This window comes from Haliotis rubra, unplaced genomic scaffold, assembly GCF_003918875.1.
Source record: "Haliotis rubra isolate DU_JTF1 unplaced genomic scaffold, ASM391887v1 Scf57, whole genome shotgun sequence".
Lineage (NCBI taxonomy): Eukaryota > Metazoa > Mollusca > Gastropoda > Lepetellida > Haliotidae > Haliotis > Haliotis rubra.
In genome coordinates, this window is record NW_025767268.1 from 420301 (window position 1) to 492389 (window position 72089).

At 40.6% G+C, this 72089-nt stretch overlaps 1 protein-coding gene across 1 annotated transcript; it reads right to left on the reverse strand.

The window, feature by feature from the left end:
* Positions 1-1363: 1363 nt before the first annotated feature.
* On the reverse strand, positions 1364-52456 carry LOC124254323 (GLIPR1-like protein 1). The gene is made up of 7 exons (XM_046688247.1): positions 52269-52456; positions 30760-30892; positions 28681-28787; positions 26236-26348; positions 23936-24024; positions 22994-23113; positions 1364-2907 (listed from the first exon to the last, which is right to left on the reverse strand). The coding sequence occupies exons 1-7, from the start codon at positions 52446-52448 to the stop codon at positions 2903-2905; spliced, it is 747 nt and encodes a 248-aa protein (XP_046544203.1). The 5' UTR covers positions 52449-52456; the 3' UTR covers positions 1364-2902.
* Positions 52457-72089: the final 19633 nt, after the last annotated feature.

Genomic DNA, 72089 nt, shown 5'->3' on the forward strand with positions numbered 1-72089 from the left:
AGCACAGTTAGTGCCAGATCAGCACGAAGGGGAGCACAGTCAGTGCAAGATCAGCACGGAGGAATTCTAACCCGGATTTTCGCGGGTCGGCAAGACAACGTGTGGGAACAATTAGTAATGTTAATAAATAACGCATACCCACTGAAGAAATAAGATTATTGAAATTTATTCCATGGTATCATTCCCACCTCAGCACTGAGTTATGTCAGGATCAAGGTAGACATTTTCCCACGTAAACAGTGTTGCTTTTATACAAACAGTCGTCATTGGTTTTCATACAATATTTTACGAACGCCTCGCAAATTGTGAGAATGCTAGAAAAATGCATTAACGAGTAGTGAGTAAGTTTAGTTTTACGCCGCACTCAGACATATTCAAGCTATATGGCGGCGGTCTGTAAATAATCGAGTCTGGACCAGACAACCAAGTGATCAACAGCATGAGCATCGATCTGCGCAATTGGGAACTGATGACATGTGTCAACCAAGCCAACGCGCCTGATCACCCGATCCCGTTAGTTGCCTCTTACAATAAGCATGGGTTACTGAAGATCAATTGTAACTCAGATCTTCACGGGGGAGAAAAACATTAAATGACTTGGTTAAAGATAAAGTCATCAGAAACATGTCCCCCATCTTTTAATGCAAAAGTATTTTCATGGGTTTTTTAATCGCGAAAACAGTTTCTGTTAGCTCATCTTCGGCCATTATGCATATTCATATCTCTTCACTCGTGACGTCATATGTAACCAGACTCGGTTACGCTGTAATAAAGTAAAGTGCATTTTTCTGTGGTTTCTGTAAATGGTACGATTGTGTGGAGGCACCGTGTCATCAAACAATGGGAAGAACCACCATTTCTTCCGTTTTCGAAGTGAAAAGACAGATTTAGGTAGGAGAAAGGTGTTGATCACTGGATTGTTTGGTCCAGTCTCGATTATTTACAGACCACCCACATATATTGTTGAGTGCGGCGTAAAACAACTAATCAACAACAAATCATATTCGATCAGCAATATAGTGTATGCACTGCATCGAATTTCATATTTTCTGTCATGATTCACAACTGACTAGCCCTTGCACATGTTTATGACGGATGCCACCGGTGATAAAGTATATGATCAGGTTCCGCAAACACCAGGTATCATCAGTATTTGAATGATCGATAAGCTCATGAATTGTGCAATCGACTTCTTTTGTTTGGGTTTGTCGATTATTTTCTGAATGTATTCCATTTTACCTGACAAAATATAACTAGAACTCTATCGCATGAACCTGATAGAGTTAACAGCGGTAGAGACTAGCATGTAAAATATTATACAAGATGCATTTAGAGGCTCAAATGTCAATGAAAACAGGATTGCTGCGATTTTCAATGGCTTTATTCTTTCAATGCGAAGTGTCGTTACAGATGACAATGCTAAATGTCTGCTTGAGACATGTAGTTACATGTGAATGTTGATCTTTACATTCTGATGAAGACAAGATTTATTTTTGTTCTTCAAATATGACGTTTTAGGATATATGGCAGTGGCATGTGATTGCTTGAGAAAACGTCCTGTTGAAATAAAACACACATCCATAGGGTAACCTATCTTCATTAGAATGTGAAGATCAGCATTTTAGCAAATTACAATATTTTTAGACTCAAAGGCTGGAGTTATATATCTAGTAGATAAGACGCTTGCTTGGTAAATACACATGACAACACTGAATACAATGGAAGAGGGTCATACAATGTATGAAGCGGAGCTGGTAGCTACAGAATACAAGACAAACACGAAAGCATGGCCAATGACAATTATAAAAACAGAAATAATATGTTTAGTCAAAAATGAAGGATCTAATGTAGATTGACAATTAACTATTAACATATTAGCCCAGGGCTAGGTCGAATTAATGTTCAATTTGTTTTTCACCCCCTCACACAGTTTATCTGAGGAATAGAGGCAACTTTTGGACTAAAGAATTAAACTTTAAGCAAGGCACTACTAAACGGTCCCAACAACCTCATATTCACAATGGGGACTGTAATGAAGTACACACAAAACTATTTAAAAAATCATTAAACCGAAAATGATCCTGTAATAACTGCAAGAACATTGAACTACCCAGAAATTATGAATACGCAGTGCCTTTTCAAAAAGAATTACATTTTGTACTCCTGATTCGCAGGTGAAGTACCGATTCCAGTGCTTTTTGGGGTCAAGTCTGGGGTGCCAACGCAAACTCTCAGAGAGGGACAATCTAACCGACCCAGCCCCCACTACTTCCACATAAATGGAAGTCTAACAACTTCTGGTCTAGAACAAGCACTTTGTGTTCCGTCTGACAGTGTTAAAAAGACACGTCCGAAAGCTCTGACAACACAATGCCTTTCAGAAAGTGGCCAAAGGTAATATGTGTTGCATTTGGGATTACACTTTCTTAGTGTACAAATACGAGGGGTGTGTTCGAATCCGAGATGGGATTTAACCCAAAACAGTACTTGAGTTCCAAATATGAACGTTTAATACCAAATAGAACATTTGTAACATTTGGCCAGAAACTTGTCAGTCTGGTGATCTCGATTGTTCTATTTCACATTGCAGTCGTTTTGTTGGGTCTGTTGAATAACAAAATGAACTTTTGAAACCTGCATGGCGATCATGACTGGAAGGTAAAACGCTCTTTGAAGGAACTCCCCTTGACGATGATGTTGTTTTCATGAATGTTACACTGACGCTTCAGACAGAGTAAATAAATGCTATAAAACCATTGTGTAATGCCAGAAAGTATAAAGCACATGTTGAAGGAAAACAGTGATATTTGTCAAACAGAGAACACGAATGATAGATAAATGTGGTAATAGATAAAAAGCAGCATCTTCGTGTGGATGATCACTCGGGATGCCATGCGGTGTATTAACCTACAACATAAGAAAACATGAATACATAATGTATCATAAGTAATGGAGTTTGAGAGAATTTTTAACACGACAAATTTGCAAATTTAATCTATTTCGATTAATTATCAGACCAAACATGTAACTATTCGCCTGAAGTCCGAATTGTCATAAGGGAATGGTGATGCCTTGATAGTTCGCGATCAGCTGCGGGGTGAGGTCAAATGGGGTTTAGCGTCATACTTAAGAATATTTCGCTCATATCACGACCTGCATGCGTGTGTATGTGTGGTTGCTTGTACTAGACTTAAGTTTTATAGTGCCAGCTCACTGCGATACCATGCCGCAGTTAAGCCTGAATACCCCATTCAGACACATTATACTAACTCCGAGCCGACCAGTCCTTGTTGTACCCATTAATGCCGAGCCCCATGGCAGTTACCAACAAGTGCCATATTTTAACGTCTTTTGGTATGACGCGGCCGGGGATCGAACCCGCGAGCTTCCCTTCTCCCGGCGGACGCTCTAACCACTACACCACGGAGGCGGTCCGATTAGCTACGAGGATTCGTTACCGATATGACAATACTGAAGGTTCTTATCCACCAGGATGCCTAAATTCGACAGGAGCGGTGGGGTAGCCCAGTGGTTAAAGCGTTCGCTCGTCACACCGAAGACCCGGGTTCGATTCCCCACATGGGTACGATGAGTGGAGCCCATTTCTGGTGTCAACCGCCGTGATATTGCTGGAATATTGCTATAAGCGGCGTAAAACTAAACTCACTCACTCACTCACCTTAATTCGTCATTCGTCACCTATTAATTCATGGCATCATAAAATAATAATTTTTAAATAACTGCATACTCCTTTCACTCATGAAAGCCATGAAATATGTTTCCTCTCCAACTAAATAAATGATTGAATGGTTTGTAAGCAGGCATCCGTGCGTGGATAATGTTGCAGCCAGCAACCCAGTTTTGTGTAACCTAGGTATTGTGGAGAGCGCTCCGACGCAACTGCATATCGATTATTTCGCACTGTATGGTGAGAGTTGTGAACCCGAGGAAGAGATGGGCACCTGATAGTTTCCATCTGACTTGTGTGTGCTGCTGACGTGGTAAGAATTTGCGGCTGTGCAGCTGATATGCAAAAGAGTGTGCAACTGTGCAGCTGAGGTTCTATGGAGCGGGAAACTGACGTGCTATAGAAGGTGTATTTGTGCAGCTGACGTACTACATAGTGTGCAGCTGGCGTGCTACAAAGCATGCAGCTGACGTGCTACAGAGCGTGCAGCTGACGAGCTGCAGAGTGTTCATCTCTTGAATTTCTCATGATACAAACAATGTTCACTGGCATTCTACATGTCATGCAATCTGCTATTTTACAGAGCTTGCAGCTGACGTAATACATAGTGTGCAGCTGACGTGCTACAGAGTGTGCAGCTGACGGACTACAGAATTTGCAGCTGACGTGGTACAGAGCGTGCAGCTCACGAGCTATAGAGCGTGCTGATGACGTGCTAAAGAATTTGCAGCTGACGTGCTACAGAAAGTGCAGCTCACGTGCTACAGAGCGTGCAGCTGACGAGCTACAGAACATGGTGATGACGTGCTACAGAGCGTGCAGCTGACGAGCTACATAGTGTGCTGATGACGTGCTGCAGAGTTTGCAGCTGACATGCTACAGAGCGTGCTGATAACGTGCTACAGAGTTTGCAGCTGACGTGCTATACAGCGTGCAGCTGACGTGCTACAGAGTTTGCAGCTGACGTGCTACAGAGCGTGCTGATGACGTGCTACAGAGTTTGCAACTGACGTGCTGCAGAGTTTGCAGCTGACGTGCTACAGAGCCTGCAGCTGACGGGCTACAGAGCGTGCTGATGAAGTGCTACAGAGTTTGCAGCTGACATGCTATAGAGTTTGCAGTTGACGTGCTACAGAGCGTGCAGCTGACGTGCTACAGAGCATAGAGCTGACGTGCTGCAGAGTTTGCAGCTGACGTGCTACAGAGTTTGCAACTGACGTGCTGCAGAGTTTGCAGCTGACGTGCTACAGAGCGTGCAGCTGACGTGCTACAGAGCGTGCTGATGACGTGCTGCAGAGTTTACAGCTGACGTGCTGCAGAGTTTGCAGCTGACGTGCTTCAGAGCCTGCAGCTGACGGGCTACAGAGCATGCAGCTGACGTGCTACAGAGCGTGCTGATGACGTGCTGCAGATTTGCAGCTGGCGTGCTACAGAGCGTGCAGCTGACGTGCTATAGAGCATGCAGCTGACGTGCTACAGAGCATGCAGCTGACGTGCTACAGAGCGTGCAGCTGACTTGCTACAGAGCATGCAGCTGACGTGCTACAGAGTGTACTGATGACGTGCTGCAGAGTTTGCAGCTGACATGCTACAGAGCGTGCTGATAACGTGCTACAGAGTTTGCAGCTGACGTGCTATAGAGCGTGCAGCTGACGTGGTGCAGAGTTTGCAGCTGACGTGCTACAGAGCGTGCTGATGACGTGCTACAGAGCGTGCAGCTGACGGGCTACAGAGCGTGCTGATGACGTGCTGCAGAATTTACAGCTGACGTGCTGCAGAGTTTGCAGCTGACGTGCTACAGAGCCTGCAGCTGACGTGCTACAGAGCGTGCTGATGACGTGCTGCAGAGTGTGCAGCTGACGTGCTACAGAGCGTGCAGCTGACGTGCTACAGAGCATGCAGCTGACGTGCTACAGAGCGTGCTGATGACGTGCTGCAGAGTTTGCAGCTGACGTGCTACAGAGCGTGCAGCTGACGTGCTATAGAGCATGCAGCTGACGTGCTACAGAGCGTGCAGCTGACTTGCTACAGATCATGCAGCTGACGTGCTACAGAGCGTGCAGCTGACGTGCTACAGAGCGTGCAGCTGACTTGCTACTGAGCATGCAGCTGACGTGCTACAGAGCGTGCAGCTGGCGAGCTACAGAGTGTGCATCTCTTGAATTTCTCGGCACGTATCCATCATGATACAAACTATGTTCACTGGCATTCTACATGTCATGCAATCTGCTGTTTTACAGACAGTGCCTTCTTACATTCTACAACTCACGCATTCAGATATTTCTGTAGATGTGATCGACGAGGGGACATGTCCGATAGGGTCCTCCACGTATACTGGTTATCGTATGTGTGTTACGTGAAGGGTGTGTTCTCATAAAAACTGTAGACTATATGAAGGGCGTGCTCGCATCTCCAGCGTGTACATGATGGATGTGTTTGTGTACGGGACGTATACATGATGCGTGTGTTCGTGCATTTGACGTGTACATAAGGCATGTATTCATATATTGGACGTGTACATGATGCGTGTTCGTGCATTTGGCGTGTACATAATGCATGTATTCATATATTGGACGTATACATGATGCGTGTGTTCATATAGAGCGTGCATCTCTTGAATTTCTCGGCACGTATCCATCATGATACAAACTATGTTCACTGGCATTCTACATGTCATGCAATCTGCTATTTTACAGAGCGTGCAGCTGACGTACTACATAGTGTGCAGCTGGCGTGCTACAGAGCGTGCAGCTGACGTGCTACAGAGTTTGCAGCTGACGTGCTATAGAGCGTGCAGCTGACGTGCTACAGAGCATGCAGCTGACGTGCTACAGAGCGTGCTGATGACGTGCTGCAGAATTTGCAGCTGACGTGCTACAGAGCGTGCAGCTGACGTGCTATAGAGCATGCAGCTGACGTGCTACAGAGCGTGCAGCTGACTTGCTACAGATCATGCAGCTGACGTGCTACAGAGCGTGCAGCTGACGTGCTACAGAGCGTGCAGCTGACTTGTTACTGAGCATGCAGCTGACGTGCTACAGAGCGTGCAGCTGGCGAGCTACAGAGTGTGCATCTCTTGAATTTCTCGGCACGTATCCATCATGATACAAACTATGTTCACTGGCATTCTACATGTCATGCAATCTGCTGTTTTACAGACAGTGCCTTCTTACATTCTACAACTCACGCATTCAGATATTTCTGTAGATGTGATCGACGAGGGGACCTGTCCGATAGGGTCCTCCACGTATACTGGTTATCGTATGTGTGTTACGTGAAGGGTGTGTTCTCATAAAAACTGTAGACTATATGAAGGGCGTGCTCGCATCTCCAGCGTGTACATGATGGATGTGTTTGTGTACGGGACGTATACATGATGCGTGTGTTCGTGCATTTGACGTGTACATCAGGCATGTATTCATATATTGGACGTGTACATGATGCGTGTTCGTGCATTTGGCGTGTACATAATGCATGTATTCATATATTGGACGTATACATGATGCGTGTGTTCATATAGAGCGTGCATCTCTTGAATTTCTCGGCACGTATCCATCATGATACAAACTATGTTCACTGGCATTCTACATGTCATGCAATCTGCTATTTTACAGAGCGTGCAGCTGACGTACTACATAGTGTGCAGCTGGCGTGCTACAGAGCGTGCAGCTGACGTGCTACAGAGTTTGCAGCTGACGTGCTATAGAGCGTGCTGATGACGTGCTACAGAGCGTGCAGCTGGCGTGCTACAGAGCATGCAGCTGACGTGCTACAGAGCGTGCAACTGACCGGCTACAGAGCGTGCTGATGACGTGCTGCAGAGTTTGCAGCTTACGTGCTACAGAGCGTGCAGCTGACGTTCTACAGAGCATGCAGCTGGCGTGCTACAGAGCATGCAGCTGACTTGCTACAGAGCGTGCAGCTGGCGAGCTGCAGAGTGTGCATCTCTTGAATTTCTCGGCACGTATCCATCATGATACAAACTATGTTCACTGGCATTCTACATGTCATGCAATCTGCTGTTTTACAGACAGTGCCTTCTTACATTCTACAACTCATGCATTCAGATATTTCTGTAGATGTGATCGACGAGGGGACATGTCCGATGATCATATTGTCCACGTATGCTGGTTATCGTATGTGTGTTACATGAAGGGTGTGTTCTCATAAAAACTGTAGACGATATGAAGGGCGTGCTCCCATCTCCAGCGTGTACATGATGGATGTGTTTGTGTACGGGACGTATACGTGATGCGTGTGTTCGTGCATTTGACGTGTACATAAGGCATGTATTCATATATTGGACGTATACATGATGCGAGTGTTCATATATTGGACGTGTATATGATGCGAGTGTTCATATATTTGACGTGTACACGATGCGTGTGTTCACATATTGGACGTATACATGATGCGTGTGTTCATATATTGGACGTGTATATGATGCGAGTGTTCATATATTAGACGTGTACATGATGCGTGTGTTCACATATTGGACGTGTACATGATGCGTGTCTTCAACTATTGGACGTTTCCATGATGCGAGTGTTCACATATTGGACGTGTATATGATGCGAGTGTTCATATATTGGACATATATATGATGCGAGTGTTCATATATTTGACGTATACATGATGCGTGTGTTCATATATTGGACTAGTACATGATGCGAGTGTTCATATATTGGACGTATAGATGATGCGTGTGTTCATATATTGGACGTGTACATGATGCCAGTGTTCATATATTGGACGTATATATGATGCAAGTGTTCATATATTGGACGTGCACATGATGCGTGTGTTCATATATTTGACGTATACATGATGCGAGTGTTCATATGTTGGACGTGTATATGATGCGAGATTTCATATATTGGAAGTATACATGATGCGAGTGTTCATATATTGGACGTATAGATGATGCGTGTGTTCATATATTGGACGTGTACATGATGCCAGTGTTCATATATTGGACGTATATATGATGCAAGTGTTCATATATTGGACGTGCACATGATGCGTGTGTTCATATATTTGACGTATACATGATGCGAGTGTTCATATGTTGGACGTATATATGATGCGAGATTTCATATATTGGAAGTATACATGATGCGAGTGTTTATATATTTGACGTATACATGATGCGAGTTTTCATATATTGGAAGTTTACCATGATGCGTGTGTTCACATATTGGACGTGTACATGATGCGTGTGTTCACATATTGGACGTGTATATGATGCGAGTGTTCATATATTGGACATCTACATGATGCAAGTGTTCATATATTTGACGTATACATGATGCGTGTGTTCATATATTGGACGTGTACATGATGCGAGTGTTCATATATTGGACGGGTACATGATGCGAGTGTTCATATATTGGACTAGTACATGATGCGAGTGTTCATATATTGGACGTGTACATGATGCCATTGTTCATATATTGGACGTATATATGATGCGTGTGTTCATATATTGGACGTGCACATGATGCGTGTGTTCATATATTTGACGTATACATGATGCGAGTGTTCATATGTTGGACGTGTATATGATGCGAGATTTCATATATTGGAAGTATACATGATGCGAGTGTTTATATATTTGACGTATACATGATGCGAGGGTTCACATATACTGGACGTATACATGATGCGAGTTTTCATATATTGGAAGTTTACCATGATGCGAGTGTTCATATATTGGACGTGTATATTATGCGAGTGTTCATATATTGGACGTGTACATGATGCGTGTGTTCATATATTGGACGTGTACATGATGCGTGTTCATATATTGGACGTGTACATTATGCGAGTGTTCATATATTGGACGTATACATGGTGCGTGTGTTCACATATTGGACGTGTACATGATGCGTGTGTTCATATTTTGGACGTGTACATGATGTGTGTTCATATATTGGACGTGTACATGATGCGAGTGTTCATATGTTGGACGTATATATGATTCGAGTTTTCATATATTGGACGTATACATGATGCGCGTGTTCGTGCATTTGAAGTATACATGATGCGAGTGTTCATATATTTGACGTATACATGATGCGTGTGTTCACATATTGGACGTGTACATGATGCGTGTGTTCATATTTTGGACGTGTACATGATGCGTGTTCATATATTGGACGTGTACATGATGCGAGTGTTCATATATTGGACGTGCACATGACGCGTGTGTTCACATATTGGACGTGTACATGATGCGTGTGTTCATATTTTGGACGTGTACATGATGCGAGTGTTCATATATTGGACGTATACATGATGCGAGTGTTCATATATTGGACGCGTACATGATGCGAGTGTTCACATATTGAACGTATATATGATGCGAGTGTTCATATATTGGACGTGTACATGATGCGTGTGTTCATATATGTGACGTAAACATGATGCGAGTGTTCATATATTGGACGTATACATGATGCGAGTGTTCATATATTTGACGTATACATGATGCGAGTGTTCATATATTGGACGTATACATGATGCGAGTGTTCATATATTGAACGTATATATGATGCGAGTGTTCATATATTGGACGTGTACATGATGCGAGTGTTCATATATTGGACGTGTACATGATGCGAGTGTTCACATATTGGACGTATATATGATGCGAGTGTTCATATATTGGACGTGTACATGATGCGTGTGTTCACATATTGGACGTGTACATGATGCGTGTGTTCATATATTGTACGTGTACATGATGCAAGTGTTCATATATTTGACGTATACATGATGCGAGTGTTCACATATTGGACGTGTACATGATGCGTGTGTTCATATTTTGGACGTGTACATGATGCGTGTTCATATATTGGACTAGTACATGATGCGAGTCTTCATATATTGGACGTGTACATGATGCGTGTGTTCACATATTGGACGTGTACATGATGCGTGTGTTCACATATTGGACGTGTATATGATGCGAGTGTTCATATATTGGACATCTACATGATGCAAGTGTTCATATATTTGACGTATACATGATGCGTGTGTTCATATATTGGACGTGTACATGATGCGAGTGTTCATATATTGGACGGGTACATGATGCGAGTGTTCATATATTGGACTAGTACATGATGCGAGTGTTCATATATTGGACGTGTACATGATGCCATTGTTCATATATTGGACGTATATATGATGCGTGTGTTCATATATTGGACGTGCACATGATGCGTGTGTTCATATATTTGATGTATACATGATGCGAGTGTTCATATGTTGGACGTGTATATGATGCGAGATTTCATATATTGGAAGTATACATGATGCGAGTGTTTATATATTTGACGTATACATGATGCGAGGGTTCACATATACTGGACGTATACATGATGCGAGTTTTCATATATTGGAAGTTTACCATGATGCGAGTGTTCATATATTGGACGTGTATATTATGCGAGTGTTCATATATTGGACGTGTACATGATGCGTGTGTTCATATATTGGACGTGTACATGATGCGTGTTCATATATTGGACGTGTACATTATGCGTGTGTTCGTGCATTTGAAGTATACATGATGCGAGTGTTCATATATTTGACGTATACATGATGCGAGTGTTCACATATTGGACGTGTACATGATGCGTGTGTTCATATTTTGGACGTGTACATGATGCGTGTTCATATATTGGACGTGTACATGATGCGTGTGTTCACATATTGGACGTGTACATGATGCGTGTGTTCATATTTTGGACGTGTACATGATGCGAGTGTTCATATATTGGACGTATACATGATGCGAGTGTTCATATATTGGACGCGTACATGATGCGAGTGTTCACATATTGAACGTATATATGATGCGAGTGTTCATATATTGGACGTGTACATGATGCGTGTGTTCATATATGTGACGTAAACATGATGCGAGTGTTCATATATTGGACGTATACATGATGCGAGTGTTCATATATTTGACGTATACATGATGCGAGTGTTCATATATTGGACGTATACATGATGCGAGTGTTCATATATTGAACGTATATATGATGCGAGTGTTCATATATTGGACGTGTACATGATGCGAGTGTTCATATATTGGACGTGTACATGATGCGAGTGTTCACATATTGGACGTATACATGATGCGAGTGTTCATATATTGGACGTGTACATGATGCGTGTGTTCACATATTGGACGTGTACATGATGCGTGTGTTCATATATTGTACGTGTACATGATGCAAGTGTTCATATATTTGACGTATACATGATGCGAGTGTTCACATATTGGACGTGTACATGATGCGTGTGTTCATATTTTGGACTAGTACATGATGCGTGTTCATATATTGGACTAGTACATGATGCGAGTGTTCATATATTGGACGTGTACATGATGCGTGTGTTCACATATTGGACGTGTACATGATGCGTGTGTTCATATTTTGGACGTGTACATGATGCGAGTGTTCATATATTGGACGTGTACATGATGCGAGTGTTCATATATTGGACGTATACATGATGCGAGTGTTCATATATTGAACGTATATATGATTCGAGTTTTCATATATTGGACGTGCACATGATGCGTGTGTTCATATATGTGACGTATACATGATGCGAGTGTTCATATGTTGGACGTGTATATGATGCGAGTTTTCATATATTGGACGTGTACATGATGCGTGTGTTCATATATGTGACGTAAACATGATGCGAGTGTTCATATATTGGACGTATACATGATGCGAGTGTTCATATATTTGACGTATACATGATGCGAGTGTTCATATATTGGACGTATACATGATGCGAGTGTTCATATATTGGACGTATATATGATGCGAGTGTTCATATATTGGACGTGTACATGATGCGAGTGTTCATATATTGGACGTGTACATGATGCGAGTGTTCACATATTGGACGTATATATGATGCGAGTGTTCATATATTGGACGTGTACATGATGCGTGTTCATATATTGGACGTGTACATGATGCGTGTTCATATATTGTACGTGTACATGATGCAAGTGTTCATATATTTGACGTATACATGATGCGAAGTGTTCACATATTGGACGTGTACATGATGCGTGTGTTCATATTTTGGACGTGTACATGATGCGTGTTCATATATTGGACTAGTACATGATGCGAGTCTTCATATATTGGACGTGTACATGATGCGTGTGTTCATATTGGACGTGTACATGATGCGTGTTCATATTTTGGACGTGTACATGATGCGAGTGTTCATATATTGGACGTGTACATGATGCGAGTGTTCATATATTGGACGTATACATGATGCGAGTGTTCATATATTGAACGTATATATGATTCGAGTTTTCATATATTGGACGTGCACATGATGCGTGTGTTCATATATGTGACGTATACATGATGCGAGTGTTCATATGTTGGACGTGTATATGATGCGAGTTTTCATATATTGGAAGTATACATGATGCGAGTGTTCATATATTTGTCGTATACATGATGCGAGTGTTCATATTTTGGACGTGTACATGATGCGTGTTCATATATTGGACGTATACATGATGCGAGTGTTCATATATTGGACGTGTACATGATGCGATGTATTCATATATTGGACGTGTACATGATGGTTGTGCTCACATATTGGGCGTGTACATTATCGGTGTGGTCGACTATTTAACATGTATTTTTGATTGAAACATATTTTATTCAATTAAGAAACGGATTGGGCACAAGTTATCCAACTTAAATAAGCCCTCTCCACATAGTTACAAGTGTATATTACAAAAGAGTTCAACAAGAGGCAGACAAAGGGTATAGATATGTACGTTATGGCTGTATGTGTATTACATGTATATGATATGATGGGGTTGTTCAAATCACTGGATGAGTTCAACATTTAATTGGACGCATTAGACGTGTAGACCATGCGCATACACACATATTGAACGACGTGTACAAGTGTGTTCAAACCAGTGAACGTGAACATTATAGGTGGACACACACATTCACACAGATTGTGCATTTACAAGGAAGTTGTTTTAACATATTGAGCGTGTACATGACAGTTATGTTCACAAATTGGGCGTGTATATGACAGTAGTGTTCACATATTGGGGTGTACATGGCAGATATGTTCACATATTGGGCGTGTACGTGACAGTTGTGTTCACATATTGGGCGTGTACATGACAGGCGTGTTCACATATTGGGCGTGTACATGACAGTAGTGTTCACATATTGGGCGTGTACATGACAGTTGTGTTCACATATTGAGCGTGTACAGTACAGTTATTTTCTCATACTGGGCGTGTATATGACAGGTGTGTTCACATATTGGGCGTGTACATGACAGTTATGCTCACATATTGCGTGTGTACATGACAGTTGTGTTCACATATGAGCGTGTACATGACAGCTATGTTCTCATATTGGGCGTGTACATGACAGTTATGTTCACATATTTGGCGTGTACATGACAGTTGTGTTCACAAATTTGGCGTGTATATGACAGTTGTGTTCACATATTGAGGGTGTACATGACAGTTATGTTCACATATGTAGAGTTTATATGACAGTTGTGTTCATATATTGGGCGTGTACATGACAGTTGTGGTCATATATTGAGCGTGTACATGACTGTTATGTTTACATATTTGGCGTGTATATGACAGGCGTGTTCGCATATTTGGCGTGTACATGACAGTTGTTTTCACCATATTGAGCGTGTACATGACAGGTGTTTTCACATATTGGAAGTGTACATGATGCGTGTGTTCACATATTGGGCGTGTACATGACAGTTGTGTTCACATATTAGGCGTGAACATGACAGGTGTGTTCACATATTTGGCCTGTACATGACTGCTGTGTTCACATATTGGGCGTGAACTTGACAGTTGTGTTCACATATTGGGCATGTACATGACAGTTGTGTTCACATATTGGGCGTGTACATGACAGTTATGTTCACATATTGGGCGTGTACATGACAGTTATGTTCACATATTGGGCCTGTACATGACAGTTGTGTTCATATATTGGGCGTGTATATGACAGTTGTGTTCACATATGAGCGTGTACATGACAGTTATGTTCACATATTTGGCGTGTACATGATAGTTGTGTTCACATATGAGCGTGTACATGACAGTTATGTTCACATATTGAGCGTGTACATGACAGTTGTGTTCATATATTGGGCATGTACAATACAGTTATGGTCTCATATTGGGCGTGTCCATGACAGATGTCTTCACATATTGGGCGTGTACATGACAGTTGTGTTCACATATTGGACGTGTACATGACAGTTGTGTTCACATATGAGCGTGCACATGACAGTTATGTTCACATATTGGGCGTGTACATGACAGTTGTGTTCATATATTGGGCGTGTACATGACAGTTATGTTCACATATTGAGCTTGTACATGACAGCTGTGTTCAAATTTGGTGTGTACATGACAGTTCTGTTCACATTCTGAGCGTGTAGATGACAGTTGTGTTCACATATATGGCGTGTACATGACAGTTATGTTCACATATTGAGCTTGTACATGACAGCTGTGTTCACATATTTGGTGTGTACATGACAGTTCTGTTCACATTCTGAGCGTGTAGATGACAGTTGTGTTCACATATATGGCGTGTACATGACAGTTATGTTCACATATTGGGAGTGTACATGACAGTTGTGTTCACATATGAGCGTGTACATGACAGTTATGTTCACATATTGAGCTTGTACATGACAGCTGTGTTCACATATTGAGCGTGTACATGTCAGTTCTGTTCACATTTTGAGCGTGTAGATGACAGTTGTGTTCACATATATGGCGTGTACATGACAGGTGTGTTCACATATTTGGCGTGTACATGACAGTAGTGTTCACATATGTGGCGTTTATATGACAGCTGTGTTCATATATTGGGCGTGTACATGACAGTTGTGTTCACATATTGGGCGTGTACATGACAGTTATGTTCACATATCGAGTGTGCATATGACAGGCGTGTTCACATATTGGGCGTGTACATGACTGTTATGTTCACATATTGGGCGTGTATATGACAGGCGTGTTCACATATTTGGCGTGTACATGACAGTTGTTTTCACCATATTGAGCGTGTACATGACATGTGTTTTCACATATTGGAAGTGTACATGATGCGTGTGTTCACATATTGGGCGTGTACATGACAGGTGTGTTCACATATTTGGCCTGTACATGACTGCTGTGTTCACATATTGGGCGTGTACATGACAGGCGTGTTCACATATTGGGCGTGTACATGACAGTTGTGTTTCACATATTGAGCGTGAACTTGACAGTTGTGTTCACATATTGGGCGTGTACATGACAGTTGTGTTCACATATGAGCGTGTACATGACAGTTATGTTCACATATTGAGCTTGTACATGACAGCTGTTTTCACATATTTGGCGTGTACATGACAGTTGTGTTCACATATTGAGCGTGTACATGACAGTTGTGTTCACATATGGCGTGTACATGACAGTTGTGTTCACATATTGGGCGTGTACATGACAGTTGTGTTCACATATTGGGCGTGTACATGACAGTTGTGTTCACATATTGGGCGTGTACATGACAGTTGTGTTCACATATTGAGCGTGTACATGACAGTTATGTTCACATATTGGGCGTGTACATGACAGCTGTTTTCACATATTGGGCGTGTACATGACAGGCGTGTTCACATATTGGGCGTGTACATGACAGTAGTGTTCACATATTGGGCGTGTACATGACAGTTGTGTTCACATATTGGGCGTGTACATGACAGTTATGTTCACATATTGGGCGTGTATATGACAGTTGTGTTCACATATTGGGCGTGTACATGACAGTTGTGTTCACATATTGGGCGTGTACATGACAGTTGTGTTCACATATTGAGCGTGTACATGACAGTTATGTTCACATATTTGGCGTGTACATGACAGTTATGTTCACATATTTGGCGTGTACATGACAGTTGTGTTCACATATTGAGGGTGTACATGACAGTTATGTTCACATATTTGAGTTTATATGACAGTTGTGTTCACATATTGGGCGTGTACATGACAGTTGTGTTCATATATTGGGCGTGTACATGACAGTTATGTTCACATATTTGGCGTGTATATGACAGTTGTGTTCACATATTTGGCGTGTACATGACAGTTGTTTTCACCATATTGAGCGTGTACATGACAGGTGTTTTCACATATTGGAAGTGTACATGATGCGTGTGTTCACATATTGGGCGTGTACATGACAGTTGTGTTCACATATTAGGCGTGAACATGACAGGTGTGTTCACATATTTGGCGTGTACATGACAGTTGTGTTCACATATTGGGCGTGAACATGACAGTTGTGTTCACATATTGGGCGTGTACATGACAGTTGTGTTCACATATTGGGCGTGTACATGACAGTTATGTTCACATATTGGGCGTGTACATGACAGTTATGTTCACATATTGGGCGTGTACATGACAGTTGTGTTCACATATTGGGCGTGTATATGACAGTTGTGTTCACATATTTGGCGTGTGTACATGAGTTATGTTCACATATTTGGCGTGTACATGACAGTTGTGTTCACATATTTGGCGTGGTACATGGCAGTTATGTTCACATATTTGGCGTATATATGACAGGTGTGTTCACATATTGGGCGTGTACATGACAGTTATGTTCACATATTGGGCATGTACATGACAGCTGTGTTCACATATATGGCGTGTACATGACAGGTGTGTTCACAGATTGGGCGTGTACATGACAGTAGTGTTCACATATTGGGCGTGTACATGACAGTTATGTTCACATATGTGGCGTGTACATGACAGTTGTGTTCACATATTGGGCATGTACATGGCAGTTATGTTCACATATTAAGTGTGCATATGACTGGCGTGTTCACATATTTGGCGTGTACATGACTGTTATGTTCACATATTTGGCGTGTATATGACAGACGTGTTCACATATTTGGCGTGTACCTGACAGTTGTTTTCACCATATTGAGCGTGTACATGACAGGTGTTTTCACTTATTGGAAGTGTACATGATGCGTGTGTTCACATATTGGGCGTGTACATGACAGTTATGTTCACATATTGAGCTTGTACATGACAGTTATGTTCACATATTTGACGTGTAAATGACAGTTGTGTTCACATATTTGGCGTGTAAATGACAGTTGTGTTAACATATGAGCGTGTACATGACAGCTGTTTTCACATATGGGGCGTGTACATGACAGTTGTGTTCACATATTGAGCGTGTACATGACAGTTGTGTTCACATATATGGCGTGTACATGATAGGTGTGTTCACATATTTGGCGTGTACATGACAGTAGTGTTCACATATGGGGCGTGTACATGACAGTTATGTTCACATATGAGGCGTTTATATGACAGTTGTGTTCATATATTGGGCGTGTACATGACAGTTGTGTTCACATATTGGACGTGTACATGGCAGTTATGTTCACATATTAAGCGTGCATATGACTGGCGTGTTCACATATTGGGCGTGTACATGACAGTTATGCTCACATATTTGGCGTGTACATGACAGTTGTGTTCATATATTGGGCGTGTACATGACAGTTATGTTCACATATTGGGCGTGTACATGACTGCTGTGTTCACATATTGGGCGTGTACATGACTGCTGTGTTCACATATTGGGCGTGTACATGACAGTCGTGTTTCACATATTCAGTGTGAACTTGACAGTTCTGTTCACATATTTGGCGTGTACATGACATTTGTGTTCTCATATGAGCGTGTACATGACAGTTATATTCACATATTGAGCTTGTACATGACAGCTGTTTTCTCATATTTGGCGTGTACATGACAGTTGTGTTCACAAATTTGGCGTGTATATGACAGTTGTGTTCACATATTGAGGGTGTACATGACAGTTATGTTCACATATGTAGAGTTTATATGACAGTTGTGTTCATATATTGGGCGTGTACATGACAGTTGTGGTCATATATTGAGCATGTACGTGGCAGTTATGTTCACATATTTGGCGTATATATGACAGGTGTGTTCACATATTGGGCGTGTACATGACAGTTATGTTCACATATTGGGCATGTACATGACAGTTGTGTTCACATATATGGCATGTACATGACAGTTGTGTTCACATATATGGCATGTACATGACAGTAGTGTTCACATATTTGGCGTGTATATGACAGTTGTGTTCATATATTGGGCGTGTACATGACAGTTGTGTTCACATATTGGGCGTGTACATGGCAGTTATGTTCACATATTTGGCGTGTACCTGACAGTTGTTTTCACCATATTGAGCGTGTACATGACAGGTGTTTTCACTTATTGGAAGTGTACATGATGCGTTCACATATTGGGCGTGTAAATGACAGTTGTGTTAACATATGAGCGTGTACATGACAGTTATGTTCACATATTGAGCTTGTACATGACAGCTGTTTTCACATATGGGGCGTGTACATGACAGTTGTGTTCACATATTGAGCGTGTACATGACAGTTGTGTTCACATATATGGCGTGTACATGATAGGTGTGTTCACATATTGGGCGTGTACATGACAGTAGTGTTCACATATTTGGCGTGTACATGACAGTTATGTTCACATATTTGGCGTTTATATGACAGTTGTGTTCATATATTGGGCGTTTACATGACAGTTGTGTTCACATATTGGACGTGTACATGGCAGTTATGTTCACATATTAAGCGTGCATATGGCAGTTATGTTCACATATTAAGCGTGCATATGACTGGCGTGTTCACATATTGGGCGTGTACATGACTGTTATGTTCACATATTTGGCGTGTATATGACAGACGTGTTCACATATTTGGCGTGTACCTGACAGTTGTTTTCACCATATTGAGCGTGTACATGACAGGTGTTTTCACATATTGGAAGTGTACATGATGCGTGTGTTCACATATTGGGCGTGTACATGACAGTTGTGTTCACATATTAAGCGTACATGACAGGTGTGTTCACATATTTGGCGTGTACATGACTGCTGTGTTCACATATTGGGCGTGTACATGACAGGCGTGTTCACATATTGGGCGTGTACATAACAGTTGTGTTTCACATATTGAGCATGAACTTGACAGTTGTGTTCACATATTGGGCGTGTACATGACAATTGTGTTCACATATTGAGCGTGGACATGACAGTTGTGTTCACATATTGAGCGTGTGCATGATGCGAGAGTTTATATATTGGAATTGTACATGATGCGTGTGTTCACATATGGGGCGTGTACATGCCAGTTGTGTTCAAATATTGAGCGTGTACAGTTTGGGTGTGTTCACAAATTGAACGTGTACATGATGGGTATGTTCACAGATTGAACGTTTACAAGACGAGTGTGCTCACATATCGAATTTTGTCAAGTATGCGTGTGCTCTCATTTTTGAAAACATACGCAATACTTGTTTCAGCACATTTGAACGTGCACATGATGGGTTGGATAAACGTGAACATTTATCCTGTTATCACATATTTGTCATGTGCATGATGCAAGTGTTAACAAATTGTACACGTGCATTGTCTCATATTGGACGTGCAGATAATGCGTCTGTTCAAGTATTGAACTTGTACATGGGTGTATTCACAAATTGAACGTGTAGATAAGGGTTAATTTCTCATTTTGAACGTGTAGATAAGGGTTAATTTCTCATGTTGAACGTGTAGATAAGGGTTAATTTCTCATATTGAACGCGTAGATAAGGGTTAATTTCTTATTTTGAACATGTAGATAACGGTTAATTTCTCATACTGAACGTGTAGATGATGTGTGTGCTCGCATATCAAACGTTTACACGAAAGTTCTGTTTACATTTTTGCGTGTACGTGATGGTCGTGTTCACATATTAAACAGACACTAAATATGCTGACATATTGAGAGTTTACATTAAGGATGTGTGTTGTCATGTACTGGACGTGCACATGATGGTTGTGTTCACGTTTTGGACGTGCACATGATGGGTGTAATATCAAACGCTTACATGATGGATGGGTTTGCTTACTGAATCTGTCAATTCTGCGTGTGCTCTCATACTTGACATGTACATCATAATTGTGTCCACACATAAGACCTGTGCATGATGGGTGTACTCAAATCACTGGACGTGAACATGATGGGTTTGTTCACAATATGAACGTGTACATTCTCACATATTGAACGGATACATGATGGGTTTACGTACATACTGGACGTGTACATGTTAGGTATGATCACATTATGGACGTTCATCATGGATATTTCTTTCACATATTGGACGTGTACCTTGTCACACATTGAACGTATAAGATAAAGGTGATGTGCATGTGCAACGTGTATATGTATGTAGAATGTGCATCACTTGCTTCACGACGCCATTAAATTCTATCTCAAAACGACGCCTTTCACTGTAGAAGTTGTGTTTGCTCAAAATTATCATCATTCTTCATCTTAAAACTCTTTAGCACCACTGTTGCCCTAATATGGATACAAATTTATCAAAAGCCTGTGAGCGAAATGGTCAAATTAATTGCATTAAAGTCTGATTATAGAAGAAATAATAAAGACAATATTCGATAAACCAAACAAACAAAACTTTATCACGGTCACAAGATTGGCCGATCGTCGGACGTGATTGTGTCACGATATATATCATCAGCTCTTTCAGATGCACAACAATTTCATGCATGTGAACAGAAATCATTAAAAAATTGATACAAGGGTGTGGGTAAAACAATTGTCATCTTGACGAAACCAACTGTGATGCTCCTTCTGAACAATACTGCTGCATATTCTTCTCCTAATAAATATGTATTGGAATAGAAATTTCATTGGCGATTGAATTTCCTTACATGCATATAAAGGCGTAGATTGATGCAGTGAAAGTAGTCATATTCAGATTTTTTCTAATATCAGAACATTTTTAATCGTACTAACCTAACACTAGAAAGTGTTCCATTCGAGGGTAATATTACTGACGTATTCATTGGTTATGGTACCACATCATATTTGCCCTGAGTACAATGCGGAACATAAACCAAAATCAAAATGTATGTACATCTATGTTCACATCTGAGTTACTGAAAGAACATTCCTCGCTAACGGAAGACATAATAAGGTTTACGTGATTATTGCAATACAGCTTTAGAGTTCCATCGAAAGGCCCTTTGTCTTATTTAAGTGGCGTCATGATGAGAGATCGTGATAGTGATGCTATTTTCACATTCACCATTCAAAAAGTATATAACACAAACGGATAGTACATGAAAAAGACATTCCTCAATGAGTCTGTTTTTGACTTCGATTCGATTTTGGTATACTTAAATTATATGTTTCTGCAACAATAGGAAACACAATGGGTAATTCAGATCATATGTCCATTATCGCCGAGGCGTTTGGTATTGTGACAACCTTAACAAAACCACGATGTAACCTCAATCAGCTAGGTTCATAGCGTATACATGGTATGACAACGGTTACATTGTCTTCGACTACTGAAGAAAAAATGTATGTGACGATTTGTGCCAGAATGATGAACTGTTTCGGTTAATCTGTTTCTGAAGGTCATCATGCCACGAAGCTCCCTGTGCTAAAACGTATTTGAAGTGTGACCTAATGTTCACCTTTAGAATAATACACAGTATAAACTTCTTGAGGTGAGGGTTAGTTTACGCCTGATTATCTCTCTTCTGGATCTGGGCTAACACCTTATGTGTTTGTATATACATAAACTCGAGGTTTAAGGGGGACAAAAATATGAAAATAGACTGGACATATAGGACAAAATACTAAAGTTAAAAGACAAATTGAATAAATTCACAAATCTATATAGCTTCAAGCTCACCAGGACAGTAACAGTAAGTATAACATGCAAATGTACTGGATATAGGTTAACAAGTCAAAACGCAAATTCAGACATAAAATGAAAATACAATGAACATAAAAGTGAATCCAATAACAATTGAAAATTAATAAAAATGGATCTGTACAGGCATAAATCAAAGGAGGCAAGGAAAGTGAGAACATCACCACCACACCATACAATACACATACTGGGGATCTACCCCTGCGGAAATAGGGTAATTACGACAAAGCACATGCAAACAGACTTGATCAGAAAGGAAGGAACAAAGTTTCTCCCGCCACTATCAGGCATTCCCCAGTTTAAAGAGTCTCCACCAACGTTTTGACCAACACTCCCTCCATTGCCAGAGCCTTCCTTCTCACCGGAAAGTCTTGTCTGACATGTTTCCCCGTCATACCCGGTGTTGGTACAGTTGCACATGCAGACATCTTGGATCAGCTGGCCGCCATTTTGACATTGGATGTTATTGCAGTTCGGAAGAGCTAAAGAAGATAGTGCGAATGCATTATGTAAAATAATCTCTTCACATGGTGAGTATAAGGGACAGTTTACGCAACATTTCTGCAATATGAGGATACAGCTGGGTCTGTGACATGACAAGCGAAAAGTTTAAGAGATGCGATAAACTAGTGTAGTTCATCAAGAAAAAGATCAGACGTCATTCTACGGATGGTGAAATGTCTTTTTTCAGAAATGTACATCTAAACTCCAAGATGAACAGCAAATATGTTTTCAGGTCAATAATGTATAACGGGTTTCGAACAGGTTCGGTTGTATTAAATTCCAAGTGTCAAATACTGACGGTTGAATAGTGGTAGGTCCTTGGGGAAAGACTCATACGTTCCGGGTTAGAATTGATCTTCAGTAACCCATTTTTGTCGTAAGATGCAACTAACGGGAAGGGGTGGTCAGATTCGCTGACTTGGTTGACACGTGTCATCGTATCACAACTGCGTAGATCAATGCTCATGATGATGATTACTGGATTGTCTGGTCCAGACTCGATTATTTACAGACTGACACCATATAGCAGTAATATTGCTGGGTTCGGCGTTAAACAACAAACAAACAAACTTAATCATACTAATAAAGTCTTTAGCCGTCGTTACCTCTGTGCTCTTCCTAACTCGCGAAACATTTACAAGTGAAATACAAAGATGTTTTACTCCATATATCAGTATTATTGCTGAGTGCGACGTTAAACATCAAAGAAACAAACAAAAAACATTGCAGGAAACGTTTCAATGGGTATCCTGAAGTATTGCATATAGTATTACTCAATGGGAATCAGTATCGTCACTTACCGCATAGCTTGTTGACACAGACCCTACCAGGTGGACACTCTGAACATGGTTCGCCCCTTTTGAATAGCGGAATTCCACGGGTGTTTCCTCTGTAAAATCAGATTGTGCCTACATATGCCGAGCCTTCTGATAAAAATATTTCCCAAGCTGGATAAAAATTAGATCTGTCAAATCCTACCCGTGACTCTTGTTTACGTTTTATCAAACAAGTAGTCAGTAATCAGGTTTGAAGTCACTTGATATTCGGGAAGATGATCCTGTTTAGGAACTAATGTATGACTGTAGATAAATATACTCAGTGCCATTATTGAAGGGCCATGTGTCTTTTGCATTGCTAGGAATCAATTCCATATTATGAATATAAGTAATGCAAAGTCAATACTGTTTAAAACCCTGTTGACATAAGACACCATAGAACACATTAAGCTACGCACATGTCTCAATGATTGGGAAGTTAAAGATATAGAGTGTTCCAAAAACATTATCATTTTGAACACTGTCAGAGTCTGTATCGTGGAAACGCAGCATTTAGTCTTGTTTTGCACGAGAAAGTACGACTTCCCATGCACAGGTTTAGGCTATTAATGTTAACAGTAGTCTCACCCTGACATCATGGTTTCTGATACGAAATGAGACGTTTCCTGAAGGTAGCAGAGAGGGGTCAAGCAATTGGTCTCATGTGAGTCAAAGTGTCATTTGGAGACTGTGGCAAAGGTGTCAAGCCCCACGTGATCGATGGAATATGCGAGAAGACCAGGTCGACCAAGAGTTACCACTGCAAGGCAAGACTGGCACTTGGTTAACGTCGCTTTACGTAACCGATTCGTGACCTCCAGTGACCTTCAGACTGAACATTACAATGTTCATGGTGTCAGGATAAGCAGGAACGCCATTCGACGCCGATTACGTGCCAGTGGGCTCCGCTCAAGGCGACCAGCAGTCCGTCCACCACCACTTCTATAACGTCACAGACATGCATGTGTAGCCTGGAGTAGACGTCACGGTCGTTGGAATCAACGTCAATGGTCGATCGTGCTCTTTACAGATGAAAGCCGGTTTAATTTGTCTGTTAATGATGGTCGTCGAAGAATATTCCGAAGAAGAGGTGAACGGTTCATGATGCTACAGTTGTCACACACAATAGGTTTGGTGGTGGGTCAGTCATGGTTTGGGCCGGTATCATGGCTACAGGAAGAACCCAGCTTCACATTATTGATGGAAATTTGACTGGTCAGCGGTATCGAGATGAAATCTTGACCACCCATTGCTATTCCCTTTTTGCAAACTATGCATGGATTTTATGGTCGTGACCCTCTTTTACAGGACGATAATGCCAGACCTCACAGAGCCAGGATAGTCACAGATTATCTTCAGTAACAGGGTGTAGAAAGGATGGACTGGCCGGCATGTTCACCTGACCTCAATCCAATCGAGCATGCATTGGATGAACTTGGCAGACGTTTATACATACGTCAACCTGCTCCACAAGATCTACAGGTTCTTCGGAGAGCTCTTGTGCAAGAATGGGAGGCAATTCCACAGGCATTCTTCATGAACTTGATCAGAAGCATGAGGTCTCGGTGTAACTCTGTCCAGGACCAGAGAGGCGGCTACACAAAGGACTGGTTGGTCCTTACCGTTTTGACTTACCGTTTTGGGGTATCCCTTTGTTTGATGTCCGTGTAGATACAGTCCTGATCCTTTTTTCACAGCATAGTTAATACACTATCTTTTCTTTCTATAATCTTGTCACAGCATACTTTATTTTGCATTATATTACCTTATTGCTTCATGACCCTTCAATAATGGCACTGAGTATATATATCTTTTACATATGGTATCAACCAAATACATTAAGTAATCTTAAGAAAGGTTTGTTGGGGTGTTGTATAACGCCGCACTCAGCAATATTTAAGCTATATGGCGGCTTACGAAAGGTCGATTTCGAACTCTTGGTATTACTATACAAGACTAGCGTTTATTGATCGCTTGTTAAAGTTAAATATTTGTAAACATCTATTTCAGGACAGCTTAATGATACAACTGTGTAGTTATTTAAGGATGCCTCAAAGAAATTTAAGCTTTCATTTTTAGCATGTTTTTTTCGAGCAATTATTATATCAAGTGAGACATCGAAAGATCGCCTACCACAAGCACGAATATGGCCCTGAGAAATCTGAGGGCTCGGGTTGAAGTAGTCTTTTAGGATACACAAGGGAACTTCACAATTCAAAGAACACCAAAAGGTTTTACAATATATCCCGAGTGTCGACATTATGCACACACACGTAAGTACTCACAGCGGCCCATAGTCACAGACCATGAAGAAACCATCCCGGACCCATCTCGAGAACCCCATTTTGCTGCAGTATCGTACAGAACACCCCACTGTTTCCGTGTTGAACCACACCATCTGTGACAAACAAATTGAATTCAAAATTAAAATTATTATGGCGTCTCCAGTGACATCTCTGTCATAACAATTTATAGAATTTGTGTCTGGCCAATTCCCACTGAAAGAGTCAAAACAATTTCGCAAAACATTCCTGACACCCCACAAAGGATGGAGAAGGACTTAGGGGATGTGGTGAAGAGGTGTTTTAATCAACTGAGAAAGAGCAGCGGCAACAGCGGCAGCCTATTTATCTATGACATGTCTGGAGCAGGTCTGATGATGTCCTTTGTCTGTAAGGACGTAATTACTACAATTGTAATGTGACGGCCAAAGGCACAGACCATACGCTTATGTAGCCTTCTTGGAGTTCCCTTCCTGTTGATTTCAAGTGTGACTCTTCCCTACCAACAATGTAAAGATCCACTTAAAACATACGTGTTCTATTTCTGTCCTTGTCTGGGCTTCGTTTTAATGGCGTTAGTCGTTGTCATTGCTTTTCTATATTTTATATTTTTTATTATATTCAGTCTACGTAAGACTGACTAACTGACTGACTGAGTTTGGTTTTACGCCGCTTTTAGCAATATTCCAGCAACATCACGGCGGGGGACACCAGAAATGGTCTACGTAAGAAATAATGATGTCATGATCATCATCAACCGTATGATGACTCCATTACGTATATTTTGTTTCACAAGGTGTGTCCTAGAGAATGTTTGGGTTCCGTTTGACAAAGTCTATTGATTGTCTGAAGCATATGTTAGCCTATGGGAGCTGCGACCATTAGTGCCGGACAGATATAGAATAGATGCAGTCACCTTTATCCCAGGAAACAAAGGCCGTTAAATAATCGAGTCTCCAGCAATTGATTCTTGGAGCAACTATTCCACAGTCGGCGGTGGGGTAGCCTAGTGGTTAAAGCGTTCGCTCGTCACGCCGAAGACCCGGGTTCGAATCCCCACATGGGTACATTCCGTGAAGCTCATTTCTGGTGTCCCCCGCCGTGATATTGCTGGAATATTGCTAAAAGCGGCGTAAAACCAAACTCACTCACTCACAGTCTGGGTGCGATCGGTACAATGCCACGCCTTCAGCCAGGTCTGACCACCATATCTGCCAAGTCGCATCTTACGACTAGCATAAGTTTCAGACTTTCATTTTTGTGGAAGCCTCGTAGGATGAATGGACTGATTTTGTGTGCTGGCGATTATGACACTTACTCTTGGAGGATGGGTTCGAATCCCGGATGGGATTTAACAACAAATGGTACTAGAATATATTTACATGTAAGAGTTATCCCAAATACAATATACATTACATGATGTGATTCTGAACGGTCAGTTGGCACAAGATCGAGAAAATTACGACTAATTTAGCGTCATACAATTTTCAACATCCTCAAACTACTAGTTAAGAAGTGCATATAGTCTCGAAGTGTGCGGCGATGAAGACAGGAAAAGACAACTCTCCTAAAGTCATCCCGTGCATACCGCAACACATCAAGGCACTACGTAACTTAGCAACTTTGAACATGGAGCATGAATTCCAAGGGCAGACATAAAAGGCATGCCTATTGACGTGTCCTTCAGACATTGAGCGTTGATGTCGATGTATTTCCGTCAGCTTGTGTGGTGATCAACATGCTTTGGCGGATGTGCTTGATAATATTGATGATCTACTATTCCCGCTTTGCATGCTTAAGTATACACAAAAATAATCATGTAGATGCATTTAACATTTATTGTTTTGTTTGTATCATACCGCTAATATTCACAAAACATGTGTTTTAGATATCTATCGAATTGTTCAGCATTCGGTTTGAGGCATAAGAAGAGGTTTTAAAGGGATGCACCTTGTTTTGGGGTCCTTAATCTGTTGTTTATGGACGCGCATTCTGTCCCCCAAGCACTCCTGTTTGTCCAATGTATTCTTCATGACACCCTTGGCATATAATAACATAAATAAATTGTTTTGCGGAGCTGTCCATGTTAGAGCGTACATGGAATAATTGTTTCCTGTTTTTAAACTTTATACATGAAGTTTCAAGTATATATTCACAAGTTCCACAATTTCCCCGTTTACCTTTTGAGACACTGAATTCTGTAGGTTTAATACATGAGTCGAATGTGGCACGTGTCAAAATATATTTATTCTCTCGGTCTTGTTTGCGTAATATATTACATCACACATGACTATATGACAGCTTCATGAAAATGACGGAAACCAATAATCACGTCTGGACCAGGCAAACCAATGGTTGATATTACGAGTAACGTTCGTCGCCTCCTTCATAGGTTGTGTCGGGCCAGCTGTTAACTGGATTCCCCATGTTTTTGCCATGGATACATACCTGGACGTAGTGACCGCACATCCTCTTGGAACGGCAGGTCAGTTCCGGGGTGAGGAACTTCTTCTCATTGTGCCACTGATCCAGCGCCCTAGTCGTATACATCCAAGCTGCAACACAACAAGTGTTACTTCACAACTAGCGGTTCGGTGGGGTAGCCTAGTGGTTCAAGCTTTCGCTCGTCACACCGAAGACCCAGGTTCGATTCCTCACATGGGTATAATGTGTGAAACCCAATTCTGGTGTCCCCCACCGTGATATTGCTGGAATATTGCTAGAATATTGCGGAGTAGAACTAAACTCACTGACTCATAACTAGGGACCGGTTCGACAAAGCAGCCTGGGCCCTTATTCTCGAAACGTTCGTAGCCCGAAGAATTCTTAACTTTGATCGTAGTCAATGTGTTAAGAATGGGATCAAGAGGTTCGTAGTGCTGCGAACGTTTCGAGAATAGCTAGCCTGAGCACTAACTGCCATACTTAAACATGGACGTACGACGGCGCTAAGACAGCTATAGGAATCAAGGCATGGGGCAGATAACAAAACATTACATCGGTTCCATCATTGTTCGAAAACCTTGAGATGAAGAGATCTTCAGAGTTTCACCATAGTTTTGAATCATTCGCATATCGTTTTCATTCTGCTTATGCTGATGTATGTACCTATTTCAACCAGTGGGTATTGTACTTTTATGGCGCTTTTAGCAATATAGCAGCAGCACTATTAATGGATAAGCTCTGTTCCCAGGATGCGACCGAGGTACGCTACATTCCCCCGCATGAAAACATGTTTACGTTAACTGGAGTTGAGTGAGTGAGTATGTTCTTACGCTGCTTTAGCAATATTCCAACAATATCACGGTAGGGGACAACAGAAATGGACTTCACACATTGTACCCATGTGGGGAATAGAACCCGGGTCCTCGGCGTGACGAGTGAACTCTTTAACCATTAGGCTACCCGCATGCCCGCCACGTTAACTGGAGGTCAGACGGTCATCTGCAATATGCAACCTTGTTTATTGTCATTCTTGTCTCAGGTACTTCCTGATAACGTGGAAGCGTTGTGTAAAGAGTGCCAAAGAGATTTTTGAAGAGAAAGGAAACATCTGGAACTATATTTTGAGAAAGGTATGACATAGTTTCTACAGACTGTAATTCCCTTCCCATGAATAAAGATTATAAGCTGATTTTACTGTTTATTTTACATATTCAGTGAATGATTTATGTCTGTGTATATGTCGCAGGCACCACCAGTGAGGGAGGTCGTCACGTCCGACACACGATGGAAGGCTTCATGGGTCAAGCCAACTGAACCTGTCCTACAATATGATACAGTGATATGATCACAGCGGACTTTCTAAACATTAAAATAACAGAAACTGTGCAAATGTATAATTTTCTATTCGTATTCAGCTTGGTAATATCTGTGTACCTTAACCCAAAGTAGAAGATCTGGTAACAAATGAACCTACCATTCGGCGTGTGTTTTTCATTGTGGAGTTAATAATAATAATAATGATAATAATAATAATAGCATGCTTGTAATGCGCCGTTTTCCATGTTAACATGCTCAAGGCACAAGACATAGAAGTATATACAAAGCAGACACTAAGAGAGAATAAAATATTAGAGATACATGGAGATACATGGAAACAATTCAATGAATTATCGAGTTGCGGTAAAACTATATGATGACACCCAATACTGATAAATATGGAAAGTAATTAGCGAGTGAGTGAGTTTATTTTACGCCGCACTCAGCATTATTACAGCTATATAGTGACGGTCTGCAAATAATCGTGTCTGGACCAGACAATCCAGTGATCAACAGCATGAGCATCAATCTGCGAAATTGGGAACCAATGACATGTGTCAACCAAGCTAACGAGCCTGACCACCCGATCCCGTTAGTCGCATCTTACGACAAACATGGGCTACTGAAGATCACTTCTAAACCGGATCTTCACGGGTGTGGAAAGTAATTATGTTAAAGAAGATCGCCATAATAGATTCATGTTTATAAATGTATTTGGATGTTCATGCTGACAGCAATGTTCCCTTGATTACATGTTATACTTACTGAGAGACAAGTACATGTTTTCTCCGACATATCTATAGTCGAAGCCTGGGATCCTGTGCCGTCTGTAGTTGTGATACCACATACATTTCCCCGTCCAGCTCTGAGCCAAACTTTCTAGTCCAGAGTGCCATAACTGCAGTATTAGTGAAAAGACGTGCATGTCATATATATATTTATATCCATCTTTACGACACTACTACTGCTGGATGCTACCTCTGATACTACTACTACTACTACTACTACTACTACTACTACTACCACTACTACTACCACTACTACTACACTACAACGACGACGACTTCTGCTGCAACTGATACTATAGCTACTACACACTTTAAAAAAAAGAAATGCATAAGCCATTTTTAGAAGAATTTATTGCGTTAGTTTTTAAGAGGAATTATTTCAAGTAATTTTAGTGGTAAAAAGGTGTAAATTCACAATTCTATAGACAAAGTGTTCGCCAACACGACAGCCTTTATTGTTGTGTTTCTGTTTACTTGAGTACACAAGATGACGTCAAAGTCAGTACTTTGTATGGCCACCATTGGCAGCAATTACTGCTTGGCACTGTTTCGGCACAGACAGGATAAGCCGACGTTGCCCTTGCGTCTTGCGGAATACTTCCCCACTCTCCCTCCAATGCGATGGCCAGTTGTTGAATTGTCTGAGGCGTGTTTTGACGTTGACGTACACGTCGATCGTGTTCATCCCATAGGTGTTCTATCGGGTTTAGATCTGGTGATCGGAAAGGCTATGGCAAGACATTGACGTTAGAATTGGCAAGGTAGCCGACCATGACGCGTGCTGTATATATGTAAAGTAGCGTTGTCATGCTGCAACAGCTCCCTCTGTCGGTCCATAATAGGAAGCATGTGACGTGCAAGGACTTCGTTGATGTACCGATTTGCTGTCAAATTCCCCTGAAGCACCACTAAATCAGATCTTTGTGTGCTGGATATCTCACCCCACACCATGATACTGTCTCCACCGAATCTGTCGACCTGTCGAATCCTATTAGGGGCAAAACGTTCATTTCTCCGATGGTAAACACATTGTCTTCTATCTCGCCGGTGAAGAAGAAATCGTGAAAGAGGACATCTAGATCTACAGAAAGACTATGACAACAAGAATATTGATTACGTAAAGTAATATACACCTATTATCATATGCTATTCTCCTGCCATCTGTAGTATCAGGTCTATCTAAACACGTAACCTTGTGATAATGGTATTGTGCAACAGTTGGTGGTTTCCAGACAAAGCGAAAATTGATTGAGGCACGTGGTCCCGTGCCCTTGCAATAATCATGCGAAAGTAAGAAACGACGGTTGGTGACAGTGGCCGTGATCAACTCGAATCACAAAGAGTCAGGAGCTTCGGTTCTTCCCAACAGTATTGTGTGTGCTGTCTCTTTGGGCATTATACCTCTGCTCACCTAGCAGTGAATGGGTACCCGGTAGGATGTACATAGGGGTTGCCATAAGGCTAAGAATGAAACTCTAGTGCACACTGATCTAAGGATAGGGGAAATAACAATGTAGCTCTGTGAGGGGGTCGCAATTTAAATCCACGTGGTAGTGGTTTATTGATTGAGTCAGTCAGTATGGATTTTACGCCGCTTTGAGCAACACCAGAAATGGCTTTACACATTGTATCCCTGTTAAGAATGGAACCCTAACCTTTAACATGATGGCGAACGTTTTAACAGCCAGGTTATCCCTCCACTCTTCCGGTAATCTTATAAGAAATATTTGCAATAAGTAGACCCTTCATTCTACTATTCATGAGCACCATAAGCATGTGTTTACTAAGAACTATGAAACTGTGATGATACGCCAGACAGTATTCAATTCAATTCAAAGTTTATTCTGTATAAATGCCATAGGCCCAAGTACAAAACTCACAAAACAATAATGACAGTAACAAAATGGTTAGGTACACCTGTCAAACACTTCATACCTTATTTTACAAATTTTGCTCATTTAATTAGGATATTCACTTTATCTCAACTTAATAACACAGTAAATTTATAAATAGAAGGATTTTTCCAGAAATATTCAAGAATATACTTGCGTCTTAAACGGAATAAACTTTATAATTAACAGAAATATAGAAAATCTTCTATACATCCATTCATACATAAATTACAAAATCGCTCATCGCGCACATTACCGCAACGTCTACCAACATTTATCATTACAGGCAATTAATCAGGTCTTAACAAAAATAATATATCATATCAATGAATAATATATTCACGATCCTTAAGAATGGATACATAATATTCAACTGTAAATAGAGATTTATATTTTTCATGGAAAGATAACTTATTTGATTCCCAAACTTTAGAAAACCAATCTTTCTGGTGGCAATCATTAACGCTTTGCACAAACTTACTAAGAAATAAAAAACAATTACCAACTGCCTGACAGATCCAAACAAATCCAAAACCGTAAGACGAAAATAACAATTTAATCTTTTGAAGCCCATGTAACACGATTACAGTCATCTAAAGATTTACAAAGAAGATAGCTTTGCTTAGGATATCTATGATTAGGCATTGATAGCAACTTTAACCAATACAGAATACATCTTTTATGACAATCAACAAATAAGCCATATCTACCACATTCACAAAGAGCAGCAACATTAGAAACATAATTACCTACACCAATAACATATTTACAAAACTTAACGTGAAAACGTTCGATGCATTCAATTTTGAATGACCCCACACTTCACTCAAATAGAGTAAGATTGGCTTAATCTTAGCATCAAATATATTTGATAAAACTACACAGTGTTGATCAGTGGCAACCGTCACTATATCGTATCTCCAAAATTGAATTTATACAATAAATAATCTTGTGACTTTTTGTGTGAAACGAGACTGTACTGATACAAAAGTTTTGGTTTCGGGACTGAATTGACTGGTTGTGATATTTGTAACAAATGGCGTGGAGATTCACTTATCCTCAGACATTTCAAGTTTCCTGTTAACCAAGACTTCTTCGGCGCATTCCATTGAATTGATATCACGTTTTGATATCAGGTGATATAAGTATTTGATGTGAATCGAAATCATCAAAAGTACTTCAAATGACAAAAAGGCCACATGTGTAGGTACACTCCCCAATACATTTATGTCCATGGTGGTTATTTGAAACCATTTCTTAAATAATCAAATGACTGTGCAAATATGTGTATTTATAAGCAAATATGATTGTTTTCAAGAAATTATCCATATGAGTTTCAATCAACACACAAGTAATCCATACCCTGACATCCGCCGCCAGAGAACATCAAAGCCAATTCCAAAGTAAATTCAGGGTCTTAATTATACTTATGGCGGACAAATGCTTTTGTAGTCCTACCTTGTTTTACATTGAAACGTCATAGTCATTCACAATCTGCTGCACCCGTGAAGATCCGGGTTAGAACTGATCTTCAGCAAACCGTGCTGTGGTCAGGCTCGCTGACTTGGTTGACACGTGTCATCGTATCCCAATTGCGTACATCGATGCTCATGCTGTTGATCACTGGATTGTCTGGTCCAGACTCGATTATTTACAGACCGCCGCTATATAGCTGGAATATTGCTGAGTGTGCTGAAACTCACTCACTTACTAACAATCTGCTGGAACTGAATATGGCATCCGCCACAAAGGATACATTACGATGCAAGCTGTGTCTGGTTAGCTGATATTTTAACACAGTTTATAAGTATGTACACCCAGTCCCCATATTTAATTGAAATGTTTAACATACCATTGATTTTCATTTCATGAATTTTCTCGAGCTTCTACAGAACAGCTGTCTGAGATTAAGAAACCTGAAACCCACACGTCTGGTGATATCATTGGAAACTGCATGCATACCCAAAAGAAAGATATTATTTTCCTATTCACAAGTGAAGTTTTAATCTGTTCTTCTAGCTGGATCAACATTAGCAGAATGCAGTTGTATTGTAGATTTTGGTTTTTTCTTCCATGACATGCACGGCATCTTGCAAAAATAATGATTCTTTTCAATGATTGTGAAATCACCACTGTAGGCTCTGGGATACAGAAACAAGCAGTTATTGAGTACCAGAACGAATGTTCCGAAAATGCAAGACTAGTGTTTGATTTCATTACACTGTGACTATATTCCCCCTAGACTTAAGTGACCCGTGAAGATCCGGGGTAGAATAGGTCTTCAGCAACCCATGCTTGCCACAAAAGGCGACTATGCTTGTCGTAAGAGGCGACTAACGGGATCGGGTGGTCAGGCTCGCTGACTTGGTTGACATGTCATCGGCTCCCAATTGTGCAGATCGATGCTCATGTTGTTGATCACTGGAGTGTCTGGTCCAGACTCGATTATTTACAGACCGCCGCCATATAGCTGGAATATTGCTGAGTGTGGCGTAAAACTAAACACACTCACTCACCCAAGACCTAAGTATCCCTGCTACCGGTTCTGCCAGCAGAGTCGTGAAAGTTATGTTGTTATCGCTACTCTTACTCGTGCAAGTTTTCCTAAAGCGTTCACTGTTAGTGTATTTTTCACAAAGGTATTGTGTCTGGAACGCATCAAAACTCCATTCTTTCACGCCGTATAAGAAAATATATTTCTCGATTACACGTTTCATTTACACTTTCCTCTAGACATAATTCATGTGTCGTTTGTACAATCGACTCATGTGGATAGAATTTTGTCGTTCTCATTTTTGTTAGTATATACACAAACTTCTTTGAAAGTGTGCAGCGTCACACATCCACTAAGAGGAAATCTGTCTGACAGCTGACTCATTCCTATTGGAGGTGTGAACATAACTCGAAATCAGCCCTGGTAAATACATTAAAAGAGGGTCTACAATTGATGGGGCGGCTTGGTAGCTTAGTGGTTAAAGCGTTCGTTCGTCACGCCGAAGGCCCGGATTCGATTCCCCACATGGGTACAATATGTGAAGCCCATTTCTGGTGTCTCCCGCCGTGATATTGCTGGAATATTGCTAAAAGCGGCGTAAAACCAAACTCACCCACCCACCCACCCACCCACTCACTCACTCACTCACTCACTCACTCACTCTACAAAATGGCTATACAAACAGATTGTACGCGATTCAAACCAACTGCCTTGTGATTTAAGGTGTCGGGGCAAGAGATCACAAGATTACAAGACTCTGAACGAAACCTTCGAATTTGTTTTGTGCCAGTTCAGGTGAACGTTTGTCTAAACTTTGCATATGTTTGTGAGGACCGGTGGGGCAGGATACACTGACCTTTTTTACGAACACCTGGTATGATCACTATTTCATAGTGTTTCCTAAACGCATGCTCTGTCATCGTATTGCATGATGACAATCACTGGGTTGTCTGGTCCAGACTCAATTTATTTGCAAACATCGTACAGCTGTAATACTGCTGAAACAAATATATGTTCATGATAAAGTCACAGTTGTACAATCGACTCTGCTTTTAGCAGAGATTACTTATGGATGTGGAAGGGGTTTTCTGTCTTCTGTAAAAAGGCCTTAACCATTTTATTGTTCCAATGCTTTGCCAACCTTACAAAGGAGCAGGCAGATTACTGTGTGGCCCGCATGAAGCCTTACGTCGACAAGACGGGCAGAACAATACCCGATACTTACGACTACGCTGATTTCACTCGTCAATTATTTGTCAACTATTTGCTTCTGCAAAAAGGCTGACTAATGTTCAGCGCAGTATAAGACACAGACACCTTCCATGACTTCAAGGACATATCCGTTCTAATCTCCGTTTTTTTGTGCTTACCAAATATTTATGCAGCCTCATCTTCATGTTTCTTTAATAATGCACTTCTACAAACTATATGTATAACCCGTTATACAGGACAGAACATATGTGTCAGGAGTTGAATTGCACTTGCTGATGGGATTCGTTGTACTTTTGTTTTATTTATGTGTGTATCAATGTTCCGCACGCTGAATACACATGCACTCATAACATTAAGAACAGTACTAGTCAGCCATAGATCAGAAATATTGAACAGGCAATAGTCAAGCAAATCACACAATGTTCAAAAGAAATAGGGTCAACCTTCTGTTGTGCAAATATCATGGAATTGTAAGATAGATGCACTTATTCCCAAAGGCGTGTCTGAAGTCTCACTCATAGCTTCAAGTGATAGCATTCACCTGGCAGGAGATTTATCTATTCCTCGTTTCAGTTTGTTCAATTATTCAAAATACGAATACTAATATTACCTGGAGATTGGGGTTTTGAAATGCGTTTCCTTCCTTGTACGAGTCATATTCGCTCTGCATCACTGGGCCCTTAGACTGGCCCAGACTTCATTAGTCTGTCTCGTGGTCACAGAACCTAATTATTTCCCTTCCGCCCAACCTGTTTTGCAATGGAAATATCCTAAATGAAGCAAGTCTAGATTCCCTCTGGCTCGGAATCCCTATACACGCTGGGTCTGCTTTTCAGTCAATATGGAGTTATCTGTTCTGTCAAACTACATAATCTCAGACACAAGGCGGTAGTGGGTCTAGTAAGGATCCTGTAATTATGGGTCAAAACAAGATCCGGTTATGCTTATTGGTCTGTCAAGACCATACCTATATTTGTGATTTTCTTCCATGTTACACAACTGTGTTTTGTGTGGATTTGTCTGATCGTTGTTGCATTTGATCATTTGATACGACAAAGCAGTTTCCACATCAATGGGAAATATCTGCTAAAATAGAGTCGATTATACAATTATTCTGACTATACCATGATGTATGTTCGTTTGACGCCATATAGGCACTATTCCATCTGTACGACACGGGTTTTCTCATTCTGTATGTTTGTCACAGATATCTGTCGTGGGGTAGACTTTGCTCGCGTTTTCGTAAACACCTGTTACCAAGGTAATTTCGGAGCAATGTATATGTAAGCATAATTGTAGTTGCCAATGGTATTAGCTGTGACTACATATGGCCACTGAAGACATTTTATCCCACTGGTTAACGCACCATCATGAATACGATGTATGATGCACAGATACACTACAAAAGGCATTACATAGAATTATAACATATTTTATGCCTGTAACATATGTAATATTTGGGATTACACTTTCTGAGTAAAGTACAGATTCTTGTACTTTTGTTGGATTGAGTCCCATCCTGGACTCGAACCCACACTCTCAGAGTCAGGCACCTAACCGCCAGCACACAAAGTCAGCCGCCTAACCTGCTCAGCCACCGCGATTTCCACAAAAATGGAAGTCGATAAACTGGTAGTCTAGGTTGCGGACTTTGTTTACCCTTGCGGACTTTGAGAACCGTGGGAGCCGTGCCAATTAACACTTATCAGAGGTGTTAGGCGGATGACTTTGTGTGCTGGCGATTAGGTGCCTGACTGTGAGGGTGTGGGTTCCAGTCCCCGAGGGGACTCAACCCAATAAAAGTACAAGAGTCTGTACTTTACTAAGAAAGTGTAATCCCAAATATAACATATGTTACGTTTGACCCACCTGTTTCGAAAACTGTTCAAAGCAACATTATCACACGTGCTGCTATTCATGTCTGTCCCCTCAGAAATAAAGGTTCCAAAGTTTATTGAGTAAAGTGAAGATGGGTGTCTCGTTATCATGCAAATTGTTCTCTATTCTGCAAATTGTTCTATTTACACTTAATCCTAATCACTTCATTTAATCATGGTTAAATCGTGATAATATTTGCAATGTAAGCTGATCAGTATGTATTTGTGATATCAAATAATTACTGCATTACTTTCCCATGTGGTAATGGAAACAGAGAGAGGGGAGAAGGTATTTGTACAAGGTGTTATGCATTGATACGTCGCCAGACCTCCAGTAAGGCCTAGCATTTGCTTAAAATACATTTAAAAACAAGCATAACAATACTCATTAAGAAACTGAATAACCGAATAGTAGAACAATTCTGTGCATAATTACCTATTATAACTTTTAGCCAGTTGCCAATACAAGTATCTTTACAAAGTTATGTTATTGACTGAATGCATCAATCGTGTATTCAATGCCTCTGCTGCATTGAATTATTGTAGCATGGTCGTGGGATACAAAAAGCAGTAAACCGTAAAAAGTGAGTGAGTTTAGTTTTACGCCGCACTCAGCTATATGGCGGCGGTTTGTAAATAATCGAGTCTGGACCAGACAATTCAGTGATCAACAGCATGAGCATCGATCTGCGCAATTGGGAACCGATGACATGTCTCAACCAAGCCAGCGAGACTGACCACCCGACCCCGTTAGTCGCCTCTTACGACAAGGCATGGGTTACTGAAGATCGATATTCTAACCCGGACCTTCACGGGTTCCGTAAAAAGAGTCATATTATATTGCAAATCGTAAAAATCGAAAAGTCTGTAAATCCGGTCATAGCATACATAAAAAGGGTTTTTTACATACGGATTTTTGTCAAAAGTGCAGCGCCAAAGATACTTAAAGGCCAAAGTTAGGAAAAATCAGGAACGTAAGTCTTTCCCTCTCCCTCTCTCTCTCTCTCTCTCTCTCTCTCTCTCTCTCTCTCTCTCTCTCTCTCTCTCTCTCTCTCTCTCTCTCTCTCTCTCTCTCTCTCTCTCTCTCTCTCTCTCTCTCTCTCTCACACACACACACACACACACACCGAAATATAGCATGAAACTAAAATAAGTCACACGTTTTTCCATTCTGCTGTAATGATATTTCCATATTGAATTTTTTATACCAATTTCTCAAAGTGCAACAGCATTTGGCCGCGGACATAAAACGCCCATCGTACTTTTTAGAACATATTACAACTCTATGTAACATGTGTTTTATATAGGATTAAACTACTCGAAACGAACATGATGCACCGCATCAACCCTGTCAGTGATATATTATACAGTTTTTAATACACAATCGATCCGATACTATCTGATAACTACCTAGCCTGCCCAGTTGGGTTATGCTACTGTGGTAGAATTACACCGCTGAAGGTTGCAGCGCCATCACTGTAGATCTACGACATTTGCCGTATCATGATGAGGTTGCATTGACACCATGTTTCAACTGGGAGTCAGGTGGTGTTATTGACCGTGTAGCTTTCAACACATTGATACATGATTATGAAACCACCCAGTCATAGACTCCTGACGTGGCTTGATATGTACATGTGAGTGTGAGTGAGTTTAGTTTTACGCCGCACTCCGCAATATTCCAGCTGTATGGCGGCGGTCTGTAAATAATCGAGTCAGGACCAGACAATCCAGTGATCAACAGCATGAACATTGATCTGCGCAATTGGGAACCGATGACATGTCAGCGAGCCTGACCACCCGATCCCGTTAGTCACTTCTTACGACAAGATTGGGTTACTGAAGATCAGTATTCTAACCCGGACCTTCACGGGTATGATATACATGATATGTACATGTTGCTTCCTTATAACGCCGATCATACGACTTTGCCCCTCCTATTGACCTAACTTGATCTTGCCCTTTAGGCGGCTTCCCATAGTCATCTTAATGCTTCAGTTATTGGAAATCTATTTTCAAGAATGGTAGTTACGACAGTGTAAGGTCAGTTTGTGAAACAGGAGCAAGACGCGTTCTTGTTTAGATCCTTCAGAATTTTATTGCCGTACATGTTAAATGCAATGACTTTTCACCGATTAAGAACCTCGTGGGCTATTTGTACTCGGACACAAACAAATTCATACTCCCAATTCCCGGGTTAAGAAACCTTGCGAGTGGTTATGTATGGATGTAAGTACCCCAACATGCTTATGTATGAAAATAACCTCTTGGTATCCTTTTCCCATACATACCCCTGGCCCACCGACTGACAGCGAAATTAAATCAACAAACGCCCAATCCCCCGCACGTTGATGAACAGCCTTTGTATCACCTACACAACCATCACCTAATGAGTGCAATATATACTTTAGCTGCAGTTTTAAATTTCGTGATTAACGTCAGTTCTTGAGCAACAGTCTTCAATTGTCGTGTATGAATAATGTACCTATTATGGTGACAATGTAAGTTAATGATTTTCGCAATGTGGCAAATTTATCCATTCTCACAAAACAGCATCTGGACATCCTCGTCTATAAAGAGTGAGAGGCTTGTGTTGTTATAATAATGATAATCATAGTGGTTTATCATAGTGCCATGTGTTATAAGTTACGAGACATCATAGTACAACATTTAGAATACGCACACCGCGCCTCGAAAGGCCGAAACGACACCTTAAAAAAGAATATCACCAATACTTAAAATGCGTTTAAAAAAATATGAAATGATTGATCACATATATTCGCACCTAGATACATACATAGGTACATGCATACATACTAACGTCGATACATACATAAAGTACATAGATACATTCATACATAAATATATACATACATAGACACATACATATTCATACATATATTATTCGGCCAGGTATATTCGTATGTGTTAGACGACGCAGCAATTAATACTTTAACGACATCCAGCGCTTTGTGGAACGCAGCCCGTTCTTGAAACGTTTCTTTCTGTTTTTGTTTTCCGTACAGTGAACCGATTACTTCGTTAATTGAAGCGTTCGCTAAACAAAGTCCTCCAAATCAACCATGTTGCCCATTATTTCTTCAAAGATGAAATACTGTTTCACAAGAATGTCCTCGTGAACACCCCGAAGTGGCTGCAGGATCCATGAATGTGTTCAGGTTCAAGTAGTAATTGCATGCATGTTCTCACGAGCACCCCAAAGCAGGTGCAGAGATTCATAAAGGTCTCCAGGCTGAAGTTGTAATTGAATGAAATAACTCGCAGCTACCAAGACGAGGGCCTCGGTCTTTTCAACTACCCTCCTTCGTCGAGCAGTTAATGAAAGATCTCGGGCTTCTGCAAATGATAATGCCCTGAAAAATCGCGTTAACCTTACATTAACTCGAGCACCCCAAAGCAGGTGTATGATCCATAAAGGTTTCCAGGCTAAAGTTGTAATTAACTGTATGTTCCCTCGAGCACCTTGACAGGTGTATGGTTTCATAAGGGTTTTCAGGCTAAAGTTGTAACTGACTGATGTTCCTTCGAGCACCCCGAAAAGGTGTATGGATACATTAAGGTTTTCAGGCTAAAGTTGTAATTAACTGCATGTTCCCTCGAACACCTTGAAAGATGTGTGGTTTCATAAGGGTTTTCAGGCTAAAGTTGTAATTGACTGATGTTCCTTCGAGCACCCCAAAAAGGTGTATGGATACATTACGGTCTTCAGGCTAAAGTTGTAATTAAATGCATGTTCCCTCGAGCATCCCAAACAGGTGTATGAATCCATAAAGGTCTCTGGGCTAAAGTTCTAATTGCCAGCATGTTTTCTTGAGCACCGCAAAGCAGGTGTACATATCCATAAAGGTCTCCGGGCTAAAATTGTAATTGCATGCATGTTTTCTCGAGCACCCAAAATATAGCTGAAGGGATCCACGAATTTCACCAGGAGGCGAAGGCTTCACCTGTTTTATTGACACCTATGTGTCTGCCTGCCTGTCTGCTTATGACCATAATCAATACACAACTTCGATCACTGACCACATGCAATTTCAACTTTTGAAAAATTTGCAATTTGAAAAAGCATTGATTTATGGCCCGAGTTCGGTCTCTGTCACATTATGTAAATTACACAGGCAGGCAGGTGTGATACTTGTACACATGACATGTTATGATGTCTGCTGATTGCAAAATGTTATACACAAAAAATGAGCATGTATTTACAAAACCCAACATCTCTATATATACACACACAATGAGCCGTGAGGGCATCTGCAAATGAACCAGTCGTTACACTTGAGTGCACACCCACCCGCTCTGACTGGGTTCGCTATCCCGGCTGCTTCGTTTCTTGGGAAGTAAACCCAAGTACAAAATATCGCACTTTTGATTTGCGATTCTACGCTTATAGTTTTGTTTAGATGTTTTTTCATAATCAGCAATGTATATTATATGTCATGAATAAGTGATAATTGTGTTTTTATCGATTAACTTATTATTTGACGATATGATTGTTAAAACGGTAGAAGATAATAAACATTTGGGGATAATACTTTCATCGAACGTCAAATGGTCCTCCCATGTATCTAATATTGTTTCCAAAACCTCTAAAATGATTTACTCAATGAGAAAACTTAAATATATTCTTAACAGAAATACATTTCTAAAGATTTACAGAGTTTTTATGAGACCTCGCTTTGAGTACGCATGCGAAGTCTGGGATGGCTGCGGAAAAGAACTAAGTTTAAAATTGGAAAGGCTCCAGATGGAAGCTGCAAGAATTATTACAGGACTTCTCAAATATTCTTCTTTTAATTCACTATATTATGAAACAGGCTTGGAAGCACCATCAAAGAGTAGAAGAATACGAAAATTGTCTTTGTTCTATAATATTCAAAACAACAAAAGTCCAATCTACCTAAAAGAAATAATTCCTCAGTGCGTGGGTTCCAGGAGTCAATATAATCTAAGAAATTCAGGCAATATCTGCTTGCCAAGAAAAAGAATAAACAATTCTCATGAGTCAATATGGAACAAGTTTTCATGGATAACAACTTCTTTATTTCGTGAGTGCGACGTTTCGATGCAGATTCTTGTACCGTTGTCAAGCAAGAGTGATACATGAGGTGGAGGAGCTGCATATATATACTGTATATAACAATGAAACAACATACATTGTAATTGACAAAGGAAACAACATAATTGCCATAATTGGTTAAGCAGTAAGCTGATGAAGCCAGTGAGTACACAAAGGATAGTGAATGGAAGCCAGAGTTACAATGAAGGAGTGCGATGTTTATACAATAGATTGGGCTTGGTGGAGGAGTGGATCATAAGCTGATGGAATTACGTATCCTTGGTCACGGTTGATGGTGGGCTTATGGCGTTTGATGTGAAACGATTCTCATGAGTCGTTCTTCCCATCGACTTTAAGATTGTGGAACAATTTATCTACTGATGTAGGAAATTGTACTTCACTATCAAAGTTTAAATCGAGCATAATAACATCATATAACTCAGCTCCACTGTACTTTTCTGACGGTATTAGAAAATTTAACGGTTACATACTCAACTACGTCATGAAGCTAGTAGATTAAGTTACGATCTGTACAGAGTAGGGCTCATCACTGATCCATCCTGCGCATGTGGACTGACTGACTGACTGAGTTTAGTTTTACGCCGCTTTAAGCAATATTCCAGCAATATCACGGCGGGGGACACCAGAAATAGGCTTAACACATTGTGCCCATGTGGGGAATCGAACCCGGGTCTTCGGCGTGACGAGCCAACGCTTTAACCACTAGGCTACCCCACCGCCCCTGCGCATGTGGAAACACGTGCGAAAATGTTCATCACTATTTCTTAGAATGTTCTTTACACAATCAACATATAAAGATCATTCTTAAAGCTATTCAAGATGTATGTGGTAGTAATTCTGTGATTACATTATTTGTTATTATAAACGGCATTGCAGATCTGACAAATCATAAAAATGAAATTATATTATAAATAAAAAATGTACATCAATATATATGCAAATCTAAACGATTCCAGTAGTCTTCTCTCTATACACCTTTTGTATTATAACATTTCCCCCTGTTATCTTTCAGTCTTTCTCTGTCTCTGTTTCTAATAATTGCTTGTGATGTAATTAGTTATTGTAAATATCTTTGGAGAGGGGTTTTAATAAGTTGAAAGAACTTGTCCCCAATCCTTTTCACATTGTGAATAAAATATGTTTAAACTAATGAAAATTGTTTGTTTTTGTTTGCTTGTTTCACATCGGACTCAGCGACATTCCCAAATCAGTATCACATAAGATAACATATAATTATGTATTCATCACGTATCCTAATTGAGAGCTATGAAATTATTTCACGGTTTAAGTTGTATCAAAGTAATATATATTTAATACGTATCTCGAAATAAAACCCCAGTCGGTGTGTACTCTCGCAGAGTACTCTCGTTTTGCAAAAGCACTTCGGGGACTCAAGAAATGGGCTTCAGACATTCTACCCATATGAGACACTGAAGCCGGGCTATCGGCCTGGCGACATAACTCTGTAAGCACTCGGCTGCCCGCAACTCCTAACACCTTCAGAAAGGTCTCCTAGCTTTACATAATCAGACTAGAGCCATTCAATGTTGGCAGTTCCAAATGAAAACTTCCGCAGACAAAGAACAGTTCCCCAATGCGATCAAGTGGGATTATTATCAACTTGGACGAATATGTAACGATTCAATTGATAACCTCATCGGTGAGGACACAGTTGACTACAGTTCCAGAGAGTTTTAATTCCACGACAAATTTTCCCTCTTGTCCTGCCTGTATATAAAAGAGCAGATGACTATGCCGTCTCACGTGGATTACAGAATTATCCATTGTGAAAGTCACAATGTTATTTTCCGAGTGTCTATACGGGTGTTATTGTATTGAGAATGAATATTCTGAGCACATGCTATGAGGATTTCTCAAGTAATAAAGTCGCAGTTGTAAGACTCTCATAGTAACGACGTAGTTATTGAGGGAGCTACAGGGTGAAGGGCGTCAGATACGACAAATGTCGCTCGGTACTTGTAAATAAAATCGTTATTCCATCTTCTGCTAGGGTATTAGATTTGTTATTCTGTTTCATAGTATTTGTTAGATAGTTCCATCTCAGTGAGAGTAAAGTACATCCTGTTTTGTCTGTACATTGGGGTCGTCGTAAAGATGGTCGACCCTCAGCCGTTTAGACGATATACGTTCTAAACATAATTAAAACGCCATTAAGATTGACAGTTCATGGTTAACTTACCCACTTTTTAAGTATCTGTTCAGTCGCTTAGGAGTGGTAAGAATTAAAGTTTTAGAATAAGTTACTTCAAGTTCATTACGTTACTCTGGCAATTAAGTTTTCAAATAATTTGCCTCAAGGTCATCGCGTTGCTCTGGCAATTAAATTTTTAAAATAATTTGCTTCAAGTTAATGTTGACTCTAAGCATTACACAAGTACACTGTGTAGCCAGCTAACACGGGCGATGGTCTCTGTTTCTGGTTATTGTGAATCCATTTGTTCCCTGACAATTGCAGCGTATCATGATGTACAACACGATACTGTAGTCAATGGACGGCCTTGGGCGTAGGCGTCAGCGTAGCGGAGACAGAGCAACAGCGGTTTGATGCTGCTAAATGTCCTACAGCAAACATATTCAACAGTTAATGGACTGCCCATGGCTGTAGACATAACCAGACGCAATTCATCCCGCACTAACACCCACCTCAATACAGGACTGAGTTTAGTTTTACGCCGCTTTTAGCAATATTCCAGTAATATCACGGCAGGGGACACCAGAATGGGCTTCGCATATTGTACCGATGTGGGGAATCGAACCCAGGTCTTCGGTGTCTTCGGCAACCAATAGGATACCCCACCACCACCCCTCCCGCCTCAATAAGCTCAGTAGGAAAACGTTATTCGACAAGATTAAAGAAACAACAGCTGCAGTACACCAACCTATATTGATTAAATGCTTTATCTTGGCTGACAGTAATGATTGAGTCAGTGAGTATGGTTTTACACCGGTTTTATCAATATTGCAACAATATAGGTACAATGTGTGAAGCCCATTTCTGGTGTCCCCCGCCGTGATATGCTGTCTACAGAAAGGCAAAAATGTCTGGCAATTTCCTGTTCGCAAAATAACCACGCTAACGTTGATTTGAAGCACTCCATTGGATTGCGTTAGCGTAAAATATGGTTAAACAAAAGGTTGCTGAACAATCACTGTGTGATGTTCGCGTATGTGAGTAGCATGTTCCTAACACTCATGCAACATCAAAATAGTGCGCCGTCGAAACTGCAAGGAGATATCTTCATGAACGAATATTGGAAGATGTATTATTGAAGTTCACGGGCCCCTTTCACTATGCAGCCTTTACTAAGGTCAACCTTAACTCCTATTCTTTAACATTGTACTAAGGTTACCTGAGTGACTCATGGTCATCGTAGTGCTTTGTGAAAGGAGGCCCAGCACTAATTTAGTTTTTATCTGAAGCTGTTTTACTATTTTGATGGTATACAAAAACAAATAATGGTATGACAAAGCAGTTATACAATTACTTGTGGTATTGTTCTTTTAAAGAGTGAATGAGTATGGTCTTACGCCGCTTTTAGCAATAGTGCAGCAATATCGGGGGACACCAGCAATGGGTTTCACACATAGTACCATGTGGATAATTGAACCCGGGTCTTCTGCGTTATGAGCGGACGCTTTAACGTCAGGTCACCGCCCCTATTCTCATAGGGTACTATCAGGCCTACCAAAGAAAACTTTCCCACTATGTAAAATTCGATTTTGCGCATGCGCACATGGAAGAGGAAGCCTCCTGACATTTTCCAGCTTGGACAAAATTTGGATTCCCTTTTTAAAGTACTTCTGTTGTGTTATTTGGCATTTATCATCATCATACTTGTGTGTATACCTGTTAAGTTTACTTTCCATTCGTATGAAATGATTGACAGCAGTTATTTCGACATATTCAATACGTTTTCCACGCGAGGCGATTCAAGGTTGCTCGGAAATTTGAAAGAAGCGCAGATCGTAATGCGCATGCGCAGTAGAGGTCAAAGTTCGCTGATACATATATGTTGCAGTTTCATCATCTTTCGTTGCCGTTTATACTGTTTCAGTAGCGAGGTAATATGTTTATGTTGCTATTACCACGATTAATATGGGCCTTTCTGCGTGTTCCTGCACAGTGGGAAAGTTTTCTTTGGTAGGCCTGACTATGATAAAGATGTACTACAAGCCCATATAATATATGGAATATAACATTTTTGCACCACATATACATCCAACGGATATAAATGGTGTGACCAATGGCAAAGTGATACGTTATGGACATCACTGTCCTGTTTGGCAATCGCTGTGTTGATTGCGACAACTCTCCTATGGTTTAAGTTGCAGTACATGTATATTAACCCCGAGATATTGATATTACATAGCGTACCAAGACTGTATCAACCATATTAGTGACTGATATTATAAACAACGACCCACTTCGCCAGGCAACGCAGACACAAAGTCAACCAGGTCGCACCTCGGGATCAACTAAAGTCGCCTATTAGTTGTTTCATTGCGATCAGTTTATTGTTTATTTGCAAAGGGTACATGTAGGCCATCGGCCCATGGTACATTGATCATCTGTCCACAGTTAGTCATACATAATACGGTCAGTGCAACACGTTTCATAGTTGTAACTTAAGTAAACATACATCGTTGATAACAGAGTTCAGACTTTGCGGCAAATGTCATGATATTTCAACATTATTATTTGCCCATAGTACATATATCATTGGTCCATAGAGTTTCGAAGTTTGCTTGCACATAGTACAAACATTGCAACACGTCTCATGATTTCAACATTGATATTGGACAATTGGAGGTTAAACTTATGAATTGTAGGGTTTACGAATATACTTATGTGGTATATACTGATTTCTAAGGTTACTATAAGCGCTACATACAAGTAGAAAATGAAATTCGTTTTCGACATTACCATTATTACAGAGTTTACAAACCTTTTGATTTCTTGGAATATTATGATACCTTCCCATTTCGATGTTTAATGAATGAGAACTGCAACGGAAGCGCGCCAAAGCTGTTTTAAACTTGTCAAGATTTAGTAATAGTAAATAAGGTTCAACAGTGAAAGCAGTCTTGAATTGAGAATACAACACATCTTAGGGCTACTTTCAAGAGCGGAATGCCAATTCTGTTCTTAAATGGCTTTTAATCTAGATTCAAATTCTGCCAGAAAAGAGACAGGGGAATCTACACTTTGGGCTTCCCAGATATAGCCAAAACCATAAGTATAAAGCAAGGATTTAATTTAAGATGCCCAGTTAGTCTTCCCACGAGAAGCCTCGAGATACAACATATTATATCCTTTCCTACGAAACCGAGAATAGGGCATATTCAAAAGTTTACACCAGTATGTCAAACAACGTTTGAAAACTGAAATATAGAGGGGATATCTTCCACACTCATCGCGAGCGGAGTGGTCGGCGGTAGAAATTTTAACTCCTAAAAATAGCTTACAAGCCAATAAATTAACTGATTCTATTTTCTCGATGTTATCTAGTCCCCATATTTCAGCCCCATACAAAAGGATAGGAACAACCTTTGAGTCAAATATCTTGAAGAATACGTTATAGTCTATTGGCTTCACATTATTAAGTGACTTTATTACACAGAATAAAACCTTTTTGGTCTGCAGTGAAGCATTAGCAAGGTGCTTATTCCAACTCAGACTCCTTGCGAAAGTAACCCCCAAGTACCTATAAGAAGAAACACACTCTATCAACTTATTACCATAGTACCACTTTTCATACCTTGATAAAATCCCACCATTTTTAAAGACAACCACCTTCTTTTTCTCCAGAATTACAGAAAGTGAATATCTTTAAAAAATCATATAGGAAATTTATCCTCTTTTGGAGACCAAAAACCGTGTCTGCAATGAGAGTAATGTCGTCAGCAAAAAGCAGGAGGAACAACTGCACCAATTCGGGGTGAAACTGAACGCCTGGGAAACATCCTAACTCTATTTCCTTAGCCAACTCATTAATAAATAAGTTAAATAAGAGGGGGCTTAAGATGCAGCCCTGATGGACATCATGTTTACACTCAAAGCTATCTGAAAATTGATTATCAGTTGTACTCCTTACTTTAAGGGAGACATGGTCTCAAGATGTAGCATTAGTAGAGTCACAGTCACAGAAAAAAACGACATCTTGCGAGGTAAAAATTGATAACATACCATTTGTGACCTTGGAATAGGTTTGATACAGAGAATTGGTTCTCCCACATGTCGCACAAAGGATGGCTTAAGCTTCTTGAGTGCTCAAGGCGTTCAAATGCCTCGTAATTCAGAATAGTTCATGTTTTTGCGTGATGATGACGCATATTTCAGATCTAAAACCCATCGAATACTTATGGGGGGATACACATTTGGAACAAGCACTGCAACACACACACACACACGCACACACACACACACACACACACACACATTGGTTCTTTCTGTCACTGCCTTCTAACATACAGTTGATACCTGTGAAAAACCATTTATTTCACCAAAGATCATTTGCAACATTCAATCAACAATCGTATTTTATTATAAAAACACTCTTCAAAACAAGAAACGCTTGCCTTTTTGCAGTTCATTTTGATATATCTTGACAGCAATCGTCATTAAGATCATTCCTCTGTTAATCATGTCGTGGTTGTTGTGTATTGCGCGCAAACGCATCCCGGAATGTGTTTGTAAACCTTTGTCATAAAAATGAAAACGATACATGAAAAGTGCATGCAGAAGAAGTTTTCAACGTAATGGTCGTACAGTGTGTCGGACACATGAGCAGAGACACCGACTATCAAAAAATGCCAAACCAAATTCATCTTTTCACTACGAAATTTACGACGCAAACGAAGATACAAAATGCAAAGATTGAATGCTACTGACCGAAATATCATCACTGGACGTTTGGAAGCAGGGGAGTCCCAGTCCGCCGTTGGAAGACAACGTCCACCACAGTACTGTATCTCAATTATGACATCGATATATCCGCTTCAATTCGACCCAAGATCGTCCCAAAAGCGGAAGACCAAGAGTGATCACTCCTGCTGAGGACCGGGGGTTTCACCTATACGTCACCGATTTGCTACAGCAACGGACACTACAGGACAGGTGCCTGGTCTTCGAAGAATTTCCGACCAAACCATCAGCAATCGCCTGAGAGATGTGGGAATTCGAACATATTGACCAAAAGTTGCCCCCGTCCAGACACGACTACACCGACAACGATGTGCCAAATGGTGCGACAGGGTACAGGCGGTTAGTTTTCAGCGGAACACCAAATTCATTCTTTAAAAAAACTTGTGGTTAATTAATACCGAGCGATTAAAAGTTGCCCAAAAGCCGTCTGCTTCACTCTCGCCCGCCAACAAAACCACAGAGAGGTTACGTAACGCTGTCGCCAGAGCACTGCAGCGAACCGGAAGTGACGTTATGTGAGGAAGGATTTTCAGTCAGTTGTATATAAAGTGTGTAATAAGCTCGTCATTTTGCTGATTTCTCGACGTTTTCATCGAGTAAAAAAAAATCAAAACTACTTACCAGTTGTAGTAAAATATGTATATGATTGATGACCAAAGGGTTTTGCATGACACAGCTTGTAATATAACGATTTCTTCCTTGGAAGCAAGGTTGTGGTCGAAGTGACAGTAATATTGTAAGTAGTATTATATTGACACCAACCTCGCTTCCAAGAGAGAAATTGTTATGTTATAAGCTATGTCATGCAAAATCCCATTGGCCATCAATCAAATACATATTTACTACCAGTACAAAGTAGTTTTGATTTTGTAACTCGGTGAAAACAAACCTAAATAGCATTTATTCTCAGACTGTCGGATGTTCGCGACAGGACGCCGTCATTTTAAAAATCGTACGTCACGGGCTAAAGTCTGTTAAGAATTAATGAGATTATGGTTTGTTTTCATCAAGTCAGAAAATCAAAACTACTTTCTACTCGTAGTTAAATATGTATTTGAATCATGACCAAAAGGATTTTGCATGACACAACTTGTAACATAACGATTTCTTCCACGGAAGCGAGGTGGGGGTCGAAGTGACAATGTTGTGCGATAAATTTCTTGCTACATTCACGTGGTTAACGTCATCTCACCACTATGTAGATACTAGTCGATCGTGATGAGCGAGGCTGATCATCGTTTTCACTATCACTAGCGTCTGGCTCGAACAAATAAGGCCTAGCGATTGTTTCTTCATTGAAGATTGAATGGACAGATTGTCGCTGTCTGAATTACTTCCGGACATGTTAGAGTCTGCTTTGTACCGAAATGCCAACCCACTGAATTAACCATATTGAAATCACTTGACATAAATGGTTTAACACCTAAGTAAATTTGGGAACAAAAGGCAGACCTAGCCCACAGGTTACCATTATGACAACAAGCGATTTTGACGAGAATCGTCTATGAAAACAAGTTGTAACTCTGAAGCTACTCCAAGCTAGGCAAAGCAGGTGACAAAATTAATGACAGTAGATTGTGAGAACACATTACTTTCATTTTTCACAACAATTGTCACGATTTCAGGTTTAGACAAACCTGTAAACAAAATAATTTACCCCCAGAAATGTACATGAATTCTACAGTGCCCCTCATATCAATACCTCACATTACGTCACGGAGACGCGCCCCTCTGATTGGTTGAAATTTCGTTTGCGGGAGAGAATTGTGCAGTGTTGTCAAAAAGGTCGATTTAAGTTAATTAAGGGTCGAAATGAGTAGTTTAAATGACGGGGTTTCATTTATAACGATGCCATTAAATGATTTATGCATTTGTACCTCCCTAGAGTATATGTGATCTTTAATGAACGTATTGAGAACAGGAATGTCTTTATATAAGATATGTCTTTATATAAGATATGTACTTACCAGCTGGTTCATATTGGTAGCACCGGCCTCCCTTCTATAGTTATTGTGAGTTCTTAATATATCAACCTTCTCCTCGAAGGTGAAGCCAACCCTGTCCTTGGCAATGACATCAAATCTCCAAGCATCCATTCCATGTAGGCAGCACCCAAACAACAGAACCAGACGAGCTAACGTAACCATCGTGCTTGCTGGACAACCCTGCCTCTTCTGATCAATCTGCTTACCTGGAGTACCTACTTTATATAGGTATCCATATGAGGCAGCTCGGCACGTTCGGTATTGTCACTAGGCGATGACTATATGTGTAGGCAGATTGATTGGTTGAGCTAGATGGCTTACAGTCATGTCAGTCATTTACATATGTTCGTATATCAATAGTTCAGATTGTGTATCTGTTAATAAACAGCTGGTGGTTTTGTTTGGACATTATTACTTTATATACAATATGACTTTATAAGACAGTTTACACAAGGCTTTGTAGCAGGTCACAAGTTACCGTGTGTATGATGTGAATAAAGCAGAATGGTTTCCACACGTGACACAATTAAGCAGGTTTATAACATTTGTCATATGTTTTGATAGCTTCGCTGGTAAATAATTATTGCAAGTATATGTTATAATTCTCGGGTATCAGTTTCCATTCACATTACTGATAAGAGTAACCTGTTGTATGACAGCATGTCTACAGTTTGAACGTCTTTTAAAATTAATAGGCGTTGTTATAACACGAAGAAGTTTACAATTACAATTTTATACATCGCATATTGTTTCGGAGTTTGTCATTTGATTGGTATTGAACGATATTAGATCATCGAAACACCTGAAGCTAAAATTAAACGTCTTGGCGAAATTATCTTGGCAGCGTCAGACATTTTACATTTGACATGTATACAGAAGAGCAGGTGATTGTGCCGTCTCACGTGGAATACAGAATTATCCATTGTGAAAGTCACAATGTTATTTTCCGAGTGTCAATCACGGTGTTATTGTATTGAGAATGAATATTCTGAGCACATGCTATGAGGATTTCTCAAGTAATAAAGTCGCAGTTGTAAGACTCTCATAGTAACGACGTAGTTATTGAGGGAGCTACAGGGTGAAGGGCGTCAGATACGACAAATGTCGCTCGGTACTTGTAAAATCGTTATTCCATTCCCAGATTTGTTATTCAATGTCATATTATTTGTTAGTTCCGTCTCAGTTCGGCAAAACTACATCCTGTTTTACGTATATATTCTTCTTGTCGTAAATGGTAGACCCTCAGCGTGTTGACCATTGTTTTACACAGAAAAAACACCTTAAGATATGTAGTTTATGGTTAACTGAGTTACTTATGTTAGTATCTGTTCAGGCCCTTTTGGATGGATATCAATTAAGTTGTTACAATAATTAGCGTCAAGTTCATCACGTTACTCTGGCAATTAGGTTTGTAAAATAGTTTGCTTCAAGTTAATGTTGACACTAAACATTCCACAAGTACACTGTGTGGCCAGCTAACACTTATTCCCTGACACTTGCAGCGTATCATGATGTACAGCACAATGCTGTAGTCAATGGATGGCATTTAGCAGAAGAAGAAACAACAACTATAAGTTCTATCTAAGATACACCAGAGCAGCGGAGACAGAGCAACAGTGGTTTGATGCTGCTAAATGTCCTACAGCAAACATATTGAACAGTTAATGGACTGCCCATGGCTGTGGACATAACCAGACACAATTCATTCCGCACCAACGCCCACCTCAATAAAGGACTGAACTTAGTTTTACTCCCCTTTTAGCAATATTCTAGCAATATCACGGCAGGAGACACCAGACATGGGCTTCACACATTGTACCCATGAGGGAATCGAACCCGGGTCTTCGGTCTGACGGACAAACGATTCAACCAATAGGCTACCCCACCACCCCTCGCGCCTCAATAAACTCGACAAGGTTAAAGAAACTAGTTCACCAACCTATATTGATGTAAATGCGCGTTTTTGACTGACAGCAATGACTTAGTACGGTTTTACTTCGCTTTTATCAATATCGTAGCAATATCACGTCGGGGGACACCAGAACCAGAAATGTGCTTCACACATTGTACCCATGTGGGGAATCGAGAGAGTAATGGAAGAAAGATGTTACGAAGGATATTTCAAACTACGGAGGAGGCACTGGGAACACGTTTTTCATGTTCATCACGAATGGACAACTTAGGCATTGTTTCCACAATTACACCTAGACAACTTAAATGTGTTTTTGAATTCAGATATGAGCACCGGTTTAAGCATTTAGGTGTTATGGCTGTGTGAATATCGGGCAACATTTAGACAGGTTTGAGCACAAGGACCAAGGTAATTTAGACTATGTGTTCATACTGTAACCTCTACTTACACCATGATTCTTTTGTCTCTATATGGCCCATATCTGATTTGTAATTTCAACACCGCTGGGAAATGATAAACGGAAACCTGCAAATACAAAAGTGGTATCATTTGTTACCCATTGTTACAGAGTGTTACATGACAGGTGAGCTCATGCTGCGAAGAGATAGGACAAGCATGGATCTTGTGCGAAGAGAACCTGTTACAGTTTTTATGTTATGTTTTCTATGGTTTCTTAATGACACTATAGGGGCAGTGGGGTAGCCTAGTGGTTCAAGCGTTGGCTCGTCACGCCGAAGGCCCGTGTTCGATCCCCACATGGGTGCAATGTGTGAAGCCCATTTCTGGTGTCCTCACCCTGATATTGCTGGAATATTGATAAAGGACCGTAAAATCATACTCACTCACTCAATAATGATACTATAATTACCTATAACTATTGAATATATTTATCGTAAATGTCCGATGCTAAAGGGGGAAACGTAGATGTACACATCAACAGCATCAACACTTCAGAGCATAAATTGACAATATGGTGGTCACTGTTTAGGCTTTGAAGCGTGGCGACGATTGATGAACGTTTATATTGTGACAGACAAAATTGTTTAACCGTAGTTTGAGGGATGTTCAAGAAAGCCCTCATATATGTGCATTGTATCTATGCTTCTCAAAAGTAGTTGATGGAACATCATTTTGGTTTGGTTCGTATTGTTGTCTATGTTTTTGTTAACGACTAAATAAGTGGCCATTATTGTTGACTTAGTTATTAATAATAAACTACTTCTACATGTGTTCAGCAATTAGTCAATGTCTCATTCTGATCAAAGCCCATATAGAGCTAACAGATCAGTACATACCAACGAAACCGTATGTGTTCTTCATGGTACATCTGGTAACATGATAGACAGGACGGCATATGAGAGGGGTAGTGCAAGAATTCAATTAACAGTTCAATACCGGGTCCATGTTCGTAACATTTGAAGCAGCGGTGTCGCATTGGCCAGGCTGAGCTATCGCTACCGGTCCTGATCTCATCGTTGGCGTCTATCCATCTCATCCCAAACATCGGCTTTTGGAGAGAAGTCTATTGTATTCCCTCAACCGTTTGCGTGAGATTCTCATCTTATTCGCCTTTAACCTAGGAATCGTGATGTGATTCCCCAGATTGTCCTCTTGACCTAACGTCACACGTGGACGACTGGCCTCTGGCAAGTCATGAGAGTTTCCTTGCTGTAAATAGCGTCTCGAAAGAGATGCTATTTATTTTTGATGAGCATTAAACTGTCCCACACTGGTAACTACGTTTTGCGCCATTCCTGTTTGCAATATAACCACGCTTATGTCGACTTGAAGCACGTCATTGGATTGCGGACGCTTTAACCATTAGGCTAACCCTCCACCTCTGTTCTCATAGGGTACTATGATAAAGGTGTACTACAAGTCTATGTGGAATTTTATTGTTTTTAACTAACTTTACCACCAATTCAAAGAATATGAATGGTGTAATCAATGACAATGTCATACGTTATTGACATCACTGTCCTCATTGGCGGACACTGTGTTGATCTCAACAACTATCCTATAATTAAAGTCACAGAATATTAATCCCGAGATATTAAGTTAACTCAATTACATCTACTTTACCTAGCATACCAAGACTGTAGCAACCATATCAGTGACTGATATTAGTGATATTATGAAAACCGACCCACGCATCTGGCAACGCAGACACAAACTGCTCTAAATTATGTCTTGAACTCTGTCAGATCCGCAGTCGACCATGGTGAATCTGCTTTGCTTGTCCTCCTGGATTTATCTGCGGCTTTCGACACAATTAACCATGAAATTCTTCTTGAGCGTTTGGTGAAAGAATTTGGTTTGACTAATACAGTTCTTGACTGGCTAAGATCCTACCTTTCAGACAGAACCCAGTCCATTCACATCGGAACGTCTTCATCATCCAGTCACACCCTAACCTGTGGAGTTCCCCAGGGATCAGTTCTTGGACCAACTCTTTTCTCCCTGTATACTCAACCGCTCGGAAAACTGATGTCTGCTTATCATGTGCCTCATCATTTCTATGCGGACGACAGCCAATTGTTTGACAGTTTTAAGTCGTCAGAACAAAGTCAGTTAGAGTGCAAGTCCAACCTTGAAGCATGCCTCTCGAGCACAAGATCCTGGATGTCTGCTAACAAGCTGAAACTTAACGACTATAAAACAGAAACAATGGTCATCTCCACAATCTCAAGACAACGAAACCTTATCATCAAAGATATCTCCATTGGGCAATCTTCGATTCCTTTTTCTCCTTTGTGAAAAACCTTGGCGTTCTTTTGGACTCAAACCTCAGCATGGACAAGCAAATAAATCATCTAGTAAAGACCTGCCACTACCATCTGAAGAACATCGGCAGCATCCGCAAAGTCCTAACAAAAGAAGCCACTGCCACCCTTTGTGCGGACACTGATTTTATCCCGCCTGGATTACTGCAACAGTTTACTGTTTGGCATCTCTTCCTCTCAACTCCATCGTCTTCAGAAAATCCAGAACAAAGCTGCACATCATCACTCTCACCAGTCCTCGCTGTCACATCTCTCCCATCCTAAACTCTCTACACTGGCTCCGTATTCGTGAAAGGATTGATTTCAAGATTCTCTGCCTCACCTACCAGTCTTTCTACAACTCAGGACCTTCCTACCTTCAAGACCTTCTGACACATTACTCTCCAGAAAGAACCCTGCGCTCATCACAACAACTGTTACTTTGCTGTCCCGAGCTACAGTCTCAAATCATTTGGCTCAAGGACCTTTTCATATGCAGCAGCTTCTCTGTGGAACTCTCTCCCTATCGAGTTAAAATCATCTCCTTCCCTAAGTACATTCAAAACACGACTAAAGACTCATCTATTTCTTCGCTACAAGTGACTTCCAATCATCCGTACCTGCCAACTGTATATAGTTTTAACTTGAGCTCAGGAAGCTCTTTGAGCATATCCCTGTGACGTGGAAAGGCGCTATATAAATGGCCTATTATTATTATTATTATAAAGTCAACCAGGTTGCACCTCGGGATCCACTAAAGTCAAGCTTTGGTGGTTTGTTGGGATCAGTTGTACCCCTTCCTTTAAGGGAGCCATGGTCTCAAGATGTAGCATTAGTAGAGACACCGCTGCAGAAAATACCGATATCTTGTGATATCATTTTATTTGTGACCTTGCAATAGGTTTTGTTACAGAGAATTGGTTCTGTAACACACACACACACTCTCTCTCTCTCTCTCTCTCTCTCTCTCTCTCTCTCTCTCTCTCTCTCTCTCTCTCTCTCTCTCTCTCTCTCTCTCTCTCTCTCTCTCTCTCTCTCTCTCTCTCTCTCTCTCTCTCTCTCTCTCTCTCTCTCTCTCTCTCTCTCTCTCTCTCTCTCTCCAATACAAGGTGATTTAAGAAACTATTCAAACGTCTGTGGGAGGGAGAACCTCAAGCTTCCCATACAAAAACGTTCCCTTTAAATTCAGTGATATGTAAATTGAGTGTAAAGAGCCCATGGCGGCTTCATTACTTTTATGACTCATTTCATTCTCAGAAGTGATCATGCATTCTCTCTTCATAAAGATTTCAAAGAGCGTCCTATAACTGTTGTTCAGAAGCTCCCATTAAAGACTACAAAAGGTTTCAGAGAAGACATGTGGAGGACATTGGATAATTTGAGGTATTAGTGATCATGACAATGTCCCGTTCAATCCCCCATTTTGACTTTTACTGTATGTTCCCGTGTTAGTTGAGATCAACAGTTGACGTCCCAATTGGCGTCACGAACACCATATTCATGCATTCATAAACACAATGGATGCAGGGCGCTGTGGCGAGTGAATATTGCTGATTGTCGCGTGAAATAACCTATAAACTAAAATCATGATTTTATTTTTGTGTTGAAGACGAAGTTTGGATTTTAACCCGATAAGGGTGTTTTACTGAATAAGGAAACACAAAACTGTTGGTTGCCAGCTGGCAATGCCGTCTCGAGGTCATCTGCCACCATATGGCAGTATTACGGATTTGTTGCTTAGCACAACTGTATTCAATCATATTTCTACGTTGACATGTGTAGGCCAATGATAATATACTCTCCCAAAAAAGAAACGCATCATGAAAATAGCAATTTCATGTAGCAATGAATTAAAACGTGATTCATTTTACAAAAGGTTTTGCTCTGTTTATGAGTCCTATGGTGTTTATGTTTTGAAACATCACAACAAAACGCACCATCCGTAAAATACCCGTATTTAACAGCATGATTTTCAATTTCGGCGTGTAGTGTCACAGAATACACAATTCACATGCAAGGCACGTGACAGTTGGGGATCAGATAGTCTCAATGATGGGTATAAAAGGTTGATCGCTGTCTGTCGATGATTCACTGTATTTGGAATATTGTTGACGAACGCAAAATGCCACGTCTAAGTGAAGCCAACCGTCATATCGCCATTGGTTTGCTTGAAACTGGCCAGTCTCAACGTGCAGTCAACGACGCATGAATGTTCACCAAAGCACCATTTCACGGCTCTAGGAGAGATATCTCCGGCAGAATTCGATAGCAGATGCCCCTCGTAGTGGGCGACCTCGAGCGACCACTGCGGCGCAGGATCGCTACATCCGGGTATATCACCTGCGTAATCGAACAGCTACGGTGACCAGTACCGCTCGACAAATACCCGGATTGAGGGGGCTTTCTGCACAGACCGTCAGGAACAGGTTGAGAGAAGCTGGTTTACGTGCCAGAAGACCTTATTTTGGCCCTGTGCTTCGACAACAACATCGTCGACATCGAGTTCAAAGGTGCACCAACGTTCAGGCCTGGAACCTACCGAATTGGCGTAGAATCGGGTTCAGTGATGAATCACGATTTCTATTGGAACGACGCGATGTAAGAATGCGGGTGTACAGTCGTCGACGTGAATGTTTCGCCGACGCTTGCGTTACCCAGGTGGACAGATTCGGCCGGGGCAGTGTTATGATGTGGGGAGCGATCACCTGCCGTAGGAGAAGTGATTTGGTGATGATCCAGGGCAACCTGACAGCTCAACGGTACTGTGACGAAATACTACGCCCACACCTCCTTCCAATCATTGATCGCCAGAGGGAGTTGTTTCAACAGGACAATGCCAGGCCCCACACAGCACGTCACACTAGAGACTTCCTCCAGAACCACAACATCAATGTGCTCCCCTGGCCCTCAAGATCACCGGACTTAAACCCGATCGAACATCTGTGGGATGCCCTGGACAGACGGATGCGACGCCGTAACCCTCAGCCCCAGACACTTCAGCAACTCGCACAGGCACTACAGGCAGAGTGGGCTGCCATTGGGCAACACGAGATTCTGAGACTTATTCGTTCGATGCCGAGGCGGTGCCGTGCAGTTCTGGATGCCCACGGTGGTCACACGAGGTATTGACTTCAGCGCCACCACACGTCTCCATGTGACACTCAAACTGACTTTCCTCGAGTTGGTGCCAAAGACGGATAAGTCTGCATTCCCAGTGTGCAATTTCGCTATATTTCATTGACTCGTAAAGCCTACAAGCCTACAGTTGAAATTCCTATGTGCGTTTCTTTTTTTGGGAGAGTATATATCGTACATACCAAGCTGTTCCTTATGTGAATACTTACTATTTATTACCTTCGAGGACCAACATATCGGGGTTCATATTTTCATAGGATGCCCTTGGACAAAATATCACTTTGTCATGGTGACGTGACGTCATGAACAATGCTATGACGTCACGTTTCTACTGTAATGCTGCGTTCTACATGCGAGGACGGTGGGTAGCCAGCCTAGGTTTGAAAGTAGATTGGGGTGTATTTTCCTCAATTTGACGATAAACAGAATATTATATTCGTGCCCATATCATACTATGTATGATATTGGCTACAGCAACGGACACTACAGGACAGGTGCCTGGTCTTCGAAGAATTTCCGACCAAACCATCAGCAATCGCCTGAGAGAAGTGGAAGTGGGAATTCGAGCATATTGACCAAAAGTTGGACCATCCATTGACGCACCGGCCAAATGTTGCAAAAGGGTACAGGCATGGAACCTGGGGAACGCATGGAACGCGTTTGGTTCAGCGATGAATCGCGCCTTCTCCTGCAACGACGGGATGGGAGACAACGTGTCTATCGACGTCAACACGAACGTTTTGCGCCGAACTGCGTTCGACAGGTGGACAGATTTGGTGGAGAAAGCGTCATTGTGCGGTCAGCTATGTCCTACACGGGTAGGTCAGAGCTAGTGCTCGTTCAAGGGAATCTTACAGCAAATCGCTACATCGACCAAATACGGCGACCTCGCCTCCTCCCACTTTTAACCGCCAGTGGGAGCTGTTTTAAAACGACAACGCTCGACCCCAGACAACTCGTGTAACAGGTGCCTATCTCGCCAATGCAAATGTTAATGTCCTTCCCTGGCCATCCAAATGATCTGATCTGAACCCGATCGAGTATTTATAGGACGAACTTGATCGACGCGTCCGTAAACGTCGCCATCGTCCTCAGACACTTGCCAACGCGTTGAAGGAGGAATGGCGAAGAATTCCCAAAGCAAAAATCCGACTTTCGCAATCCCTTCCAAGGCGGTGTCGAGCAGTGACGACTGCAAGGGATGGTGTCACCAGGTACTGACCCTTGTATCCACACATCTGCAGTGTGGAACTGAATTAATACTGACAATGACAACAATACATATTTTCATTCGTGTGTCGAATTTCCTTCATCTATGTTCAAGCTTAATGGACTTATGTACACTTAAATACGTTTAATTAATACATTTCCTTATTTTTAGCCTATGCGTTTCTTTTTTCGAAGAGTGTAACTATTTCAGAAAAATATTTCTTGTCTTCCAGTGGAGACCTCGCCGTCTTACCTGATATATGGTATTTGTTATTAAAACTAAACATCTATTCGACAACGGATTTAGACATAAACATACTTCTGAATCGGTGCCGAACAGGTGTACATAGTAGATTTGTTGGTGAGCTTCGAATTCTGACTGAGAAACTAGGATCATGCATGTACCCAGTTATGTCAACGCGTGCCTAAAACAACCGCGATATAATAATATAGATATGTATATATTAGTTGCACAATTCCGTAACTGGCATCTTGTCTCCGTTATTTTATTTCATTGAACCTATAAATATAATAGTACTGACGTAATCATGACTATTCCAAAGAGCACCAAGTTTTTTTGTGTTTCTGTCTTAATGCATGTTTCTGTTGTGGGGTATGTGTAATCAGACCATGCACAATGTATTACATCGTACAATACATCGGAGAAACCCTCAGACCCCTTAACTCAAGACTCAAGAACAGCTGTCCTCTGTCAACAAACTAGACTTGAAATCTGGCATCCTCAAGAACCAAGAACATCACATCATGTGGGAAGCCCCCAGAGTCCTGTCCACCACCAACGACAACTGGCGACACAGAAAACTGCAAGAAGCCATTGACATCAGGAGACACCAGCTGGCCATGAACCCGCGACCAGGGAACATATCTGCCCATCCCAGGGGCCTACTGCTTTGATCACTGTGTGATTATTGTCTGTACTTATTGCTTTATTAATGTCTGTGCTAAGTATTTTGTTCTGGCCTCAATTTGTCAGTCTCTATCGCGTTTATCTATTAGTGCTTTTACCCATTTGCCCTTTGTCCATTACCTGTATCTAATCCCGGTTTCCAGCTGTCCACTGTTCACCAACAACCAGCACTATTTAACTGTTAAGTGTTGACTTCTAATCAGCGCTTATTAGCTGTTAAGTGCTGGCGTCTTTTCAGCATTAATTAACTGCTACCTGTTGGCTTCCATCTGTCCTTTCTCAATCACACACAGAATCAGCAACTATTTTGTTGAATAAAGTGTTTTAGATGATATCACGTAACACTATAAAAAAGTCACGTTTGTATACGCACTTATTTCAAACGAGTAAGATTACAATCGAAACATTTGAACGAGTACTGTATAGCACTGCAGTCAACAAGAATCAAACAGTATCTTAGCGGAATGTAAATACAAGCAGCAAACTATTTCCATTATCGTGTTACAGTGCGTAGTACCGCGTACCATGTCAATAAGTTTCACCTCACTATCGACTATGTCGACGATGAAGAGTCGCCAACGTGCCCGTTAGTGAAGAGGAAGACTTTTATGGATAGACAACTTCTTTATTGCAATATATGTGGCGTTTGTAGATCCTAACACCATCATCACGGAAACGATGAACTATCATCCGAGAACGCCAGCACGAATTTCCCTCCTACAGATTTCAACTTTATCTTTCAACTGATGTCAACTTTATGTGCTCATGTGCACATATCACTTTTGCCTAGCAACCATTATTTCTGCATTTCGTCGTCTGTGACGTCATTACACAATTGACCGTAACGTCAATGAAGAGGGCTGTCACGCTTGCTTACCGTGTTTAACTGCACAAATATACATGATTAAAATGGATAATAAAGAAATTATCACACTCGAGCAAGTGTGTCATATGACTCGTACGAAACTAGCTCAAAGTTATGCATTATACAAAATTTCACACTCGTTTCGCAAAAGTCGTATGACACACATACATACATACATACATACATACATACATACATACATACATACATACATACATACATACATACATACATACATACATACATACATACATACATACATACATACATACATACATACATACATACTTAGTAAAATTCATTGCGATAGGTCGATTTCGTTAAGTGAACCAATCACGTTGCTATGTTGCAGTTTCGGAATCAGCAACATGTACACGGTCTTATGTTTTTTTGCTTGCCAAAAAGATGTGGTTAAAGTGCCTATACATTTTAGAATTAATACCACACGAAGGAACAATATTCTCTTTCGACAGGTGTTTAAATGTGGTCATCGTGTTTAACGTCTGAAATAATTGCCGCCCCAAATGTTTATTTATGAGACTGCATTGTTATTATTGCATATTACTATATTGACTGAAATTAGCATTTAGTTCAATGGTTCGGTAACACTGCCGTATATTACCAGCATTAGCCCGTTAGAATGCAGCATCCATGTCGGTGACGTAATGAGTTTAATTGAAACTTAATGAGGACGATTAGATTACCCTACCTTGTGTTTACATTGGAAAATCATAGTCATTCACAATCTCCCGGAAATAAATTATTCGCCATGAAGGATACAATAAGATGCAAGGTAAGTTGATGTTATAATACGTCACTTTTCATATTCAATTGAATATTTTCCCATATGATTTTCATTCTGTGGTTATTCTCGGGTTTCTATAGAGCAGCTTTCTAAGCTTGACAACGGTACAAGAATCTGTATCGAAACGTCGCACTCACGAAATAAAAGAAGTTGTTATCCGTAAAGTTTGTTCTATGTATTGTACTTCCCAACTTCTAAAATGTCACTCAAAGAACCTTTCTAAGGCTTAGAAACCTCAAAACAACACATGTATGATGATATTTGGGGGAACTGCATATATTCTTAAAAGAAGGATATTTCACAGCAATTCATATGTAATCAGGATCGTACAATACCCAATGGTATTAGCTGAGATTACATATGACCAATGAAGATATGTTGTACCACAGATACACTGCAAAAACCATGACGTGGATTTATGACATACTTCATGTTTGTGTTTTATAAATTCACCACACCTATTTCTAGGGAGTGACTATTTCTAGGGAGTGCCACATCAGCAGCCGTGTAGGTATTCGCGGCTATTGTTTTCCAGACACACAGTACATAAGTACATATGAGTAATATTGATTTTAGCAGGTTGCAAACAGATATTCTTCTACGCATGTTATTTATTTATTGTCTGACTGCAGGAACTCTTGTGACACATCACACATATTGTAATGCTGTCGTCGGTTGAACACAACCCCAGATAAACTGGAGGATAGTAAATATATATTGCATAACCAAAATCACTATCAAATCCCAATGTGAATTGCAAAATTTAAGCAAACGCTTAACGGTTGAAAATTTGTCTCGAGCACTTTTCTCTCCTCCGATTTGTCTAAAGACCTAACAACATGTTGAAGGGTGAGTGAGTGTGTTGGTGACCTGGGCCCAGATATTTGAAGCTTTCTTAGCTCTTATATAATCGATAGTTAATGTTAAGGTATGGCACTTACGACTGTCTTAGCGCTAAAACAGCTTCGAAAATCTAGGTCATGATCGAAACGTGTCCGTTTGCTTAACAAGGCTCTGTTTAGCCAGATCGGTCAATTGATGCCAATGGCTTCTTCAAAATTAAACAATGTGAACCCAGTATTGTACATACTGTGAAACTTTGTGATCATCTTGTTTTAGTACTGGTAATATGAACATAGAAAAATTGTTCAAATACTTACCATTGATGTTCGGAATGATACACAAGTTTCTAAGGCATGAAAACACAATTGAAAGGATTGTATTGAAAATACTCGATGATCAAGCATTTGAAGTGACATCAACTTTTGAATTCATGGATGGAAATGTCTGCAAATCCGGTCATAGCATACGTGGAAAAGGTGCTTGTGCATACGGCAATACACGAAGAGTGTATGTTTCAAAAGTGAAGAGTCATACGAAATTAGCCCCAAAAGTTTGGAAATATTGAGGCATGTTCACAAATCCGGTCATAGCGTCTGAATCGTTCTGTATTTACGTTCATTTCGGTATTGAACTAACCGGCTTTTCGTCCCGTGTAAAAGAAGTTAAACTATCGACATGTGACTTGGTTCTGATCGTTCCGTTAGCAATATTTTACACTCTAACCATTTCGACATAAACGGCATTTTCCTGACTCTAAATATCCGTCATGACTTTACTCGTGAGTGATGTTAAGGGAAGATTGTACGGATCTGGGACTGAATCAGTATTGTCTCCAACAATAAGCTGCCACGATGTGGTGCAACGGAAATATTATTATAAAATTATTATAACACACATCACACACTCTAACTCTTAAGATACATCCAGGGAGAAATAACGATGGCTGAAAGAGGTAAATGGGTAAAACCCTATTGACACAATGCTATTCCATGCATACAGCTCCGATTCACTCTTCCGAATCATTGACATATTAGAAACTTCGGATATTACGTTAGAATTCACAGGACAATGAGTCGGTAGTCATGGAACACAGGACGCGTCCTTCAGACGGATGATCACTGAAGCTGGTCGTATTGTTTATTCATATATGTATTGGAACCATGCTGCAGTCTGACCTAACGAAGGCTGTTGATGATCATTATTTCAATGTCATATTGCAACATCTTTTCGAAAATCAAATACTTAATACTGCAATTTATATAGTTCAGCAATATGGTGTGGGTTGGCTATGACCCTAAAACGGAAATATTGGAGGCTGTTGAGCATGGTTGTTCTGGATGGCTAGCCTCTTCAATTCATTCAAGGAAATTTAGCATGTGTGCTTCTTTGTCAGATAGCTACAACTGATAACCATATTGAATCTCTCATATCAAATAGGAATCTTGAGTGTTCAATTTATTCTGGTAACGTGCCAAAACATAACTGAAAATACCTTAATGTTCAGTTCAGTATGTTGATTATTCTGCGGCTTTTGAATATATGTTATGGTTCTAGTACCATCTGGTAGATATTTGACGTCAAGACAAAAGCCACTTTGCTGAGCCATTTAACTGTGAAGACACTATATTTCCGCAATTATCAAGGGAGGGAATGCTTTTTGGCATTTTAGTTGACAGATTTGCTGGGTATTTGTACCAAAATGATATTTAAGATACTAAATCCTGACTGACTGACTGAGTTTGGTTTTACGCCGCTTTTAGCAATATTCCAGCAACATCACGGCGGGGGAACACCAGAAATGGGCTTCACACATTGTACCCATGTGGGGATTCGAACCCGGGTCTTCGGCGTGACGAGCCAACGCTTTAACCATTAGGCTACCCCACCGCCCCTACTAAATCCTGAAGCCTAAAGTTACCCTTATATCCGAAAAGGATAATGATAAAGTACTATACAATATGTTACACTAAATGACACACTACATAAAAATACATTTTATACATAGCAACGTATTGAATAGTATACTGCTATTGTCTGCATTTCACACACCAGCATTAATTTAGTGTTCAAAACACGGGAATATGAGACTCTATCAATAGACAAACGAATAGATTCGAATTTTACGACATTGGCAGCTGGTGTTTGAATTTAAGGACACGGTTTGTGCTTTGTAGCTAACTTTAGGGGAACAACAAATCGGGGTTTGTTCGGGAATCGGTTCTGAAATTATCTCAAGTGCATACATTGACAGTTTTGGTCCATGTACCTTATGGGATTTTTTTCCATGAATGGCAGTTTGGTTCTCGTATCAACAATCCGTATTAATGCTTAAGGTGTATATACACCAACAGATCAATAAAATAGTTCTTGAAAGGCATTTAGAAGTTGGACGAACATGAGTACATGTCGCGTTTTATGAAAAACGAGAATTAGCTCTATAACGTCGTGCAAAAACATAATAATAAAAAGAAGTTGTTATCCATCAAACGTGTCATATATTCAAGATCAATACTAGTGTATAGCGTGTGTTATGAGTGCTTTATAAACAGAGTAGAAACTGTTATTATTTGTGTGTTGATTGAAACTCATATGGATAATTTCTTGAAAACAATCATATTTGCTTATAACTACACATATTTGCACAGTCATTTGATTATTTAAGAAATGGTTTCAAATAACCGCCATGGACATAAATGTATTGGGGAGTGTACCTACACATGTGTCCTTTTTGTCATTTGAAATACCTTTATCATTATTTCGATTCACATCAAATACCTATAGTATGACCAGGAATTATTGAGAATTTTAGGAATATGTTTAATTGGATTTTTAGTATAAACAACCTTGACCAGCTATCAAGTGCTTGGTTTCATTCAAGAGAGACAACTCCGTTAATCCTTTTTCATTAGTTTGTGAAGAGTTATCCCCCTTTGTTTACTTGCTAGCAGACGACATTTTCAGTATGGATGATTTCGAGAAGAGGAAGTTGATTTTAGAGTATTATAACAAGGACATCAGATCAGCTAAAGTGATTTCAAGTAGAACAGGCATCCCTTTGTCCACTGGTTATCGTGTTTTGAAATATGTTGCAAATGGATATGGCATTGAGCACCAGGGAGGCGCAGGTAGGCCCAGAAAATTGACTGTTGGTGACAGGAGGCGGCTTGGTATTCTTGTTTCTAAAAACAAACGAAGGAGTTTAGAAAACTTAAGGCTGGATATGATTGATAGAGGGACTGTGGCTGTCTGTAAGGAGACAATTAGAACTGAGCTGCATGCAATGGGTTGGCAGAAAAGTCGAGGAATTCCATCACCGATCATGAAACCTGAACAAAAGGAGCGAAGGTTAGACTGGTGCTTACAGCATAGAAATTTTAACTGGGACAATGTGATTTTCTCAGATGAAAGTTCTGTGTAGCTGTTTCCTAATACACTGAAATTCTGGGCCAAACAAACTGAAAAGCCTTTGTATCAGCGCCCAAAGTACAGTCCGAAATTTAAAACGTGTGGGGTGGCATATCTGTGTTAGGGGCAACGCCCCTCTGTGTATTAGAAGGGAATATGAACAGTGAGCGGTACACAGATATTCTCGAGGGACATTTACGTCCATCTGCTCACGTGTTCTATGGCAAGTTTTGGATTTTCCAGCAGGACAACGACCCAAAACATCGTTCAAAGCATTCACAGGCCTGGTTTCGGACCCAAAATATGACATTATTAGATTGGCCAAGCTATAGCCCTGACCTAAATCCAATAGAAAATGTTTGGGGACTTATGAAGGAAAGTGTCAATAAGAAAAATCTGACAAATATTGCTGAAATGAAAAAAGAGGTGGTCCGATATTGGGACAGCATGGACCACGAATTTCTAACTTCTTTGATCAGTAGTATGCCCCGCCGCATTGAAGCCTGCATTGCTGCCTATGGTGACTTGACAAAATACTAACTGTTCACCTGTCTTTGAATCTGGAGTTATGTTCTGCTAATATTCACATTTAATACGTAAGTAATGGGTGAAAAACATTTTAAAAAATAACAATCTTTAAATTCTCAATAATTTCTGGTTGTACTGTAACTGTCAGTGGCACCTAATGATTGACTAGTTTATTGAAAGGATAACGACTGCTTGTGTTGATTTGAATCGCCTTTGGTAGGTGCGAGTGGTGTATTTTTAAAATGGATTAGTATTTCAATTAGAGTTATCTGACCTTACATACATGACAATTCCCAATTCTAAACTGTAATGTTAACTAGCCCGAAAGCACTTTTGGCAAAAACAATAATTCTTCAAATGGTGTGTGTTTGATTACAAAACAGTCTGTTTACGGAAACCAAACAAAGCTTACTTTTAGACTTATCCAATGGGACATTATGAAACAACTAAATACATTCTCAAATAATAATTGCACAGAATCTTACACCTTTTTGTAATCTTTACACACACTTTTTAATGAATCCGATTATTGAGAAAATTTAGACTATTATCTTTTCCTCAGTGTTAACTTTTTGCAGTATGAGAGTAAATTGTATGGGAAATATAAACATAAAATATATATATATATATAAAAATATGTATAAATATGTCCTTAGGATAACCTAAGCAATAAACAACAAAGAAATGTGATGTAATTAACTACTGTATTCTTAAATTGACTGAGTTCACAAATCACTACAAATCACTACAAAGTTATAGAGTGGCAGTACAAATTCAAAGATAATATAATACAAGATCAGTGATTATAGCAAAAAAGACAGTGATGGTAACAAATAGGGTTGCGCAACACAGAGAAATATTCCTGTATGCGAGCGAAGGTTGTCGGACTTCAGGGGCAGGGGTAATGGAGGCGAAGACCGATTTCATATGCCACCAGTGACGCTTAAAATGTTGAATGAAATATATTTTACCTGAGTAATTATTAAATATGAGACTGGAAATCTGAGAACACAACCCCGTGAGGAAATAGGTGTCTACCTTTGATGGTGGCGATATTTTATTTTGACATTAAAAATATTTTTCGAACCGAAGCAAAGTAAGTACGTTGCCAGCCTTTGCTAGCTTCGGTCTCGTATAAGAAGACTGGTAATGTTTCTCTATGTTGCGCAACCCTATTGGCGCTACAGTTTGCCTGTGACTCAACTCACTCGCTCACCCACTCCTGACCACCCATGTCATTGTTTTGCTTTAACTTTTGGTTGCATCTGTGTCATCGACGTCACCCTTGACCGGTGTGGTTAGCCCACAGACAATATCCTGGTGACTCCGGACTCGAGGAATTGGAACTCACAGATCTAGTACAGGACAGTTTTTGACAGTCCAATATCGTCGTCACAGACTGACATGGACTGTGACCATTCGTCGTTTTTGGCGACGTGACTGGTTGAAGGTCGTCTTAACGGACAATAGTTCGGTTCCGTCCGTTCAGAACTGACGGAAGACAGCGTGTTTACCGCCGATGGGGAGAACAAGCGTCGGCATGCTACGTTCAGGAGGTAGTGATGTATGGTGGAAGGGTGGTTTGGTGAGGGGAGGAAATTGTTGGCAGGAGAGAACCACTGGTTATTGTCAACGTCAGCTCAGCGCTACATGGATGACGATCTGTGTCCAGTTGTCTTGCAATTTAGGACATAAAAAAGCATGACCATCAGCATGACAACGCCAGACCTAATACAACCCTGATTGTAAAACATGTCCTTGTAGCCAACAACCTCAACGTGTTGCCATGGCCTGTTGCCATTGCCTGTACGCTCCCCAGACGTGTTACGTCTCTGGGATGTCATGGATAATGGATCATCGTGTTCGAAGATGACCACTTCTTCCAGCCAATCGACAAGAACAGATCCAGACCTTCCAATAAATTACAACATATCCCACATGACGTCAACAGACGACTGACATTTTCTATACCTCTTGTGGCAGTGGATACAAGATATTAATGTGACGTGATTGAACTTGATGATTTGAGATGTGTGAACCATTTGTCCATTGTCCAATATTGACTGTTGCTACCCCCACCTCAAATCGGGCAACTCGCCTCTCAGTATTGGGTACTGTATTGATTCCGTTTGATATTTTGATCTTTTCAGTACAATTTACTTCCTGCAGCTATTTTTCAGATTACATTTATTTGAAACTATGGTAGTGTTTTACTTGGCCGTGGTTCTAGTTTACCACGTTTTATTGCTTTTATAACTGTTATCAGGAACATCGAAGCCGAATTGAATGAGGACTAGGTGTTTGGGAACGATAAAGAGGGAACAACGTGTCAACAAGACTGGTCGTCTAGTTCAGCATTAAAAACAACAAATTGGTTCACGATTAGACTGCATCTTCATGTTCAAACTTCTCACCCTTCTGCACTCCTTTTTGTTATTATTCATGCAATTCATCATGAGAGCACATATGTGTAAATATACATCGTAATATCATATCAATTCATTTCATCATGTTGTAACAACTATGCAGATGCACATATACACATGGAGAAACTGCAGCATACGTTCAAACTATACTAGAAGAGTTTAGATATTTCTACTATAGACTGGACTTAACCAAACATTTGTGTACCGGTAAGTGATAAACAAGAAGAACAAAGTTACAAAGTTACGAAGTTACAGAAGGTGCAGAACACGGCCGCACGTATTATCAGTCGGATTCCATCAACATGGCCACATCACACCTGTTCTTAAACAGTTGCACTGGTTCCCCATCAAGACAAGAAGCGACTACAAAATCTTCTGCTTGACCTACATGGCCCGTCACAGACTTGCTCCCCCATATCTCTCTGACCTGCTCACTCCTTCGATCATCCAATCAAGAGCTTCTGTTTGTGCCAAACTTCAGGCTTAAAACCTTTGGAAACCAGACTTTTTAATATGCAGCCCCAACCTTGTAGAACTCATTCCCATACAATCTGAAAGTTTCTGATAGTATTGCCACATTCAAGTTAGGACTCAAAACATACCTGTTTTCAATGTATTATTAGGAACTCTATTTGGACGTGTACATATTGCTGTATAAATGTTGGAGATTCTATTAATCTGTCATTGTTGCGCCTTGAGCATATCTGCTGACGTGGAAAAGGCGCATGAAGAATTCTGCAATATATATATGAAGCAGTTCTGTCCATTAAACATAATAACAGCCCAGGGGTTGATGCATAACTTGTTGGATTTAGTAAGATTTTTGTGAGATGGGCCACTGGAACCATAGGTCTACAAAGGGATCATTTATAAGTGAAAAAAGTATGTGTATCAGTGATTGGCGGAATTACAGTTGTTTTCCCAGATCAAAAAAAACCCCCAAAAAACAATATTATCCCCCCCAAAAATGGCGACCGGCTCCATT

Coding starts and splice junctions, on each gene's coding strand:
- LOC124254323 (XM_046688247.1), bottom strand. CDS start 52,448: ATGGTTACGTTAGCTCGTCTGGTTCTGTTGTTTGGGTGCTGCCTACAT. Junction 30,893..52,268: donor CTACCAATATGAACCAGCTG/GTAAGTACATAT, acceptor CTAATACTGCAG/TTATGGCACTCTGGACTAGA. Junction 26,349..28,680: donor TGTGCGGTCACTACGTCCAG/GTATGTATCCAT, acceptor TGTTTGTCACAG/ATGGTGTGGTTCAACACGGA.